Source organism: Pteronotus mesoamericanus, unplaced genomic scaffold (genome assembly GCF_021234165.1).
Source record: "Pteronotus mesoamericanus isolate MK-2021 breed Mesoamerican mustached bat unplaced genomic scaffold, CSHL_Meso_final contig_101, whole genome shotgun sequence".
Classification (NCBI taxonomy): Eukaryota; Metazoa; Chordata; class Mammalia; order Chiroptera; family Mormoopidae; genus Pteronotus; species Pteronotus mesoamericanus.
The window spans coordinates 12,562,706-12,623,653 of NW_026555001.1; the positions used below are offsets into that span (position 1 = coordinate 12,562,706).

A 60,948-nucleotide genomic window follows, 5' to 3' on the forward strand; every position below is an offset into this window, starting at 1 on the left:
CCACAGAGGAGGATCTACATGGCGAGTCCACCAAGCGGCGGGGCGGGGTGGGGGGGGGGGCAGGGGTTGCCCTGTCTATGGGCCACAGAAAGTCATCTTTGCTTTCTGCCCCTCGGGCCAGGCTGCTCATCTCCTTGGCAGGGATCCCCGCCACAGAACCCAGAGTCACTGGCAGGACATGGATTGTTCCATTCTGAGCACTTAAATCTCTGGCACCTTTCCAGATCTGAGACGCTTTGTAAATCTGAAGCCATATGAGAGGCTTCTTGCATTTCTCCCTCTCCCAGGGCACTTGTTGAATTAGAGATTACCTCAGACTGCCCTCAGCCCTAATAAAACGGGAAGTAAGATGCCCCTTGCAGGCACAGCGGCATGCTGTGTCTGCAGGCCAGGGCACCAGTCTTGAAGCTCGGAGCTGGACCGCAGTCTGTTCCAGGCACTGCCCATGATCTTAAGCCTCAGTCTCCCCTTCTGCCCAGTGAGCCCTGTGTATTTTTCCTCTGAGGCCCGCCTTTCTAGGGCCACAAACCTCTCTGGTAGCTTTCAAGCCACGAAGGCATAGAAACTTACTGAGATGATTCCAAGGTGGGGCAGTGACCAGGGGAAAGTGCTGGTCTAGGCATTAAGTTCTATTTTAAAACTTAAAATTTATGTTCATTCTCACCCTTTACACTGCCACATGCCAGCTTCCCTTGAGCAGTAGGCACATGCTCCTCCCAGCTCTCATTAGATTTGCACATATGAAAGATTCCCTTTTTCTCTTTCTCCCTCCCTCTTCACTCCTTCTCCCTCTCTGTTTTTCTCTCCCTCCCTCCTGCCTCCATCTCTTCCTCTCTCTCCTTCTCTCTCTCTCTCTCTCTCTTCCTCCCTCTCTCTCTTCCTCCCTCTTACCCCTTCTCTCCCTTGAGCTGTCTCTCTCTCCTCCCCCTCCCCCTTCTCCCTTACTCTACCTCTCTTCCCCCGTTTCCCCCTTCTCTCTCTCTCCCTCCAAAGCCCTGAGGTGTGCCTAGGTGGCACATAATTAAAAGTGGTTTGCATGTGGCTTTTTTTTTTTCCCGCCAGAGAGCAGTTAAGTGCCTTATTTTCTCCACTTGGGTGGCTAGATTATTCTCAGTGTGTTAAACAGTGTAATTAAACACATACACACGCGAGTGCGCCGGGCCCCTTCCCCCACCCATCCTTGCTCCTTGTCAGCAGAGAGAGTGTTGGCCCCAGCCTTCAAGCTCTGTTAGTTTTAATTTGAGTTGTGGAATTAGTAATGGGTTTTGCCGGAACACTGCTGTGGGAAATAGATCGCTCCTCGTGCGGGGCTTGGGCACCATTTCAAATGAGTATTTGTTAAGGGGAAAACCGTCCCTTGTCGTGTTCTGCTACATTACATCAGATTTATTTCCATTGTTCTGAAAAACACCAGCCAGGAGAGAGCTGTGAGCACCACTCTTGGGCAGGGAGCAATTGAATGCTGCTTCCTGTTTCTTAGCTGATTGAAAACAAAATGCAGAAGGAATCACCCTTTGCTGCTGGGATGTGCTAAGCTCATTCTGGACACCCCAGCAAGCCCTGTACCTGCCATGGTGAGGCCTGGGGAGCTGCTGTTCTGGTCCTATCATGTCCCTGGCAGAAAATGACTTGGTGGGTTGGTGGCAAAAGCACGACACTGAAGAAAAGCAAGAGAGGAGAGAGCCCCTACAGGTCAAAGTTGAAAGGGATCTGCCCAATTTAAGGATGATTTTGCACCCCTTTTTCTAATCACCCCACCTCAGCGTGGCTATTTCATTGAGGAGTACACGCACCCTCCTTGGTCCGTGGTCATTCATGCCATTAGCAGCTCTTTTCCTTGGTATTATCCAGTAAGGCAGCCACGAGCAGTGTGGATATTTAAATTTCGATGGAAATTGATTTTAAAAAATACAACTTAATATTCAGTTCCTTAGATGCATTTGTTATATTTCAAGTGCCCAGCAGCCACAGATGGCCGGTGGCTACTATACCGAACACAGCTGTGGATACCTGGGGAAGCCTGCTGTTGGAAGTGCAGGCGGTGGCCAGCACGTGCCTGGGGTGCTCTCCACCTGCTACAGGGCCCTGGCCACCTGGGGAGATTCTGACAGGGTGACGGTCATGAAACCTACCACATAGCTTTTACTATGTCCCATGCCAAGCCTTTTACAAGAATCTTTTCATTTAATACCCACCTAGTGCTACGAGGCTGATTATATTAGCACCACCCGGTGTATTTTATATGTAAGGAAAAGAGGCTCAGAGATTATAAGGTCATTACTCAAGAGCATTCCATCACTAAGCAACATCTGGATTCAAACCACAATTTCAGCCTGATCCCATGTGCTCTTGACCACCATTCCACGATTTTTTTTATTTTTTAAGGAACAAGGCAGAGCCCAGTTTTCCAAAGAAGAGCATAACCTTGGGGTCAGAAAAGCAGCAAGGGGAGCCTAGTTGTGGGACCAGAGGTGGGTAAATCTCTGCTCTCTCAGAGCAGGGTTATCCTGGAGGGCCGGGGAGCAGGACTCCAGGGCTGGGTCTTGTTTGTCGTTCTCCTGTTAAACATTTCTAGATTTCCAACTTTCCAGGAAGTGATCTCTAGGCTCCTGGTGTGTTTAGCTAATGGCATGTCTGTGCCAGTTAGAAAAAGCCACCACCTCTCCAGGTGGAATATAATACTCTGCATTATATTCCAGGTGGAATGGAATACCCTGCGTGCTAGGAAATGCTGCTGGTAGGCAGACTGCTTCCTGCCCACGTGCCACACGCTACTCTAATGCTCTTCGCTGGCTACCATTCATAGTGTTGATGGACCCCTTGAAGTGTGGCACTCATAACTGAACACAGTGGATTAGATCCACATGAGGTCAAGAGCATTTTTGTACAGGGAGCTGGAGACACCCTGCCCAGAGCAATACCTTACTGCGGTCACAGCAGTTTGGGTTGTGCCAAATCTTTCACCACATTGCCTCATTTAAAATAGGAAGTCAAGTAAGCTATACAAAATATTTTTTAAGTGAAATTTAGCCAAGGAAGACTCACTATTTCCTTCACAGTTAACTTTTAAATGCGAAGACAGATTTGCAGTTTCCTTGATTAAATTCCATCTTTTTGGTTTTGAGATCTTTTTGAATTTTGATTTTGCCATCTGCTTGGTTAATTGGTCTTCTTTTCTCTCTATCATTAAAAATTATGAAAGACTTGAAAAGTATCTTCCTTTTTATTTCACCGTCCTCATCCAAGACCAAGATAAAAATGTTAAACAGGACAGGACAGGGAACAGAGTTCTGTGACTATTACAGTACAAAAATTCCAAGATAATCCAGGATCGTTCATCAATTGTCTCTGGTTCAAACTGTGAATCTATTTACTATACTGTACTAAATATACTGTACTTCTGTACTTTAAAATGCTATGAGTTGCAATCTACCCATTCTAGCTGTCTAGCCTGGTTTCACCATTTTATATACATGGAATAAAGGAAGAGTTTATCAACTACTTTTTATTTATTTATTAATTTTTTAAAAAGATTTTATTTTATTTTTAGAAAGGGGAATGGAGGGAGAGAGAGGGACAGAAGCGTCAATGTGTGGTTGCCTCTTCTGTGCCCCTACTGGGGACGTGGCCTCTAACCCAGGTATGTACCCTGACCGGGAATTGAACCAGTGACCCTTTGGTTCACAGGCCTGAGCCCAATACACTGAGCCATACCAACCAGGGCTCATTTTTTATTTTTTAAAGATTTTATTTCAACTACTTTTTAAAAATCAAGATATTATATATGTAATATATAAGGGATATGATATATTTAATATGTTATATATGATATATGTTAGTATATACATATATAAACACATATGACCATATATATTTACATGACATTCCTCCTGTTCCTCCAAAATAGGAACTCTATTTTTGGAAGAAAAGAAAAAAAGAAGAAGGGAGGGAAAGTTAAGTAATTGATTTTGGTAAAGCTATATTTGCTTCTAGAAATAAGAACTTTATTTCCTAAGTACTTAATGTGTTTTTTTGCAAGTCCATTTCAGAATTTTTCCATTAATATTACACTTCTTAAAAGTGTTACAGAGCTACAAAGATGTTTTAAAAAATCAATGCTTTGGGAAAATGAATATGGTTAATGAGAAATAAACTTCCTGTCTTAAAAACAGAATCTCTCACAAAGTTTCTTATGTTAAGTTCCCATAAGAATTAACATTTGGCTTAATTTATAAAAATTATACTTGTAAGCAAATATTCCTAACATATTTATATTTGTATAAAGTGAAGACTATCTGTGTTCATCAAAGACTCTGTCAAGAAAGTAAAAAGATAAGCCACCAACTAGGAGAAGACATTTGCCACACATATGACCAACCAAAGATGACTATCCAGAGTATATAAAGAATATTTATAAATTCATAAAAAGAGACAATCCTGTAGACAAATGGGCATAAGATATGAAAATTCATTTTGCACAAGAGGGAATATAAATGAAGCAAGAACATATTGAAAGATGCTCTATCTTACCAGTGATTGGGGAAACATAAGTTAGGATTGCAGGGAGTTGCCACTTTATACCCACCAGATGGCCACAAATAAGGAGCTGCCAACACCAGGCATTTGTGAGTGTATATAGCACTGGGAACTCCTTAGCATTGCTAATTGAGATTATAAATGGGTACAACCTTGGGAAATAGTTTGACCTATTTAGTGAGGTTGAGTATGTGCATACCCTAAACCTAAAAATTCTGCTCAATTGTCGTATCATTTTACATATCCACCAATAATATCAAAGTTCCGGTTGTTGTATCTCCTCATGAACATGTAGTATGTATGGTCAGTATTTTTAGGTTTAGCCTTACCAAAGAGTGTGTGGTGGTATCTCATTGTGGTATTAATTTGCATTTTTCCGATGACATGATGTAGAACAATTTTTCATGTTGCTTATTTTTATGCAATTATATTTAAAAATAGGCATTATTATTGCCTATTTTTATGTTTTTGGTAAAGTATTTGTTCAAATCTTTTGACCATTTAATGGGTTGTCTTTCAACTTTTATTGATTTGTAGTTCTTTGTATATTCTGGATACAAGTCCTTTGTACAATATATGTGTTATGAATTTATCTCAAGTTCACAAGTGTTTTCTCCTGTGTTTTCTTCTAAAAGTGTTTAATTTTTTTTAATTTCTAGGTTTGTGATATTTTTACTTGATTTTTGTGTATAGTATGTAGGGGTTCTTGTGTGTTTGTTTCTTTGTTTTCCATATGAACATCCTGTTGATCCAGCATCATTTTTTGAAAGACGTTTCTATTCCCATTGAATTGCCTTGGAAACTTTGCCAAAATTAATTGGCCATATATGTTTTGGTCTATTTCTGGTTTCTCTACTCTGCTCCATTGATCTATTTGTCTATAGATCTTTATTAATCTATCTTTTTGCCAACACTATAGCTTTATAATAAGTAATGTAAGTCAGGTTGAGTAAGTCCTTCAAATTTTTCTTTCTAAAAAAAATTCTTGCCTTGGCCACGTAGCTCAGTTGGCTAGAGTGTTGTCCAACTATGCCAAGGTTGCAAGTTCAATCCCCAGTCAGGGCACATACAAGAAGCAACCAATGTATGCATAAATAAGTGGATCAGCAAATCAATATATCTGTCTGTCTGTCTGTCTCTCATGAATAAATAAAAATTTAAAAATTCTTTTGTTATTCTAGGTTATTTGCATTTAGATATAAATTTTAGAGTCAGCTGTCAATTTCTTTAAAAAAGGAATTTTGGTTGGGATTGTATTGAATCTATGTATAACTTTGGGGAGCATTGCCATCCTGGCAATACTAAGAAGCCCTCCAGTCAATGAACCTGAGGTATCTCTCCTTTTATTTAGGTCTTCTTTAATTTCTCTCAATCCTGTTTTGTAGTTTTTGATGTAGAGATCATGATTTTCTTTAGTTAGATTTTTTTCCCCCTAAGTATTTTTTCTGGTGCTACTATTTTTCTATTGTTTGCTCCTAGTACATAATAATTCAATTAATTTTTGTAGTAACCTTGTATCTTGTGGCTTAAATTACTTGTTCTTTTAGTTATTTTGTAGGTTTCCTAGCATTTTCTACAATCAAAATATCAAAGACCACTTTTTTTCTTTGTTCTGATATTTTGGACTTTTATTTTCTTATTGAACTGGTTAGGACCTCCAGCACAATGTTAAATAAAAATGTTGACAGTGGATACCCTTGTCTTAATTATGATCATAAGGGTAAACATATCATTAGTATGATGTAAACTGTAAATATTTCATAAATGCCCTTCATCAGTTTGAAGTTACCTACTTTTTCTAGTTTTCTAAGAGTTTTTATCATAAATATATTATGCATTTTGTGAAATAATTTTATTTCAGTTGTTTAATATAGTGATTAAAATGATTGTGGTGGGTTGTTTTTTTTTTAGCCTTAAACCAACCTTACATTTCTGAAATAACAGATCGAGACCAAGTTGGGTTTCTCTTTTTTCTTTTCTTTCCCTTTTTACATTATTGGATTTCATCTGCTAAAATTTTATTAAGGATCTTTGCCATCTGTGCTCATGAGGGATGTTGATCTGTAATTTTCTTTCAGGGTGTAGTTTCCTTGTGAGGTGCTATTGGTAGTGTTAGTCTGACCTGAAAAAATAAGTTCAGCAGTGTTTTCCTGATGCTCTACTTTCTGAAGAAGTTTGTGTAAAATTAGTGTTTTGTTAGTCCTTGAAGACCAGTGAAACTATCTGGGTGGGTCTGGGGGTTTCTTTCTGGGAAGCTTTGCATAACGAATTCCATTTCTTCATTAGATATAGGGTGATTTAGATTTTCTGGGGTTTTTTGTATCAACTTTGGTAAATTGTATTTTTCAAGAAATGTATCCATTTCATATAACACTGTTTTTCCTGGGTGTTTTTTGCTTTGTTTGTGTGTGTGTGTGTGTGTGTGTGTGTGTGTGTGTGTGTGTTAGTTTGTTCATAGTCGTCTCTTCCTAGCCCTTTAATGTCTGTAGGCTGTGTGGTGACAAGTCCTCTATCGATGACGATGATGTTAATGATTTCTGTTCTCGCTCATTTGTCCATGGCTAGTTCAACTCTGGGTTTGTCCAGTTTTTTGATTTTTTCAAAAAATCAGTTTTTGCTTTGTTAATTTTCTCTACTCTGGTTTCTCTACTGGTTTCTCTTTTATTAATTTCTGCTCTTGTCTTTATTATTTACATCCTTCTACTTATTTTGGATTTTCTTACTTTCTTACGGGGTTTTTGATATCTTTGACTCAAATTATTTAGAAGTGTTTAATTCCAGATATTTGGGATTTTCTTCAATATCTTATTGTTACTGATTTCTAATTTTAGCTCAGTTTCAGTTAGAGGATACTCTGTGTGATTCAATCCTTGGAAATATATTGTTTTATGACCAGTATATTGTCAGTTTGGATGAATGTATCTCATACATTGAAAAGAATGCATATTGTACTGTTAGATATAGTGCAGGATATATGTCAATTATATCAAGGTGATTGATAGTGTTATTTAGATCTTCTATGTTTTCAGCGATTATTTTTTTGTCTAGTTGGTCTATTAATTAGTGAAATATGTGTGCTAAAATTCCTACTATAATTGCGGGATTGTTTTTCTTAATTCTGTTAAGTTTTGGTTCATGTATCTTCAGGCTCTATTATTAGATGCCTAGACATTTATGATTTTTATTTATTTCTGATGAATTTTTACCAACATTAAATGTCCCAGTTTATCCTTGATAATACCTTTTGTTATGAAGTCTACTTGATTAATCTATTATTATCCATCCAAGCCTCCTATGTTATATCTCTTCTAATGTTATATACCTTCTTATGGTATACCTCTTTTCATCCATTTATTTTCAACTTATTTGCGTCTGTATTTAAATTGTGTCTCTTATAGGCAACGTATTCTTGAGTCTTGATTCTTTATCTACTTTTTCAATATCTGCCTCTTAATTGAGTTAACATTTAATTTAATTATTGATATGGTTGGATTCATGTCTTTTTTAGTTTATTCATTGTTTCCTCTTTATTGACTTCTTTTGATTATTTGAATATGTTTTAATATTGTATTTGAGCATAACTATTGGTATTTTGGCTATATTCTTTTTATTATTTTGTTAGTGGTTGTCTAGGGATTATAATACACATAGTTAATCTTTCACACCCCATTTTACCACTTCATGTAAAATATAGGAAACTCACAACCATTATAGGCCCCTTCAATCCCCTTCTACTGCTATGTTAAAGTTGTTACGGGAATTACATCTACATACACTGAAAACTTTCCAGACAAAATGTTATAATTTTTGCTTTAAACAGATACATGTATTTTAAAGAATTTAAGGGAAAAAATAGTTTTAGATATTTACTCATGTATTTTACTATATTTCATTCCTGAAAATTCAATTTTTCCTTTAAATTGAAAAACTTCCTTTATCATTGCTTCTGAAGCATGTCTTTGCATGATGAATTCTCTTAGTTTTCCTTTGTCTGAAATGGTGTTATTTCACTTTTATTCCTGAAAAGCATCTTCATTGAATATAGGCTATGTAATAATTTCTACATCTAGATCATTGCAAAGTTGGCCCCTGCTGACTGTGTTTTCTCTTAATAATGGATCACCTTCTCTTAGTTCTTTTTATTTTGAGTCACTTGGGATCATATTAGGCAAAGTGAGTGTACTGCTGTTTAGACTTTGTGTCCCGTTATAATCCTCTGGAGAATGTTGATTTTAAAAAATGTAGGCTATCAGCTCAAGCTGTCTATGCATTCTAGCTCATCTTCTGTGGGCAGTAGTCAAATTTCAGTTCATTTCTTCTTTAAGCATTTGCTATGCTGGTTCAGCTCTCTACCACACAGCCATAGTACAGTTAGTTTAGGCTAACACTTGTGCAAGTTTAAGTGCAGAATTAGAGGATCCCATTCTTGGCCCTCTCCTTTTTCAACCTCTTACCGCCAATTTCCAGTAGGACTGTGGCTTTATATGAAGAGGAATCTCTCACTCTGTCTGCCACGTGAAGACACAGCAAGACTGTCTGTCAGCCAGGAAGAGAGTCCTGATCTTAGACATTCAGCTTCCAGAACTGTCAGGAAATACATGTCTTTTGTTGAAGTTCCCAGTCTTCGGTTTCTGTTGCTTTTTTTCCTTTTTCTTTTCTTCCTTCCTTCCTTCCTTCCTTCCTTTCCTTCCTCCCTCCCTCCCTCCCTTCCTTCCTTCCTTCCTTCCTTCCTTCCTTCCTTCCTTCCTTGCTTCCTTCCTTCCTTCCTTTCTTTTCTTTTTCTTTCTTTCTTTCTTCTTTCACCCAAGGAGACCAAGACAGCCACCCAACTTAGCAGCAGACATAGGGAAGGACTGAATCAAATTTGTTCTTTAGACACCGAGGGGAGTAGAACAAGCTGCAGAGCCTCCACCTGCACCTCTCGCCTACTTTGCATCCTAGTTCTGAGTCCTCATTCATTTGCTCACAGAGCTCTGCACATTAAGAACTTTTTATCAACACTTTTTGCCACTTTCTTTTTAGCTTTTCCTGTGCCATGTTTTTCGTTTGACCCAAGAGATAACCCAGCAGCAAGACAGATATTTGTCCTGAATATCAGGTAGACCTTCCATCTCTCTTTTTAAATTAGGGCAGCTGAGTCTTCTCCTGCCTTTGTTTACCTTGCAAAGTGAGGCAAGTAGGTTAGAGAAGAAAAGAAATTAAGCCAAATAGCCCTCCCAAAAGTGATGGGTGGGGTTGGAGGGGCAGGGAATTGGTTTGCCATTTCCACTGCACACAAAAGCAAAATGTCACCAAGTGCTATGATACTTCCTGCTTGAGAGAGTGAATGGACATAGACACAGAGAATGGACTGATGGTGGCCAGAGGGAAGGGGGATTGGGGGTCTAGGCGAAGAGGTGACTAGATTAAGAAGTTTAAGAAGCACAGATTGCTAGTCACAAAATAGTAACAGGAAAATGAACTACAGCATAGGGATTATAGTCAATAATATTGTAATAACTATGTATGGTGCCAGGTGGTACTAGAATTACGGGGGGATCACTTTGTAAATTATATAAATGTCTAACCACTATGCTGTACACCTGAACCTAATGTAAAATAATATTGAATGCTGACTGTAATTGAAAAATTAAAAGAGGTTTTTAAAAAGTGAGTCTACAGGCCATCCCCTGACAAAGCCCTGAGCAATTCAGAGAGAACGGTGAACCTGGTAGGTGTGAGGTCTGCATGTGTGGGAGTCTCCCCTTTCTTCCTGCCTCCTCTGTCCTCATGGAGATGCTTTTCCCTCCCAGAGCAACCTACCCCCTCCAGCAGCAGATACCTAGGCCTGCCACCTGTCCCCCAGCACCCTTCCACTTCCAACCGGGCACTCGGTGGGTGAAGAACGGCGGCAGAGCTGAGGGTGTGGATCTGATACCTCTGCGTCGCTCTGAGCCCTGCAGACCCCTCTGAGCCCCGCCTGTCATTCATAAGAGCAAGGCCTCAGGCTAGAGGGGCGGGGCTTCCACACAGTCTCTTTTATGATCAGAATGATGATCATTACACTAATAGCCATCAGTGAGTGATCCCTTTCTATTTACCAGTCACAGTGCTAAGTATTTGACAAGCATGGTTTCATTGGAGTCTCACAACTTTATGCCGTGCATATTACCATCTCCATTTTACAAATGAGGAAAGTGAGTCTCAAAATGGGATTCCTGAAGTGAGCCAGTTCACTACCCGGTCAATAGTGGGCAGCCGGGGCCCTGCGGTGGCCTGGGAACTGATCGCCAGGGCCTGGGCGAGGTTCTGATGGAGAAGTCAAGCCCAATGCTTTAGCCTCATTTTTATATACAGTTAAGGGATGCTGACTAACAGCCCCATAACTGTGTAATTAAGGGTAACTACCATTTAGTTTTCATAAACTAAAACGAGTTCATTGCTGGAGTTTATCGCACAGGTGATTCCAGTATTTTACTGAGAGGTACCTCGTAGGTGAAGCCAGTGTGTTACTGGCTTGGCAATGCTATATCAGTTCCTCTGTCCCCAGGCCTGTGCAGAGTCGGGAGACCCGCGGTTTTCACAGCTCTCCCTTGTCAGGCCTCACTGCCTTTGTCTCGAATTGACAATCAATTCTATTATTGTTGTCTTGCTCTTAAATGAAACCTTACTATTATTTCAGCTTTACCACTATTTATATTATTTTTTGTGGGCCCACTTCTTAACCCCTTAGAGAGTGGGGAAATATATTGACATGTTTTCACCTATTATTTGTTGAGAACCACATTGAAATACTATATGAGGCTAAACCAAATGAAATTGCCTGTATTCAACCATTTTTACCTCAGGTTAAGCTATATGAAACTGACTCCAGTCAACCATTTTTGACTTACAAAAATGACAGTTTCATATGGTTCAGCCTAATAGTTCAAATGTAAATTCCTACCTCTCTTGCTAGACAATTGCGTGCATAATCCCCTCCAAATATGTGAGTGCAGTGCCACTTCACATGGGACATTCTGCCTATGACTTTGTGCTATTTACATAATTTGCAACATATTAATACAATTATTATTAGTTAACTATAAGAAAAATTCCTATTTTAAATTTGCACATTTTTTCTATAAGTTGTTTGTTTATGTTCCTTTCTCATTCCTTATCATCACCTGCTTCCGTTTTCCACTGTGAAGTGGGAATGGATAGGACATGTGGACATTGGGGTCTGTGTCACCTAAACAGACTTTGGTCAAAGAAACTTGCTTTAAGGGCTATGGAACTTTTCAAGTCCCCCAACTAGTAAGTGTGGATTCAGGATTCAGATCAGCTGGCCTCATTGATGGAGGGAATGACGCATGTTTTGGTAAATGACATCAGTTACACATCTATAGCTTCCTGAACAAAAAAGCCCAGACTTCCTTGATATTTCTTTAGGGAAATTAGGGCACCACCATTTACTGGACGCCTACTGCATGCCAGTCACTCAGTCAGTTTGGTATGTTAGGTCAAACCTCACTTAATACCACAACAAACCTTAGAAAGCTGGTATGATTAATTTGTACAGATGGAGAAATAACTTCATAGGCTTGAATACTAATTCACAGGCGGTGAGTGCAAGAAGCAAACTTCAAAACCCAGTTGAATGTTCATCACACTGCTTTTTTTCCCCCTCTCTACCCCTTTCCCCCATATTTAATTCCTCATCAAACCCTGTTGGTTCTACCTATACAATGACTCTGGAATCCGTTTCTCCACCATTTTCACTATTAACACTCAAACACTACTTCTCCCATGGACAAATGCAGCAGCCCCCCAGCCTCCTCCCTGCCTCAGCCCCTCCGCATCCTCCTATGTGGCCTCCAACTTGCTCCATAATTCTACGCACAGATCTGATCACAACCCATCTCTTCAATGGCCCTGCAGTGCTCGTAAAATACAAAGCATTTCACAGTCCATCTTTCCAACTGCGGAAGAGAAAATACTGTTCCCTGACATGACCACTGTCTGTCCTGCAAGCTGGATCTGGGCCAGAGGGAGGTTGCTTTACACAAACCTTCTTTATCTGGTCATAATCGATGTTCATTCTGATATAAACCTGCATCCCTCCACCTCTTCCTGCTATATGCTCGTTCCTGGAACAGCTTGTTGTCTTAATCTGGTCAAGCATGTGATTTCTCGTTGCTGGTAGCAATCCCACGCTAGTACCCTGATTACCCCCTTTTACTCTAAGTAATTTTTTGGCACCTGCCAAGTGGCACAGGGGTCCATTTTGTCTTGCAGCCACCCAAGACATGCTTCATGTAAATTTTCCTTAATAAATGCTATTAATTACCAGACTGCAGTGATCAACCTCTTTCTTCCATCTTTCCCTGCTCTCTGCTTTCACATGTAGATTTGCAGTCCCAGAAACTTTCTGTGGGTCCATGTGTAGTAACACCCGCCTACCTTCCTGGCCACGTCTGCCAACAATCCTCATCCCTAGCCCCCACCACACGGTCCCCTCTAGGCCCTCCCCTTTCCTCTAACACCCATGACCTTTCCAATCTAACTCCTGACCCTCCTTGCACTTGCTACTCAGGGCACCTGGAGGGACTATTTTTTTAATCCCTACCATTTTTCCACCTGACAAATTCTCCTTCCTTCAAGGCCCAACTCAAAGGCCACTTCCTGTGGGAGAATCATCCCGGATTCTCCTTGGCAGTTCATATCTCCTTTATGTCGAAAGGACTTTGCACACATTTTTAATTAGACAGTTTCTGTTCAGTGATAGAAGTTCAGTTTCTGTTGTTGAAATGTCTAATCTATCTTTTCCACTTGATAATGAGCCCCCAGAGGATAAAGATCATGTTGTATTTACCTTTGGATTGCCAGCATTCATAAAGCGCCTGGCACAAGGTCAGCACTTAATAAATATTCATTAATGTACAAATACCCCTGTAGTCTCTGGTGCCCATAGAGCAGACTGAGAAGCTGTTTGGTACAGTGGATTGAAAATTGAACTGAGAGGAAGGATGACTGGATTCAAGTCTGAGCTTGCCTACCAACTGGTTGTGTCACCAGCCAGTTGATCTGGGTCTCAGTCCTCTCACCTGTAAGGGGGGAGGACATCTGAGTACATGCCTTCAGGGCTCATATCCCACAATGTGAGGGACTTGATGGCTCATCCCCAAAAATATCTTTTTTTCTCCCTAACAGGAAAAGACATTGGAGGTCTTCTAAGGAAAGCAATGGCATACAACCAGGAGCCTCTATCTAAGATTTCCATCATCAAGTTCAAGGGTCAGGACTTTGACACCTTATGGGACCACTGCCTGAGCAGAGGTCTGCTGTTTGAGGATGAGACATTCCCTGCTGAGATTTCTTCCATAGGTTTGGAGTTGCTCAAGGGAAAAGACCTCTCTAGCCTGAAGTGGAAGCGGCCCAAGGTGAGTGAGCCCCTCCAGGCACAAACTCATCAGCTGGGCTCTCCAAGGCACCGGTCATGGTCCCTCCCACTGAAGAGAGGATGGGCCTAAGACTTGGTTTTCAGGGATGGCCCAAACCAAACTGGAAGAAGAGTGAAATTCATATGGTCCCTCGGCTACAGTGTTGTATCTTCAGTGGGATGGAAAGACCCTGTACCAGGAACCACAACCCCTAAATTCTAAGCCAGTTCTAACACTGAACACATTGCTAGATTATGTGCCTCAGTATGCTCATCTGAAAAATGGGAAGACATAGGTATGAGCTGGTCTCTGGCATCTCTTCTGCATCCATAATTGAGCCCATCTATCATTCTCTTTATTCTCTCCAGGTATCACCATCTTTATCTTCTTTTCCATTTTTCTGTTACAATTTCCTCAAAACAAAGATACCATGCCAGACACTTATGTAATAGGGTGAATTTAAATAATTGCCTCACCTCTCTCACTTTTATGTATATTTTCAATCTTGCAAAGTCTTGATTTCAGACATCAGCTATAACATTAGGAAGATATTTCAGGGCAACATTCAAATCCCCCTGAACCCCCTACCCAAGCAGATGGCCACTAACTCCACCTTGCAGCAAGATAAGACCTGCTGCTTTTTCTAGAACCATCTCACTGTCAGGGCATGAAGATCCAGAGGCCATTTCTCAGCCCACTTAACATTTTATAACCTCATCAGGGCTGCTGTTGATGAAAAATGCCCAGGTAAGGATCACGTTGCATGCCCTGATGCTCAAACCTTCTGTTCACGCTTCCAGAAGCAGCCAGCCGAACCTAAAACAAGAGAAAATAATATAATCGTTAGCTGACTAGACATTATAATATCAGCAAGAATTACTGAGCTTATATTAAATGCCAAGCGCTCTATGGGCACTTTCAATAAAGTCAAGTTAGGGAATATGGAAAAGGTATTTCCTAATGACATAGAACTGTGGAGGTGCCAAATCTTGCTCTAACTCAGGATGGATTTGTAGCCTTCGGGAAGGGGAATGTTAGTGGGGATCAGGTGGGGCTTGGATGCTGTTTAAAGAAAGATGGGGTGCTTCAACATTCTAGGGTCCATCTTACCAGCTACAGGTAACAAGTCCCCAGCAATGACTACGGTCTTCTGGTCTTCACCTCCTAAGGACAGCAGAACAGAGAACTCTATTTCAAGTTTGGAAGGAAATTATATATATATTTTTAGAGGCTGAGATTCGTTTTGAAAGTGTTTGTTTTTTCATAAGGTGCTAGGCAATAGATGTGAGACTATATTTATAGTGTTTAAGAATTTATAATATCTATTTAGAAAGGGTTGAGAGTTTCTTATTATCTTAATTCCAGCAGCATCTCAACTTGTGGAGTCTTTGGGGTCAGAAGTGAAATGACTGACACAGAATGATGCCAGGAACCCAAAATACTTGAGGCACCAGGGATCAAATGCAGCCTGTTCCCATTCCTGTTCTGCCAGGGTGTCATTTTTCATTCTTGCACTTCTTCTAAAATGTCTTTGTGGATATGTCATATATCTTTGTGTCCCTTACCACATCTGACAGCACTTACATTTGTGTAGTACTTTCTAGAACTTTCCACGTGTCTTCTCTTACTTTGTCTCCTTTGTTCTTTTTACTTCATGGATAATAATAATAATAATACATCCATTTATCAAGCATGCACATGTGCTTGGTGTTAATCTAAGCACTTTACATATAACATTTCATTAAATTGCCATAGCAGTCCTGTGAGGTAGGTAATACTATTATCCCCATTCAGTAGATCAGCTCTACCCAATAGACTTTGTGCGATGATGGAAAGTTTCTGCACTGTTCAGTAATAGTAGCCACTAGTCACATGTGGCTATTGAGCCCTTGGTATATGAACAGTGTGACTGAGGGTCTAAAGTTTTAATTTGATTCAATTTAAATTAATTTAATCGACTCTGGCTTGTGGCTACTATACTGGAGAGCACAGCCGAGTGACCAATGTATGTCAGATTGAGATACTAAAATTTCATCGTTGTCCTTATTCTGTAGTGAAAAATATTTCACTTCTCCACGGAAGAATAGGGAACTATGGGCCCCAGCCATATCATCTGAGGGGCGCTCGGAGCTCAGCACCCAGCCCCGCTGTAGATGCTGGCCCACAACCCCGCCAGAATGAAGCATGGCCTACTTAGGCAACAACTTCCTTCTTCCCAGTGGCCAGAGCAGATTTTCTGAGAGGATCATTCTCTAGAGATGATTCACCTTGGGACCAAAGTAAGTTCTTCAGAAAAGGAAAGTGTAAACATAATGGAGGTAAGAGTGTAGGTTGTAAAAGCAACAAGTAACAGAAGGTGAGAGAAAATGAAGTTGCCAATAGCCATTTGCCTTTGAGCCAAAGAACTTTGATGCCAATAAAGCCAGTCTCTGTTGTAAAGATAGGAAAGGAAGTGATGCTGCCACCTGGCCCAGCCTGAACTCTGGCCACCCTCTGAAAGGGCCTGTGTCTAACTGCAGGACTAAACCTGGCCTTCCCTCAATGGCAGAGTAGCATGTGTCTGGGGAAGTGCATGAGCATCCCTTGAAAAAGATGCAGAATCACTGTTGAATTAGACCAAGTGATGTCATGTTGGAAGAGACCCCTCCAGCAACAACGTGGGAGAGCGCTGGCTTCGGTGCCACTTCACACGGGGTATTTCTAAGATTTTAGGGGTCCTTGCATTACGTGAGTTTCTGGCATACCTAATATAACAGAGATTGCTCCAAACTTTGCATTGAGAAAGAGCTCCACAATTCAGAACTAAGTTCCTAAGGATGTTTAGTTTGATTATTGCTTATGGCTTCTGTATTAGTCAGGATTCTCCAGAGAAACAGAACCAGTAAGAGGTATATGTATCTTATAGCATATAAGTATTAGGAGATACATCACTATATCCTGTTGATATATGTACTATGACGCATTGGCTCACATGGTTATGGAGGATGAGGAGCCCCACAGTCTGCTGTCTGCAAGCTGGAGACCCAGGAAAGCCAGCAGTGTGGTTTAGTTTGAGTGGGAAGGCCTGAGAGTGAAGGGAGCAGATGGTGTAATTCCCAGTGCGAAGGCAGGGGAAGACCACTGTCCCAGCTCAGCAGTCAGTCAGAGAAGGGCAAATTCTCCCATCCTCTGCCTTTTGTTCTATGGATTGGATGAGGCTCATCCACACTGGGAAGGGCAATCGCTTTTCTGAGTCCACGATTCAAATGCTGATGTCATTTGGAAACACTCTGGCAGATTCACCTAGAAATAGTGTTTAGCTAGACATCTGGGCACCCTGTGGCCCAGTCAAGTTGACGCATAAAATCAACCATTGCAGTTTCCTTGTCTCGCAGAATCAGAAAACATTGAAGTAGAGAAGGCCCTGCCTGCTGGTGTGCCCACAGGGAAGGGGTGGCACTGTGGAGGCGGATCGCCCCACTCCAGCCTGCTTCCCGTGGGACCTGGAAAACATCTCTGCTTCTCTGAGCCTGTTCCCTTGCCCTTGCTGGACCTCAGAGTTATCTGAGAAGCTGCAGGTTAGAAATACACAAGAGAGGTGGCAGGAACCGGGTGATCCGACCCAAGTGCCTTTATTAGATGCTGTGCTTACAGGCAGGCTGAGTGTAAACAGACGGTAGCCCCAGGGTGGGGGCAAGGGGGTGGGTACCAAGAATGGGTTTTTTATGAGAAAAAGCTCAGGATTTGCAGGGGGATAGAGGAGGGGTTAATCTCTTGTTCTTCTGGTCATTTGCCCCAGGGTTTCAGGATGTGAGTCAGGACAACAGGTTAGATAAAGGGCTGGGCTGTTCCCAGGTACAGGAAGGTCAGTCGGATCACCAGCTGTTACAGCTGGTGTTAGATGGCAATTGTGAGGAGTGGGAGAGAGTTTCGATAAAGCCTTGGGCTATGAAACGCGTCAGGATAATTGAGTCATGGGCAGCCCAGCGGGTTGGGAAGCTGGCCTGACCCTTTCACTGCGTGAATGCTGAGCTCTACCTCTGGGTGACCCGCTACATCCAAGTGGTAGGTAGGAGGTGACCCAGCAAGCTCCATGTCTGCGAAGCTACTCATGATTCAAGTCCCACTCCGGGTGGATACTCTGCCCTGTGTGAGTGACCTCACTCACTGCACTGGTGTTTCTGCCCCGCCTGGCAAAAAGGAAACTGCCCGGAACAGAGCGTTACCATCTTCCCAGCCATCTTTATGTATTTTCCCTGTGGGCCTTGTCTCAGGGTGCCGGCCCAGCACATGAAACGCTTCTGGGCATAATTCCATTTCTTTCTACCTTGGGGACCCCCCAGCCCAAGGTGGGGAAGGAACAGGCAGCCCAGAGGACAGGGGACTCAGATGCTGGTTTTATGCCCCACTTTGATTGATACTGACTATTGATTTTTGATTTGAAATAATTGCCATTTAATTTTTATAACACAATATTTCTCTATTCCTAATTAGCTAAAATTTGGGGTTTTTAAAAATCTTAATCTTTATTATTTGGGTAAATCAGAGAAAGTTGTGTAATTTTCAAATACTCTTGTGGAAGGATATGAATTGTTTCCTCTTGGGCCCATGTAAATGCTGTTTTCTATTACTGGATATCCTGATTGGAAACCACCCCAGCATGCTGCGTTTCTATGGAAAGTCCTACTTGATATTGTGCTAGTTTTATCATTTATCGTAGATTTCATTTATTTCCGTGTATTTCCATAATTGAAATCAGTCTGCAGAGTGCGTGTTCCTTTGTGTTTTGTCTCTCTCAGGTTGCGCCTCCAGGCTACGCTGGCTTTTTAGAATAAATGGTGGCAGGATTCTTTTTCTTTTCCTTTTTCTTTTTTTTTTTAACATTGAAACTAAAAGTGACACTTGTATATTTCGTGAAAGTTTAAAATAACTTAGTAGGAAAATCATGTGTACTTACAAGACTTTATACAGATATTAGAGAGATTTTTAAAATCATTTTAAAACACTATTCCTAGGTTATTGATCTTTTCAGGTTATGTACTAACTTTAATTTGGAGCAATGTTAATTTTCATCAGAATATCATTAGTACTTTGATTAGTATAGAATCTAACATCATGTTTTTATATTGCTGAAGCTTTATTTTTACTTCTACTTTTATGTGGGGTTCTCTATATTTACCAAAGTTTGGGTCTATGTAAGCCTTCTCCCCCAAATAGAACAATTTACTTGCTTTATTGATTTTGTTTTTCTGTTTTATAATTCACTAATTGTGTTCTTTTATCACTTCTTTGCTCCTATATTTGCCAGACTCTTTTTGTCTTTTTCTATCTAACATCTATGAGTCGACTACTTTATTCATGTTTTTATTCTATGTTGTTTAACAATGAACGGATTTGAGGTCCTGGGTTTGTCTATGAATATGGCTTTTTTAATTTTGCAAATATTGCAGAAGGAAGGAATCAATATTTATCGAACATACACCCTGTCCTGCGCTGTGCTAAGTATTTTAAATCCTTCCTCATTTGTAAAACGGAAGGGCTCTTGCTTTGCAAGGCTGCTGGCAGGCAGTCCATGAATAAAACACCTGGTCCTCAGTAAGCTTTTCATACAGCCAGTGCCTTGATCGCTTGCTTTATCATTGGAGCCTCCCAGTTTACACAGGAGGAAACTGGGACTCAGCAAAGGAAATGAAGTTGCTCAGGGTCACCCAAGTAGCAATGCAGAGCAGGACTCCGCACCAATCTCTCTGAATCAACCCTCAGCACAGGCACACCCCTCCTCTGCCAGTCCCTGGGGGCGGTGGGGGGTTGGGCAGGAGAAACCGAGGAAGAAGAATTGCACTGGGAGTGGGTCAAGCAAGCTGAACAATGTTGACCTTGTTCCTGGTCCAATAACCCCATGGCCTCCACCCTTTCCTTTAATTCCCATGAGTGGAGTGTCTAAACATCAGCTCAATGACAGCAGGCCTCCACTGGGACCTTCACTTCCTTTTTCCAGTCCAAGGGGAGGGGACAGTTAAAGTCATTGAAGTGCCCCAAGTTGTTCTGAAACTGGAAGCGTTGATCCCTCCACGGCTCTGCAGAGTTAGGAGAGACCCCCAAGTTCTGCCCAGCCTTGGGGACCACAGAGGGTTGGGCTTGGGGCCTGCACTCCAGCGCCTGGGCCCATGGGCACCTCTCCGGCCATCTGAGAGGGTCGGTTATTTGTGGAAAGAGGCACAGTGAGTGGTTACCCCTCACACGCCAGCTGGGCATCTGTGCTTGCACACCTTTGCCTGCCCCTTGGTGGCTCCACCAGGAAGCTGGTAGTTTACAAAGGGCTGGCAGGGTTCCCGGGGTATGGGACTCTGTACGCTTAATGCTGTTGAGCACATGAATCTGTTTCCACTTTGCAGCCCTGCTCTCTGGGGACTTATTTGTCAAGGTGAAAAGAAATGATACAGGCACAGTTACCAAATTCTGCAAATATCTGCAGTGGAAATTCAGGAAAAGCTGCACAGAGAGGAGGCTGAGGATAACCCGCAGGCTCCTAGTAGGGAGCCAGCCTAGAGGTTGGTGGGGTTGGGGCAGGAGCCAGACCTTTGGCCCAGTGTTCCCCCAAAGGGCCTGGGGAGCCCCTTCAGCAACTCTTGCCAACATCATGTCTGCTGCGAGTTCCCCAAATATCCCCAGACATTTCAGCGCGGCGGAACCCTCTAACAATCCCTTACTGTAGCCAGTGGACACTGTGTATGTGGGAGGTTGGGGAAGAACTGGGCACTGAGTAACAGCTCCAGGCATGAGGGGCCTGGGGTCCTACAGAATCAGCCTGTGAGTCAGCGAGGGAGCCGACAAAGACTCGAGTAACGCACATGCTGCATCCTGTATAGCACATGGCTGGACATGAACCTGGAGCCCAGAAGGCCTATGCTGACTTCTAAGAGATGACATTTCACAAGGAAAGCTTTATTATGTTTATAAAAGATTTCCTCAAATAAATGTATCTGATTCTTTTTTTTTTTTTTTTTTTTTGTTCTTGTTTAAAAGCTTTTAATAAAACACAGCCTGTTAGGACCAGGATGGCTGAATATCTGATGTAAGCATCTTGAGGTCTTATGTTATCTCTTCATGCAGTTTGCTTATGAATTTATTGCCTGTCTCATCGGTTACATATACACCCCTTTGACATTTGCCTTCCCGATAGCAATAAAATCTGAAGAATTAAGGGAACTTTTAAGCACCTATTTAGGAATTAACCTCCACTTCTCAAAGGCAAAGTGAGTGATGTCTTGGCTACCACTCCGGGACGTAGAGGAATGAAAAATGCTCATGGCCTTTCTCCCTTTCTCCTAAGGATTTATTAGTGGGTAAATCAGAGCCTTACTTCATCCTGGATGATGCGAGCAGATTTGACATCAGGCAAGGAAGTGCAGCAGGTAAGCATGCAACCTTTTCTCTTCTGGCTGTGGACCAGGGTAGGCTGCTCCCATCAGCCTCCAGGATAGGAAGGGGTGGAGAGTGGTGGCCACCCAGTCCCTCAGCGCTGCTGTGGGCGGCCCGCCCATGCCCAGTTCTGCAGCCTGCAGGCTGGCTCAGCCATGTGTGTGCAGAGCCATTTGGGGTGAAGCATTATCAAAGAAAGGGAGAAAATGGACACAGGGTTTAGTCTGAGCACTGAGCAGAGAGAAGCATCAGGATGATGGAAAAGAAAGTGGGGCCAAGAAAGGACAAGGAAACATTTGTTGAGCCATAGCTGCTGTTGCTCAGTAGCTTGAGTGCTGGCCTGGGAACCAAAAGGTTGCCAGGTTTGATTCCCAGTCATGACACATGCCTGGGTTATGAGCTAGGTCCCCAATTGGGGGTGTGCGAGAGGCAACTAATTGATATATCTCTCGCACATTGAAGTTTCTCCCCTTTTTTATCCTTCTTTTCCTCTCTAAGAATAAATAAATAAAGTCTTTAACAAACATTCATTAAACTCCTTCAATGACTGTGCTGCTAGATACTTTGCATGTACTAGTCCCGCAGGTACTAGTCCCACTACACCTTCTTAAATCCCTATCCTAAATGTGTGGAAACAAAGGGTCCAAGAAATTAAATAATTTCCTTAATTGTCACATAAGCAATAAGTGGCAGAGTTGGGTTTGAATCTAGGGCTTTTTGACTCTCTCCCACCCACCAGACAGCCATAGGGCAAAGTTGTTGCTAAGAGCTGAGGAGTGTGGCCAGGGGAGAGGAGGGCTGGCCGTGAAGGAGGCCTGTGGGCAATATTGGGAATGACCATGAGAAACCCCTGAGCAAAAAGCCCAAGCGTGGAGGGTTGGGACTGGCTGGGCGGGGAAAATGGATAGGGAACTAGGAGACAGCAAAATCAGACAGCAACTGTTCTGAGGACAGACTCTACATCCATAAAATGTCAGCTTACAAGTTATGCCTGCACTTGGACTTCACCTGATGGAATCACGGAGTCTTGGGCTAAGTTGATAGAAGCCTCCGTGGCTAGTTGTCAGTGTTGGGGGAATTCCCAGCAGCCAATAATCCTCCTATTAGAACTTCACCTAAGTGCACACAGGACAGGACCCCTTGGTGGGTGTCTGTGGCCTCTGCACCCGTCACAGTGCCTAACATGAAATGGCATTCAAATAATTGGTTGTGTTGAAGATAAAGAAGGGAGGACTCTGGAGAAGGGGGTGATGCTCATGCTCACAGGGCTCACCGTGACATCCAAGGAGAAACTCAAGGCCCCGCGTCCCTCAAGGGGGTAGAGGAGAGAACCCTTGAGTGGCCTAGAGGGGTCTGGACACAGGTAGGGGCTGAGCAAGTATTAGCAAAGTAAAGCACAAACCTGCTTTCTGAAACTGTAGAGAGCACCATTGTCACCAATGCTGATACACGAGGGATGTCAGCGCTAACTTTAGCCCTGGGTACCTCTTGCAAAACGAGAATCAGAATGCATGTTGGCCCACCAGCCCAGCAGCAGACGGGCTGGGGCTCCCCTGACCTCCCTCAAACTGCCATCAGTCACCCACACCATCACCACCAGCCCCTCCTCTATCCTGCCTAGAACTGGCCCCAGTGAATCTTTCCTTCGATTCTCTGTCAGATGGGAAAAAAATGCATTATTCAGAAGGACGTATGTGGCCTCCGGTAACAAAGGCCTGTGAAATGCACGAGGTGGGGCTTCCCGTGTGTGTCCTGGACCCTTCACCCTCGGCTTGTGTCTCTTCACAGGAGATTGCTGGTTCCTGGCAGCGCTGGGCTCCTTGACACAGAACAAACAGCGTCTGCAGAAGATCCTGAGGAACCAAAGCTTTTCCCACCACTATGCAGGCATTTTCTGTTTCCGGGTACGTGTGCTACTGGGATGCTCTGTGTGGTTTTCTCTGAGCGCCGGGAGGTGACGGTCTTGATTCTTCTCTTGGTCTGGCAGTCTGAGGTGTGGAAGAGACGCTTATGTGTTAGTTATACTACGTGGCTCCAGAAAAGGATTTGAGCTCATGATCTGATAACACAGGGGAAAGACGAAGGTTAAAACATTCTCATGTAAATGGTTTTGAATGACAGAAACAATCAGGAAAAAAAAAGTCATTTGAACATCATTGAGCTTTTGTCTATGTCTATTCTTATGCCGTATCTTGTTATTTTGATTACAGGAGTTTAGAGTAAGTTGTAACATATTGTAGGATAATTCCTCCTTCATTATTCATTATTCTTTTCTCAAAAATATCGTGGTAATTCTTGCACATTTATTCTCCTATGAGAATATTAAAATCATTGTGTCTAATTAAAAAGAAAAGCTGTTGTGAGGCGGAGTGGAGCAGCATTAAATTTATGTATTAATTTGGAAAAATTATACTTTTATTACGTTAATGATTCTTTCCAGAAGCATGGTCCATCTTTCCATTTATTCAGAACTAGTTTTATGCCCTCCAATAAAATGTTATGGTTATGTTTCCACATTGGTGCTGTACCCTTCCTGGTAAATGTAGCCTCAAATATTTTACAGTTTTGTAGCTCATGTGAATGAGATTTTCCCCCTCATTTCTAACTAGATGTTACTGAAAAGAGAAAAGTCCACTCCTTGTTATATATTAAAATGTATCTAAGCACTTTACCAAATTCCTTTATTCTTATTTTTTTCTTTAGTAGAGTCTGGATTTTTTAATAACCTACAGTTATCTGCAAATAGGATAATTTGTCTCTTAATATTTATAGAACTTATCTGCTCTTTTGCATTGTCTCATTAGTTAAAACCTCATAATTTTGAATAAGACTGACAAGAGCAAAATCTTGCCTTGTCTAGATTTTAGTAATGGATTTTCCTGGCACTCCATTTCTTTATTTTTTATTTAAGATTTTATTTATTTATTTTTAGAGAGAGGAGAAGGGAGGGAGAAAAAGAGGGAGAAAAACATCCACATGTGAAAGAAACATCTATCTGTTGCCTCACACATGCCCCCGACTGGAGATCTGGCCCTCAATCGAGGCATGTGCCTTGATTGGGAATCGAACCTGCGACCCTTCACCTTGTGGATAGACACCCACCCACTGAGCCACATCTCAGGGCAGTACTCTGTTCTTTAAATACACTGTTGGATTTAATTTGCTAAACATTTGATTAGAATTATTGCATCTATGTTATATGCAAGAGTCCAATTTTTTTTTATTATTATGTTTGAGGGCTAACTTTTTAAAGTAAACCCATTGAGCTTTATATATTTTGATCTGAAATAATTTGAATAATGGTGTTAATATTGATTATCTTTTTTTTGATAGGAAACAGATAATAGTTAAATCATTTGGGTCTATTTCCTATTTAAATGTGATTTCTTTAACTCTTCCAATGTGTTCAATAACAATTGATCTGCTTAAGTCTCTTATTTCTTCTGGAGTTAATTTTTGAAATTCATGATTTTTTAGGAAAACCAACTGTTCTTTCTATATTCCAAATTTATTGGCAAAAAGTTACTTGTATGATTTTCTGAGTATGTATTTCTTCTAATCAGTGGTTAAATCAACTTTATCAATTCCGATTCTATATTTTTATTTTTCCTTTTTACCTTAATTCAACCAATATAGCCCTGGCTGGTGTGGCTAAGTAGATTGAGTGCCAGCCTGCACACCAAACAAATGGTCACCAGTTCAATTCCCAGTCAAGCCACATACCTGGGTTGTGGGCCAGGTCCCCAGTGGGAGGCGCATGAGAAACAACCACACAATGATGTTTCTCTTCTTTTCTTTCTCCCTCCTTTCCCCTCTCTGTAAAAATAAATAAATAAAATATCTTTAAAAAAAAAGAAAGAAAATATTTATTAAAAAAATTCAACTAATCTGTTGCATTAATTTTTGAACAAATTAACTTGTAGTTTTCATTATTTTTTCTATTATTTTTCTCTTGGGGCTTCATTTTTTATATAATTACTTTTAATTTATTTTCATGAATTCCTGTTCATTTTCTCTTGGTTAATTTTATTGGTTTTTAAAAAATTTTCTGAACCTTCAGACTTAATATTTTTAGCCTTTATAATTATAAAAACTTTAAGACTATAGAATTTCCTCAGATCTTACATGTATCTCTAGGTTTCAATATAAAATATCTTAGTTTTATAATTTTAATGTAATATATTTTTACTTTTGATTAAGTTGTATATTGGGTAATCTTTTGGTCATTAGACTTTTAGATTTATTAGATTATGATCACAAAATACAATTGATAAAATCTCGATGTTTGGGGAAATTACTAAAATTTTATTTATGGCCCAAGTCCTCCTCCCCCCACCCCCCAGTTTTTGCAAATGTTTCACGTACATACAAGAAGAATATATATTATCCAGCCCTGGCTGGTATGGCTCAGTGGATTGAGTGCCAGCCTGTGAACTGAAAGGTTGCTGGTTCAATGCCCAGTCAGGGCACATGCCTGGGTTGCAGACCAGGTCCCCAGTAGGGAGCACACAAGAGGCAACCACTCACTGATGTTTCTCCCTTTCTCCCTCCCTTCTCCTCTGTCTAAAAATAAATAAATGAAAAATCTTTAAAAAAAAGAATATATACTATCCAAAGGTCATGAATTTTATATGTGGAATCAAGCTCTCTAATTACAGATTGTATTATCTGCCAGCACCTGCTTTATCTTGGCTTATTTTTTGTCTGTGTGATTTATCATATTTTAAGAGATAAATTGAAGTTCTTCCCCAAAGTTAAAGTTTGGATGGTTCCTCTTAGATTGTCAGATGATCTGGCTTTATATTTTTCTTGCTATATTCATTGGTGCCCAAAGGTTCATGTTCTTGTTATCTGGTTGTTGAAATAAAGGTTATAAATATATCCCTCTTTGTTACATGTAATGCTTTGGGCCTTGAATTCCTCTTTATCGGAAATTCATACTGCTATTGCAACCTCCTGTTATATACATTTCCTTGTTTTATCTTTTCTCATCCCTTCATTATCAATTTCATTTTCACTATTGGGTGTTTCTTATACAAAGCATATGTAAAACTTATTGCTCACCATTGTTTCTTTCACCCTTCATTTCCCCTTATCTGAAGACGTTTGTTCTAATTTCAGCCTCATTAGGTAGGAGTAGTTCCTTGGATAATTTCCTCAGATTACATGGGTGTTTTCCATTTGCTCTTTCTGAAGAATGATACTTCAGTTGAGTTTAGGATTCGTGGGTCACATTCCCTTTCCTCAAGAGTCTATAAACATTATTCCATTGTGTGATGTTGCAGAAGAAAAACCCAATGCTAATCTATGCTCTTACTTTGTACGTAACTGGTTCTTTCAAACTGCAAGTTTATAAGAGGCTCTTTCTCTCCTTGGTGTTCAGAAATTTCCCTGGAATATATCCAGGTCATGCCTTTTAAAAATTAATCTTGCCCAGAATTTAGCAAGCCCTTTCATTCTGAAGAATTGCCCCCTTTTTCTACTCAGCTAAACTTCCTTCCATTATTTCTGGGCATCATCTTTTATTCTGTTCTCTCTTCCTGAAGCCCAATTATTTGCGTACTGAGTCTTCTAATGGTGCCCAAGTGATGCTGATGTTGCTGGTCCAAGGACCACACTGAGGAATGAGCCAGAAGATACAAGATTCAGCTGTGTCTGAGCTGCCTTGGGGCTGCAAGTGTTGCTTGAGTGACAGGAAGTAAGGACAAGTTGAGGCCCAGGCATACATGCTCTGCCCTTCTGGACGTTGAAGAAAGTCCCGCGGTTGCCCGGAAACAGTTGCAGTGCTGACCTCTGTACATCTCTTCTCACCACTCAGAGCTTGGGCACTGCTCTTTGGAAAGGGCCCAGTGCCTGGGCAATTAGGTGCTTTGCCAAACACTTCTGGCTTCCCTCAGGCACAGGGATGTTGGCAGAATGGCTTCCAGGAATCTGCAGATATCACCCTGATGCCAGCTGTCTGCACCCAGAAAGGTGAATCAGGAAACACAGACCCGTGGCCTCATTTTTGATCATCAGTCAGGCCATGCGCATCCTCTCTGGGAACTGTGGTCATATCTGATGTTCCCTTTGTGTAGGGAGAGCAAGTTCAGTCAACATTGCCAGTGTGGGAAGATGGGGTAAGGGTGACTTCTAAGGGCAAACCAGCCAGACCAACTCATTCAAACCAGGACTCCCTCATTCTGGATGTCCTACTGTGCCCCAGGCACTACTGTAGGTGCTGAGTGCAGAGGCTATGAAAAACAGTTTCTACTTTCAAAACTATGATTGCATTGGGAACCTCATCTGATACCAATCACAACCCTGTGACGCAGTTCTTACTCTTACCCCTATTTGACAGATGAAGAAACCAAGTCACAGAGAATTGAGTGCCTTATCCAATGTCTGTTGCTCAGATAACTAAAGACAAAACCAGGACTCAAGTGCAATTCCACAGACTGGATGCTGTCTACTACTACACTTTGCTATCCCATTAAACCCAAACCCAGACTTGGCTATCCTTCCAGTACCTCCTTCTAGGAGCTGGGATTACCTTTCTTTGGTGCTTCAGCCACATTTCATGATGTCCTTCTAATAACATTCTTGTTGGCTCTCAAATGCACCCGCAGATGCATCTTATTGCAGTAGGGACACAAATCCATAGCTCTGCCCAAACCGGCTGCAGTGCACAGGTTCATTAGTGACTGCGAAACATCTTTGCTTTGTCTCCATTGACATCTCTGTCTTGGTCTCCATCTCTGCTTTGCAAGCGTGTCCTCAGCTGGATGCAACAGCCCAGCATCTGGGACATCCAGCTGTGGAATGGCACGCAGATGGCTCCCTGTCGCTGCCGAGCAGATGATAGATCGCATCTACCCAGCTTTACGTTGAGCCCACCTGTTGGAGACTTGCCTGTATCAAGGCTCAGGCCTGAAGCCGGAAGCCCTGCTGCTTATCCAGCACAGGGGAGACCAGAGAAGAAACTCCAAAAGGCTGGATTTATTATGAATTTTCCTCATTTGGGGATGTCCTGGCTGAGCCATTAAGGGCTGAATGCTGAAGATTAAAACGGTCTGTTTTGGAATGGAACATCTGCTTTGTGTGTGTTCTCAGCAGCAATGCCAGCCGGTGTCATTCCTGCCGCTTGGATGGCAGGGCCAGGGCGAGGCTGTCACGGCTCACTCCTGAGCGCTCTCGTCACTCAGCCTCCAGCCCTTCGCACACGCTGTCCCCTCCCTCTGGGCCGCCTTTCCCACCTCTTCTCCACCTTCTCAAAGCCCACCTCCTTTCCCAAGCCTTCAGCTCCTAGTAGGTGCTCCTCCCCCTTGACCGCATCTGATCTACCACTCTCCTTTGTCATTCAGCATCTGCTTCCCCTACTGTCATTTGGTGCCTGGCTGTACCAGGAGAGTCTTATGTTTGGACCTCACCAAGGACCTGCCAAAGCAAGGCCAGAGTTAGTAGCAAAGTCGAGCTAGAACCTTAATTAAGTCTCCTTCCTCTCTGCTTGTATTTTCCTGGTCTAACTTGGTTTCTGATTCATTTGCTCCATCTGCCAGTGGAGATGACATGCCCACCCTCTCTCTGTCAATATCGGCTGAGATTTGTTCTGCACAGAGTTCATTTTCGCCCTGTGGCGGTCATGTGGTGACAGGAGTTATCTTCTGGCCCAGGTAGAGGGTCCAGGAGCTCCCTCCTGCCCTAACTCTGCTGAGCCATGTGTTGAACTCTCTTCCAGTTCTGGCAGTGTGGCCAGTGGGTGGAAGTCGTGGTTGATGATCGCCTGCCTGTCCTGAACAACGAGTACCTCTTTGTGCATCCTTTCAGGAACAACCAAGAGTTTTGGCCCTGCCTGCTGGAGAAAGCCTATGCCAAGTAAGGATGGGCCTGCCCCTCAGCCCAGGGCCTTGCTGCCGGCCCTGCGCGCACCGCTGCTCGCCCTAACAGATGCTTCCCACCAGCCAGCCCTGAGGCTTTTGGCAGCTTTGCTGAATGCAAGTGATGCCCCTGGGAGCATCAGAGCCTTGACCACCTCGCTGGGCATCTTTCATAAACATTCACTGTGTGTAAGGCTGTGTTGGGGCCCTTAGGAGGGACCCAGAGGCACATAGCAAGGGGTGGGCAGGGCAGGGCTGGACAGAGATATGCATTGACAATGCTATTATTGCAAGGGCTGGTATAGGAGCCAAATAAAATATAATATCATGGTCATTGTCTGCTGGGAGGGCAGAGGAGAGAGGAAAAATCCTGACGTTCGGGCTCACAGAGAGTCAGTCTGAGACTGTACAGAGGAGGAGGTATTGAGTGAAGCCCTGAAGGGTGGGTAGAATTTCAGCAGCGGGGGAAATATGTGCAGGGGGCGTCCCCAACAATGGGATTGATACCAACAGAGAGCTAGGTGTGCGACAGTTCAAAGTGAGGTCGGGATAGTGGGGGCCTGGTGTGGCTGCTGTGAGACTGTATGTATGTGGGGGTGAAGGGTGGGGAGAAGTTGCCATTATATGGTCCAAACACTGTGATTCAGGGGCTATCTTCTGGTGTTGACAAGCTCAATGATTCTCAAGCATCCCAGTTTACATGTTTTACTAAGATCCTTTTGAGTTACTTTTATTCAACAGATGTCTGTTGAGCATTTTACCACAGGCCAGCCACTGTGCTTGGCAGCGGGACAGAGACACTCCGGCTGGCTCACGTGGGTGTGTGAGAGAGTGAGCGTGTGTGTATGAAGTCACTATCTAAAGACCCACACGTGTGATGGGCACATCAGAGATAGAAATCAACACCAGGAGATGAAAGGACAGAGGACCACACCTTTTGGGAGGAAAGGGGGAGTGGAGAGTGTTACCCAGTCAGCCTCCCTGAAGACCTTCCTCACCAACCCCGCATTTTCCAAACGGGGAAGCCATGGCTCTGATCGGGGACGTGATGGCAGGTTTCAGCCAGCCAGCCTGAATCTGCGGAGGGCCGCAGTCACTCGACAGAAGACACCTTTTAGCAAGACCAAAGACCCTGCCCATTCCCACCCGGGTCCCTGAGAAATGGTGACAGCCTCTGTCCTTCTGGAGGTCACAATCTGGACAGCAAGACATCTCCAGATCTCTCTCTCTCCCTTTTTTTTTTTTTAGCATTCTTCCTTTTGAGCCAACTTGTAAAACAGTAAAGCAGTTGCTCTTTCCCGTGTCAAGAAAAACTGTTCATTAGGATTTGAGAACGAAGGCCAGATCACAGTCAAGGTTGTTGAACCAATTCACATGTTTGGGGAGGTTAATGCACATCTAAGCTACTTCTACAAACACTGCTGTTATGTTTCCAGGATGGAGCCAGGCCTTGCCACTCCAGGGCCTCGTTTTTCCGTCAGAGGAACGGGGAGGGGAGCCTGGCCGTGCACTGGGAGACTTAGAAAGCTTACGAAATGAAATGATGACTCTGACCCCATTTTGTTAACAGCTGACCTAAGGCAATCATTCAGCTTGAAAAGAAATGGGAAACTGGACTCGCATCCACATTCCACTGCCTAAAGAAATCTAGCAGAGGATAAAATGATTCAAACTATTAAGTGGTTTAAAAGCTTTTTCCTCCATCCAAAGAAGGAAGTTATGGAACGCAGGAGTGAATCAAACAGAATTGCAGCCTATCTGAGCTAAAAGCGACCGCTGTCAGTATTGAGCTGTACCTTCTTCTCTGAGATATGAGGAAGCAGGCTCAGAGAAGTGGAATGACTTGCCCAAGGTCACCAGGTGTTTGAGGCCAGGCTAGAACTAGACCTGTTCTCTCGAGTCACATGCTTTTCTATTGTCCCTTCCTACTGTCAGTCCTATAGGAAAAGGAGTTGTCTTTTTTGCTTCTTTGGAACTTTATGTGTGGCACACGGGGACCACAGCACAAACACGGAGAACCCGCCCATCTAGCCAGAGACGTCCCTCTTTCCCTCCAGGGATGTGGGCACTGACAAGGAAATCCGTGGACTCTGAGCTCCCAACTACCCTTGTGGCTGGGAGCCTGGAAATACATTGGTCAAGGCAGCCAAACTTGGGGGCAGGGTAGAATTTATGTTTTCAGATTTTTTTCCCCTCGGGTCAGAAAATAGAGGGAAGACTGGGGGCAAGATCGGGTAGGCTGCATATCGTCCCTTCTAGAATCTCTGCAGTTGAGAATTGCAGCATTTCAACATCCTTCCTGGCTCTCACTTAGACAGCTGAATTTTCTCCTCTTTCATATCGTTTCCGGGAAGAGAGACATGCCCCCAATATGAGGCTGAGGCAGAGGGATGAGAACAAGGCTCTCTCAGAATTCCTGGGCTCAGGTGACAAGGCGTAGTGACAGGTGTGGGAACACAGCTCTCGCTATCTTCCCTTCCCTTCCTGTCTCCTGTCAGCAAAGGGGGCGAAGAAAAGCTGCCATGTTCCTGAAACATCAGCAGGATTTCTGAGCGCATGTTTGTAAAGCAGAGCGGTGGCTCCTTGTCAAAACCCCCAGCAGCCGCTGGGACAGGCTTTGTGGGCATTGCAGAGAGACAGCGAGAGACGGCTGTGAAAGACACTGAGGAGGGGCAGCTGGCCACAGGTGCCTCTGTGGTGGCTGCAGCAGGGTGTGGGTGCAAGGCCTCAGACAAGGCCCACAGACCCTGAGGACGTGGGCCTGGAGGGACAGGACAGGGTCTGGCAGCTGCTTTTCTGGAGCGACTCCGCGGCTGCCCTCCTTTCGGGGCAGCCCTCCTGGAAGCCGGGGAGGGCCCTTGAACACATCACCAGGAAAGAGGCTGTTACTGTGCAGGAGGTCCCGCTGGTGGGCTTAGAAATGGGTTCCAGAACCCCAGTCTCTGTGAACTCCTAGTGCCCTCAGCAAAGCCCTCTTAATCTAAGACCGGGAGTCAGTATATCTGAGAAACCAAGGGAGGCAGACAGACATTCAGACCACACCGGGCATAGCTGTGATCAAAGGTAAGCTTTGTGGTTGACCAAGCAAACACCCCAGAGATAAGAATCTAGTCCCAGGCGTAACCCTAGGTCATATGGAGAGAGAAGGATAAGATTTAGAAACCAGTTTGGTAACAAGCTGAGATCAGTCACACAGTTGTTCCAGGAGAATGCCATTTTGTTCTGTGTACCCTTAGCTTTCTTTAGTAACAGTCTAAGCCATCCACAGCATTTGTGCCCGCGACGGTGTCCTGCTTAGAGTAGCTGCCTGACATGTATTTGCTGAAGTGAATTTGCGTGAATTCTGGGGGACACCCGGGAGAAGAGAACAGCCAAGGTGAAAACAGGGTGAGAAAGGAGAGTCTGAGGAGCCCCAAGACCTGATCGAGCCGACCTGACCATTTCCAGGTGAAAGGCTGAGGACTGGGGGTGGAAGGGTCTCGTCCAAGGTCACAGGCCCCATTTCAGGCGGCCTCAGGGGAGGACCCACGCTCCTGATCCCTCTGGGACTTGACACTACCAGAAAGAAGGCTGTGGTGGGAATGTCTTCGCTGCCACTGGCCTGTGAAGGGTGGGGCATCTTCACTGCTGCCACCAAGTCACCTCCCTGCTGATACTGGGCTGATAAATCTGAGGACAGGAATGGAGAACCTGGATCAAGAGTGAGAAGAAAGGCTGCTTGTGGCGTCAGGGTTGTTGGCTGTGAACTTTCTGAGGGTGGGCATGGGGCGTCATTCACCATCGAAGGCTCAGTGCCCAGCATGATGCCCCGCACACAGTAAGCACTGACCACTGTTATTAAACTGACCGGGAAATGGTGGGTCCTCATCATCATAATATCCAATGTTTATTAAGGGCTCGTCCTGAGCCAGGCACTACGCTAAGTCCAGCCCCATGAGGTTGAGGAACTTGTCCAAGTTCCAGCAGCTAAGTACATGGTGAGGTTGGGATCTGCCCCCTGGCCTGTGGCTCCAGCACCTCCGTTCCTGGCCTCTACACAACGCTGCCGCTTGTGGGGCTGCCCAGGCCCAGGAGACCGGGGAGAGGGTGGGGCTGTGGGTGGCCCATGGGCTAGAGTTTCCATCCAGGTGAAGGGAAGGTAGGTGGCTAGGGCCCGGAAGGGTGGGGAGGCCATCCTTCACCTGGGACATACACAGAGGTCAGGTGTACAGCCTCCTTTCTGGCATGTCTCACTGAAGGCACCACAGGTGGCTGTGGTCTGATTTTCCCTGCCCAGGTTTCGCGGTTCCTACTTCCACCTGCATTATGGCCACCTCCCCGATTCCCTGGTGGACCTCACAGGAGGGGTGGTCACCACCATCGACCTGCACTCCTCTCCTTCGGACCTAGTGATGATGGTAAAGACAGCAGCCAAGGCAGGCTCCTTGATGACCTGCGCTACCCCGGTCGGGGTGAGTAAACCAGGAATCCCTTTGCATGGGTTCGGGCCTCTCATCGCCTGGAGGCGTCCAGCCACTGGCTCATTCACGAGGGAGGGGAATGGTCAAAGCCGTCAGGGACCGCTCATGCCGTGCTTTACGGAGGTCACAGCATTTCGTCCTCAGGACAGCCCTCCCTCTGAGATAGGATTGCAGGATTCACTTAGAGAGGAGGAAATGGGCTCAGAGAGGCCAAGGAAAATGCCCCTCTTCACACAGCCAGTAAGTGGCTGAGCAGGGCTTCAGATATTGCTGTCTGGCTCCAAAGTCTTTGCCTAGTACTTCCCCCTGACCGGCAGCAATGTGTCCACGGTGACCAGCAAGCCTTTGAGGCTCACTGTGTCCAAAGGCAGTGCATCCCATTTTGAAAAGTCTGGACGATCCTCCAAGTTATTTGAGTCTGTTCTGAGACAGCCAACCCCCTACGCACGAGGTTGCTTTCTTCACTCTTTAAATGTGTGGGCTTTGAGTCACGCATTCCTAATCTGAAATGCCACCAAGAACTAAGATGCACTTTAAACCCCAATTACTCACAGCAGGGGGTGGGTATGCCCAGCAGACGCATTTCGTCACTGATGACGCCTAAATGGAGGAGCAAGCGGCCCAGGTCCTCAGGGCTCTACGGGCTCTAATGGGGTGGTCTCTCGAGGCATAAAAAGCCTGGGGTCTCAACCATCCAGCAGTCTTCAAACACTACCTTTCTAGAAAAAGAGTTCCAGGAATACGTGGCATTCCAATGGGAGTCAGTGGGACACTTTCATCCAGCCACGGCTTAGCTACCAATGAATTGTGCTTTTCTGTTTCTTTGAAGAACCTGCAAAAGTTTAATGCACAGTCTGCTTTTCTCCTTTGAAGCCAACAGGGATGGCCACAACCATGGATAATGGCCTGGTGAGCCAACATGCCTACACCATTACTGGAGCTGAGAAGGTAAGGCTCCCAGGGGCTGGGCCCTGTGTTCTTGTGCCTCGAAACAGGGGTCAGAATCACATGCCTTCTGCAAGCCCAGCGAAGCTGAAATGGGTATTTACCGCCCTTTCCCCATGGCGGCGCCCATAATGGAGAGCATCCTTCCTTTTAGTCACCCAGAAGTTCTGGTGCCCACTATCTGCATCTCCCAGGGATCCCACCAGAGGTCACTGCTACTGACATGACCTCAGACAGGGTGACTCTCTGGTTGGGCTGGGGGATTTCCCCAAAGGAAAGCAGAACGAACTAGCTATTGACTCTGGGGGAACTTTTGCCCTGGAAGGTTTTATTGGTAATGTACCAACTAAACTGCTGTAACAAAGGCACTCCAATATACAGGGCTCAAACAAGATCAAGTTCGTTCTTCTCTCAGGTAAGCAGGTGATTTGAAAGCTAGTAGGGGTCTCCGCCATCCACAGCATTGAACTTCTACCTGTGAGCCCAGGGCAGCTGCTCCAGGTCCCCTCATCTCCCTGCCAGGGGGAGGGGAAGAGAAAGAGGCCAGGGAAAACTTACACATCCTTTTGGAAGGAACACATTGGGAAAGGCACGTCTCCTCTCGGGTCCCGTTAATCTGAACCTAAACGTGTGGCCACACGGAGGCCCAAGAGAGTCTGGGAAACACACTGGCTGGGCCACCAAATGCCCAGCTAAAACTTTGTTCTCATGGAGGAGAGGAGGACGCCATGGGGGGCCAGTCTCCTCCATGAGACAGAACTGACTTTGGGTGCACAAAAACGTACGCAGTCACTGTGTGCAGTATCATTTGGTCTGGAAAGTACTGCTAATGCCCAGCCTCCTCCATTCATAATGAAGAAGCGGAGGCCTGGGCGGGATAGGTCTCCTGACGACCCCGTGGCCCCTGGAAATGGCTGGGCCGTGATGCCACGGCTCCTCAGTTCCGTCCGTGCTTACCAAGCCGCCATGTGGTGACAGCACTTCCTGACCTTGCAGTGACTTCCCACATATGGTCCCTCGTCTCTATATTTCGTACAAATCTCGAGTCTAAGAATGTCTTCTAGGCCCTAAGAGATAGCATTCCAAACTCCAGGGATCATTTTTCACAGGCATATATGAGCCAAGGAAAGCGGAGTGTCAGGTTCTGTTTCTAGCAAGCTCTCTTCTGCTCGTTTCCCTCTCCCTGTGTCAGCCTGTCCCTCCTGTCCATTGACCTAAGGCCAGTCGCCCCATTATTTTGTGTTTTGGTGAGTGTTCCTGCCCACATAACAGGGACAATATCTTCTGTCTCCTGCCTGTCTCCCTAAAGAAATCAGTAAAAAATGCTCCCTTTGCACAGTATCTGGGGAAGAGTAGGCACCCGAAATGCTGGTTGGACCAACGGATGGGTGCACTTACATGAGTGAGTGAATGCATTTGTCTGGGGCCTCTGAAGATGACATCACTGATCCTTCATCATAGATCATATGTGATGAGCTCCAAAGACATTTCCCACAAGCAAGGAAGAGGTCCTGATAAACCCAGGCCAGAAGAGGTCCCAGTCACAGTGGTTCCAGACTCCCTTCCCCTGAATTCTCCTGAGCCTTTCCCTGGATTCTCAGTGGGGACAGCCAATAGCATCATCACGCTTAGCCACGTACAGATACTGCTCCCCACAACTCCCAGGACCTAGATGTGGAAAAGTCTAGGCTAGAGACAGCACGTCAGTTTTCTTGTGTGTCAAACTCTGTCAGTTGGCGATGCTTTCTGGATTGCCACTTCCAGATCTGGGGAAAGAGACCTGTGATCAGTGACTGATACCTGTGCTGGGCATGGGATGAAAGAGCCATGGCACCTGCGTGGTGGATCTGTCATTCCTGGGCAAGGCCTTGCTCTACATTGTGACGGCCTTTGTTCCTTCTCTGAACGCAGGGCAGATGGGACATGTGTATTGAGAGGTCTCTATGGCCATAGGATGTGAGTCCCCACAGGGACTGGGTAAGGAGATGGCAGTGACTGTCAAGTGTCAGAGAGGCCATATAGATACCAAGGGCCAAGGGAATGGAGGTGACTCAGGAGCCTGGCCGTGGGCTTCCTTGGGGTTTGGGCTCCCGGTGACCCCTTTAACAACTTGAATATTTGCTCCCCCACAGCACACACTGTGAGTTGTTCTTATAATACAGCAAGTGGTCTGAGCAGGACACCTCCCCCGTGACGGCAAGTGATCAGGACTTCATGTCCTGTAAGGTCTGTTTTGCTACTCTGGCTGCTGACACTTCCCAGCCTGTGCTGCCTGGAGCACCAGCCTGGTGAGACCCTCTGTGAAGCTCACTACATCCCGTTTGGAGATTCACAAGGGACATTCACATGTTAAAGGCTCTGAGAATGCCCGTATTAACCAGACAAGTACAGCTTAGCTTTCATCAACCATGAAAGCTTTTTCCAGGAGTAAGTATTTACAGCCTATGGAACTACCATCTGATTGTGTACATTTAAGGAAGTGCTATCCTAGGACAGATAACCTGGATTACCTCTCATCTCAAACGGACGCCTGAGCCACCAGGCCATGGTCCATGGGATCCCCAGTGAGGCACTGTCAGAAAAGAAGCAACCCAGTCAGACAACAGCCCAAGAACTGAACTTGGTTAAAAATTTCTCCTCCAGAAAGAGGTTATAACTCTCTGCAAGTGCTAAGATTAAACCAGTGCATAAATGCCGTGTGCTTTTTAATCGGCTCATCCTCCCTCTGGGTGGGACACAGACAGGAAGATAAATGAAATTGGCATTTTTTATTATGTACCTAGCTTGGTCCATGACTCCCCCGGGCAAGGGGGTGAGCGGCTATCTGCATGCCTCATTTCCCCCGCTTCCAGCCCATTCCAGTCCCTGGCTACTCTTCTCCCCTGCGCCCAGCTGAGCCCCCGACTGTCCGTTAGGCACTCGGGGTGGCTCATTAAGCTCTTCGGGCCACCGGGCCACCATTACTCATATCCTGCTTGTGGGCTCCACCAGATGCTGGTGATTAATGCATTACGTGCAGAGCCTGGAGTGCCCCCGGGGTCACTCGCAGAGGGATGGGAAGCCTGGGCTTGTGCCAGGAGCTCCTCCATCCCGTGTGGCATTCAAAACCAGGGCACCTTCCATTGCAGTGCCAGCCAAAGCTAGAAGCAGACAAGGAAAAGCCACAGAAAAGAACCTTCCCTGAGCCAGGTTCTCAGGCCCTCGCCTGACTGCCCTGCTCCTGCAGGGCAATGCCCTAGTGCGACCACAGGAGCCTTGGCCAGCTGGCTTAGGATTATATGCGGGGTCAGTTCACAGCCGCATCGGAGAATGGGCTGGACACTGACGGCAGCCGTTCTTTTATCCACCCCCCAGTTCCAAAATTAAGAGCCTGGGCTTTGGAGACTGCCAGGGGCCAGGGTCAGAATCCTGCCTCTGCCTCTTACCCTGTGGCCTTAGGAAAGTTGCTTAACCTCTCCAATGCATACTTCCCTCCTCTGCAAGACAGGGATTATATAAAAATCTACCTCGGAGGATGGAAGGACTGAACTCGTGCCTGGTTCGGAGCCCTGCCTCCACATGCGGGTTCTTTTCCCTGAGGTGGCATCCCGCTCAGCCTCCTCCTAGCCAGCGCCATCCCGCAAGCCTGGCCCCTCCCTGACCCTCCAGGCCTCTGTCTCCGCAGACAACATTAGCACAGATCAATATCGCAGCTACAACTCAATCATATTTTAATTCCTCTCGCCAGGCCGAGGGCTCCTGGATCTGGGACTGGAGGTTCAAAGGGCTGCCATTATTTCATTGTAATTTTTCAACAGTTCTGCCCTCTAACCTCAGTGGTCCGAAGGAACAAATGTGCCCATCCTGGGGGAGGGAAAAGTCCAAGCCATCGAGGTGCCCTGCTCATCAACAGAGACTGGGGAGCAGGACGGCCAGGCTAGCCCCGGACGTCTCGATTCCCAGGTTGTCCCAGCCTTGTTGCCATCAGCCTCCTTGCTCAGGACAGCACCGTGGAGACCCGGCAACTCCCAGGGGGTGACTGGCACGGAAGGACCATGTCTGCCATGGACATGCCAGCTGTGACAGGGCCTGGAGGAAGCTAGAGACCCACAGAGTTTGTAGCCCGAGGCGACATCCTTGCTATTTGCCTGCTCTTCAACCTCGGCTCACCCAAGTTTTGGGACGCAGCCATGGGGAATGATGAAGTTGCACCTGCCCTGAGGGATGCTGAGCAGGAAGAGGCCATTTTCTCCTCTATCTCATTCCAACTCCATGCAGGCAGCAGACATTGATTTTTTTTTTTCCTGTCTGCCGCCAAATGAGGTCAGAAGTTAAATTAGTCCTTGGAGGTAAAAAGCAGCTGCATTCATATCCCCTCTTTCTGCTGACTTCTGCTGGAGAGCTCTGACAGTTTCCTTTTCTGTTCTTCTTTACAGATTCAGTACAGGAGGGGCTGGGAAGATCTTATCCGCCTGTGGAACCCCTGGGGCGACACCGAATGGAGAGGACGCTGGAGGGACGGGTATGGTTTCTGAAAACACCTCTGTCTGTCACTGACACTCTGTCACTGAGACCCATGTTCAGAGAGCACTCTGCCCCTGGAGGGTGGCGTCTGTCTCCCCTGCTGCGGACCTCACTGCAGGTTTTTCCAGTTCACACCTCTGTGCGTCTGTCGGTCTGTCTCACATTCCCATGATGCCATTCACCAAACATCTATTAGACACTGACTATGTACTCTCTATACTAAGTACACTGTTAGTGGATACTGTGGCACATAGACAGATGACAAGACCCAGGATCTGTCCTCCAGAGGTCATAGTCTAGCACTTTGAACCCCCATATCCAGAATTAGCTTTAAAAAAGTGGCAGGGGTGGGGGGCAGAGCAGGAGCCAAGTTCCACCTGGCAGAGAGAGCTGAGAGAAGGCGTCTTATCACATAAATGGGTTTTATGGGATTCTTGTCCTGATGAAGCCACATCCTCAGGATGGAAAATACTTCATTCTGGGGGGAGGGCGCATAGGGAAACTGAGGCAAAGGTCTGGATGATCATTTTACTCAACCCAGCTGTCATGTCTGGTCCCTCACGTGGGACTGGTGTGTGGACTAGCACCGTGTTCAGAACACGAGCGAGAAGAGCTAAGCGAGGCTCAGACACCCCTGTTGGCTGTGTCCTGAGAAGCTGCTCTCAGACCCAGCGGACCAGTGTGGGCCCAGCTGAGAGGTCAGAGGTCCCCGGGAGCTGGGCTGGCATGGCCCAGCTGCCAGGACAATGAGTCCCTGATCCCTACCCACTTGCTGAGAATGAGACGGTGGTGCCAAGAGGGACAGAGGCCAGGGACAGCCAGTGGGGCCCAGGCGAGGTTGTGACAGAGACCTCTCTGATCCTCTCTCAGCCCCAACAGCTGATGTGAGCATGCACCAGCGGGCCCTCAGCAAATGGGAGCTGGAAACACAATTGGGGTAGAGGGTGGGAGAGCAAGAGAGAGGAGGAAGAGGGAGAAAACAAATAAACCTGGGTGTGATATCAGAGGCTCCTGGAGAACTGGGTGCTAAATCCCTTGCATAGAAGGGGAATGAGTTTGCAAAACCAGGGACCACTGAACAATGTTTTTACTCAGTGGCTCTTTCACCATTTTTCTTGCCTGTCTTCTTCCTTCCTTTCTGGGCTACCCTTTGCCCTTTCCAATGTAAATCTTAACAACTTCTGGCCCTTTCCAGTTCTCCTCAATCACCACCCCAAGTTGCCAAATAAACCCTGGGGGGGGGGGCAATATAATTAGCCAGTGTCCCTGATTCCAGGTTGGCTGTTGGGCTAGGGCTGGAGGGGAAGCAAATGTCAATGACACATTCCCCTGGAGTAGGCATTGGATATTAGGCATGCCCAGTCTCCCATGCTAAATATCAAATGACCAGGGAAGGCAACAAGGGACATCAGAGATTAGGAAAGAGAAGTCTCTGGGGGGCTGGCACATGTCCAGGGAAAGCTTCTTGGATGAGACTGAACTTGAGTTCAACCTCCAAAAAAAGGTATGACTCACTTTGGAAGAGATCACTGTGTAGGTGGGGACATGTGTGCCACTGTGCTGAGCCAGGAACATTTATAGTGTGTTTGAGGCCAACAAGCTGGCCTGAGGCAGAGGAACTGGGGACAGAGGTGCTGGGAGCTGGGGCTGCACCCAGTGGGGGCTGTAAGTTTGGATGGACATGCTCCAGGTTCACGAAGCCTCTGAGCAGGAGAGGGAGGTGTGCACAGCAGGGAGGGGCGGTGTTTTAGCTGAACATTTCCCACCAGAAACCAGGCTGGAAGGAAGTGATGGGGCTGCATAATCACTGTCTCCATGCAGGTGGTCGATGTCCTCCCTACTTTCTAAAGAATGGGGATAGAGAGAGAGAGCCAGGTGCCCTGATCTCAGCCATAATTGAAATTTCAGTCGCACACACTTAAAGGCAAACTTGCATGAATCGATATCTTATTGATTTACACTACATTTATTTTCCCCTACACACTGCAGAAAATGCAATTATCGCTTAATTATAAAATTGCCATTTTACAATAGCACATCTGACTGGCTCAGCCTGCAGCCAGGAACCTGAGGGTTGGTCCCTACCTTGTTCTCCCAGCACAGAGGTGACCTGGGCACTCAATGCAAGCCACTCACACAGGAATATCCCATGACACTTCGGTGTCTCCGGGACCACTGAGGATGCCTCCACTTTGAGGAGCGGGCTGGGGTGGGGGGCACCTGTTCCTTCTGCCTGTGAGGGTCCCCTCCCTCACCACAGACCCTAGGACTAGTTTCAGGAACACATTACCCCAATGAAATGGGTAATCCTAATTATTAATTAAGCAAGCAAAATATTATTGCATGTCTACTATGTGCCAAGGCATTGTGTTAAGTCTCTGTAATGATATTGTTATCACAGTGAGCGAAGCTCATTGATCTCATGGATGTTGAGAAGTTCCAGTGAGGGGACAGCCAAATGGGGTTCTTTGGAAAAGACAATAACGCTGGGAAAAATAGAAGGCAGCAGGGAAAGGGAAAGACAAAATATAAGATTTTTTTCCGTGAAAGAAGCGTAGGCATGAGCCTCCAGGACCTGACCAGGGCTGTTGAGGACAGGATGTTGCAGACATCACTCATTCATAAAGGTGGCCAAGAGTCAGCAGACTCAATGGCCAGTAATGCACACACAGTAACATGCAACACGGGGTACCAAGAGCTGAGACAGGAGTGGAACAGGGTGCCATGGGTCTCACAGGAGGGACATTGACTCTGGAGGTGGAGTGGGGACGCCAGAGGGGAACAAGCAAAGCTTCCCAGCAAGTTCCTGTTAGGAGGCAAGATGAGTAAAAGTTACAGGACTGAAGGCGGAGGAGTATGCCAGGCAGAGGGAGCATCGTGGTGAAGTCCAAGGGGTGGGGGAGGGGAGAGGACAGCGGTATTTCTAAGGAAGTGAAGACATTGATTATTGCTAGAGTGTAGCATTCAAGGGTGGGGGTGGGAAATAGGGAGCTGCTCTAGTAAACTGAAGAAGTAGGTAGAGGCCAAGGGGCTGGTTCAGGAGTTTGAACTCATCCTGAGAGTAAAAGGGAACTACTAACGTGTTTTAAGCAGGGAAATGCCATAATCAGATTTCTGGTTTAGAAAGATCATTTTGACATCAGTGTGGAGAATGAATGGGAAAGTGGGCAAGACTGAGTTCAGGGAGACCAGTTGGCAGACCAAGGAGGGGTTGAGGTTCTGAACTGGGAAAAGAGCCACAGGGACGGAAGTAAGTGGATGGCTGGGGGAGGGGCTTAGGGGCTGGAATCAATAGATCGTTACTAGGGGTGATTGTTTGGATGTGGGGGTGTGAGAGGGAATGGCTCTCGTGTTCTCATTTGGGCAGCAGGAGAAGCCAGAGGATGAGTGCAGTTTGGGATGAGTTGATTTTGAGGTCACTGGGGGAGACATGGGAGAGACAGCGGCAGGTATGCAGCCAAAGCTCAGGAAAACGGGTGGGCTGGGGACAGCCTGGAAGCCGTCAGCATGTAGGGAATGACTGACCCTGTCCCTAGGGAGAGTGACACTCCCCCCTTGTGCCCAGGGAATAGTGGAGGCCTGTGCCGAGGGCCCCTGTGGGGCCGGATGTGGTTGCGATGAGACTCCCCGGGGGCCCTCACCCTCTGTTCCATCTGCCCATGCGCAGGTCCCCGGAGTGGCAGGACACCCAAGACCCGCGGAGAAGCCAGCTGTATAAGAATAAGGAAGACGGCGAGTTTTGGTATTTGCTCTTCTTTTAAAATTATATTTTAAATCCTTAACAATTGTCTGCACCCTCAATCGTCCCCCTTTCCCTAAAGTTTTGTGAGGCTAGAGATTAGCTTTGCAGAGACCTGTGCAGAGGGAGCCTTTTTTTTCTCAGCCAGGACACAAAAGCTTTGAATGGGGAATTACTTGTGTGCTCTCTGTGTGAAAGATATATCATCTCCGAAATACTGGAGCTTCCAGGAGAGATGTTAATGGTAAAGGGAAATATTGGTGCTGAAGCTTTGAACCCAAGTTTCCTGGAAACTGGGATGCATGGTTTTCATGGCTGTATTTTCTATGCCTCTTGCCGGGACCTCGGAGCTGAATTCCAGAAGAGTAAGCTTTGCGTCCCTCTCCCAGCCCCAATTCTAGAGTTCTCGGTGGGACACGGGTGTCATCACCCAGCAGTTAGGTGGGACTAGATGTTTTGAAAATGCATTTCTGGCCATATGCTCTCATCTTAAAGGACGAGGTGAGCGTTTCTCTGAGGGTGACAGTTTAAACGCAATTTAACGTATGGGAAAAGAAAGCTGAGTCTAAGTAATTAAGAATTAGAGGAACAAATGTAAATTAGAAGGAAAAATATTTCTGGTATCTCCATTTTCATCACAACATGAGGTGGGATTTTAGGTGTTGAATTCTTTTTATTCTGATTGAAAAAAAAAAAACCCCTTCAACAATGAAATTGGCAAAGGGCCCCAGGAAAAGGCGATTTTACTCACTGTACGAAGGACTGGCAGCCGAGAGACACTGGCGGTCGCCCTGCGGGCCTTGAGCAAACACGGTTTGATTGGTTAGCCGAGGAGACGGTCGTCAGCGATAAAGCCCTTGCCGGGTGCCATGCACACCCCAGAATTTGACTGTCCTTGTCCTCCCACCCACTAGAAGAAGTGTGCTTGGCAGTGGGTGACCCAGAATGAGAATGAGGCTCTATCTTTGGGTAGGACTGTGGTGAGTCAATGAATACCATAGCTGACAGGCGAAGATGCAGTGAAGTGGTGGGAACCCCACCCTGGGGACAAAAACAGTGCTCAATCCATGATGAGTATCTGCTTTTAACAGGATGTCATGTCGAGATTTCCAAGAGAACTTCTCCTGTCTGTATGTATGTAACGAATACCCAGTTAACCTGGACCATGGAAACATGTCCCTTGAAGAATGGTCCCAAATGACGTTTAAGGGCCACGGGATTCCGGGAAGCGCCACAGGTAGTTATGATATTGGTAATGATTCTGCCAGAGGGAAAGCTGCCAGCCCTTGCCCTATCCTGGCTTCAGGTCGCAGTGGCTCTTGATTCTGGACCATCAGCCTGAAGTTGGGAGGAGAGGACTTTGTCAGCCTAAAGGGACAGCTGTAGTTCTCCAAGGGAAGTGGTTGCTAGTGGGGGCGGGCGGGGAAATCTCAGAGGGGCCTCCCCGCCTTCTCCTCTCACCTACTGTCCACCCACCTCCCAGGAGTAGAACAGGATTATTGCTCTTCAGTAATTTCCAGGAAGGTGGGAGAGCGTGGAAAGAACACTGGACAAAAGTTAAGGCTGGGTTAAACCCTGTCCTTGCCGCATACTAGCTTTGTGACTCTGGGAATAGAGCTAGTGTCTGCCCTCCGCCTCCCCACTTGTAGACAGTGGACTTGGTAATGCCTGTCTGCCCCTAGCAACCACAAGCACCGCCCAGACACCAGGGAGAACACCCCCGCCCCCTGGGTTGGTGTATCTTGCAGTAGCATGCTGAGATCCCCTGAGATAAATCTTGTGTGACCTTGGGAGCGTCACATAGCCTCACTGCACCTCCCACTCCCTATGTGTGACAGGGCTGAGTGAAAGAGCTCCCTGTGAAGATGAACCTGAACATGCTTATGTGTCCTTGATAGGGGAGGCTGTGTAAACAATGCGTGTGTGCATGAGTGCACATGAGTGTTTGCACCTAGACCTGTGCCCTTCCTCCCCTTGGCACCTGCCTGTCTTGAATGGTTTGCCCAATGACCCCGTCACCCAGGGTGCCCTCTTTTCCACCTCCAGGCTCTTCACTCTGCTGGTCCTCATCTTTAGAGTTTAAGAAACATTTTCGCCAAGTGATGAATATACTCTTCCTCCTTGTTTTTAAAAGGAAGAGACTGAGGCTCACAAAATAAAGAAGCTTGTTCCATGGCTAGTAACTGTAGAGACTGGGACCCAGGCCTTAGGCCCCAAGATCCAGCATTTCTAACCCCTCCCCCCAGAGCTCCCTGAACTGGACATAGCCCCATGTGGAGTCCCAGGGGCCAAGCTGAGCTCCAGTAACAGTTCTTCCTCTTGCAGGAGGACTCCAGAGCGACATGCAGTACATCTTCTCTGTGCCAGAGAGCATGGGAGGCAACAATGTCGTTGTGTCTTTCAGCATCATGCCACAAATTCTAAATGCAAGTGACGAGAGATTTCCACTAGGCTTCCGAGTGTTCAAGGTAAGGCAGCCTGCTTCTGGGTTTGCCCTTTCAGAGCATTCATGTCTACATTATGGGGAGAGAGCAGCCAACCAAGCTAGGAGATCTCGCTAAACCACAGCCTCAGAGATAAAACCCAAAGGGGCTATGGAATTCATCTGGTCCAACTCCGTAAATTTGCAGGAAAGCCTGAGATGGGGAGGAGGTTAGACTTGGCAATGGGACACAGCCCCTGCTCCTGCCAGCATTTCCCAGTGTGCTGCAGGCTCTGACCAATGCTTGTTGCTGAAAACGTGGTCTGGTCCAAGATCAGCTGTTGTACCGTGCAGATTCCCGGGACCACCCCAAACCTTCTGAATCTGAATCTCCACAGCCGGTCTGAAAATCCGCATTGCAATGAGCGCCCTGGGTGATGCTTGTGGAATGAAAGCTTGAGAATCATTAGATAAAGTTTGGGAGAAGTTTCAGGAAAAAGGTATAAAGCCAGGAGGTATGTCTTCCTCTCATGTTTAGACCAAAGTCCTGCTGTGGCTCAGTGGTTGGCTTGCAAGCATCTGCTTAGCCACTCACCCAAGGCCAGGCTTTCCTCGCCACCCAACCTCCCCTCCCCTTCAGAGCGCTCCCAACCAGCTGTTCAGCTCCAGGAAGCAGGGGAGTGGGGGCAGGAGGGACATTCACCCTACCTATAAGCCTGCACATGCTCCATCTGTGTGAAGTTAATCAGGGAATTTGTTTTATAAAATACCATTTAAAATACGAGTTACAAAAGGAAACCTCTGCTCCCTCCTCCTTCCCCAAATAATTAAATGCATCCTATGGATAAAGGAAATGGTTCTTAAATTGTATACCCCACAGCCTCTGCAATGACTTGGATAATGAAACTCATGCGGCCATCAAATGCTGGGATCCCCTCTCCTCGTATTACAGTTGAAGAAATGGAGGCCCAGTGGGGTAAAGTGACACGGTCAGAGTTAATGGCAGAGCTGGGTGCCAGGCACCCGATGCTCCCTGAGCCGTCCAACACACCCGTCACCTCTGTGGCTGGAGCTGTGATTACAGTACCTGTAGGAATCTCAGCTTCTGCTCAGTGAGACTAAGGCAGTGTTCACAGCCGTGGGTCTTCGCCCACACATCGACAGGCAGGGCTCCGTTCATGGCAAAACAGTCCTGCATGCTGGCTGCAGTGCACGTTAAGAAGTCCTCTGATGTAGAACCTCAGAGTTCCAAACATCTGCACATTCATTGTCTCAAAAACCCTGGTTTTTATAGATGTGGAAGCCAAAGCTGAGAGCCAGACTGACCTGCCCAAAGTGCAGCTAGGAGGTGGCAGTATCTGCTTGATACCAGAACTTCTGGCCGCAGGCCCAGGGCTCTCGGCAGGACTTGGGCACTTGCCCTCCTGGGGATGCCCACAGCTCAAAAGGAAACAACAATTCTGGCTCTAGGGGGAGAGCCCTTTGGGTTCTGCTCTCTCGGGGCACACTTCCACTTCCTAGTTGCATGAAATCAATGGACAAGTGTGGGCAGGCCATTTTGTCTTCACTCCAAAGCTCCTCCCCCAGGCTGGGACACCCCAGCTCCCTTCCAACTCACCTCTGTCTGCAGAGAAGTCGGCCTGGGCAAATCAAGAGGTCTGTCTTCATAGGAGGGGCCCAGGAGCAGCCATGGAAAAGAACTGAAACCCCTGCCAGCTATGCCAACCTATGCCTGGTGATGGGCCTTAATTACAAAGGAAGCAACACCGCTTCACTGTTCCCATCTCTGCTACTTAGTCTGTTGAGGCACAGTTTCCATGTCCATAAAATAAGGAGCCAGGCGTCTGCTCATGGGATTACTGTGACAATCTTGCACATTACATAGAAGTGCTTTGCTAACTGTGGAGTGGCTTAAAAATGGTCTGTATGCTCAGTGCTTCCTTCTGCCACATGGAAAGACTGGAGTGTAGGCATTTCCCCATTCAGGTACACACATCTATTCTCTACAAAGCCAGGGAGCCTGCAACAAATTCCCATCACATTTTACAGTGGTCTGATGGCATAAAAGAAGCTGACATCTCATTGGAGCTCTGATGTTGGAGAATTTACGTTTGGTCCAGGATCTGTCTAACCCCCAGGCCCCATGAACATCTCGCTTTCCTCCCAGGTTTTACATCATTGCTGTGACGAGTAACCGCAGCTGGCTGAGCTGACACCGGACAAGTCTCGTCCTCTCAGGCCCTTCTTCCCCTCCTCCATGTCCTTCCCACTCATGTGTTTGGCTTCTTTTTTCACAGCTCCACACGGGGAGTGTGCAGTGGTCCCCGTTCATCCCTGAGTGAGCTACAGAACAGGCTGGCCATGCATGAAGAAGGAATGCAGGGCCCTGAGCCTGGCTTCTGGGATCTGCTTGCTTTTGTGTATTCGTTTGGGTTCCTGACCCTGCCTTTCTTCTTCCCCGCAGGTCGACTCTCAGGTATGCCCCGCCACCTCCCTCCCTCGGCTTCTCATGCTTCTGTTGCTGTCTATCGGTAAAGTGTTCAACAGCCATGGCCTTGGCACGTTTCTCACTGCTCGGTGGCTGCAAATTCAGTCTTGCTAAATCCCATAATAGCTACAAGCTTAGAATCTCCAAACAGGTCAATGATGAGGGATGTATTTTAGCTGTGCTGCTCTAAAGGTTGGACCCCGTGAGCTGTTCTCTTCTTTGACATTCAAGAGGGGCTGCAACTGTGAAATCATCCCCAAGCATTTGGTTTCTAATAGACAAGGCTGATGCAACCAGTTCCTTTTTATTAAAGATGAGAGTCAGGACTAATGGGGTACCTTGCGGGGATCTTTGTCAGCCCCTAAGTCCACCGCAAACAGCATGCATGCTATACAAATACAACTTCAAGGCACTTCCTCTACCTTCTCTTACAACCAAATTGCCACTGGTCCGAAGTAGACATTCTGGCTCAGCATTGGTGAAAGGTGGCTTAAAACATGAGTAAAGATAGAGAAGGACCGATAGAGTTTGGAAAACCTAGCTCACAGGCCCTCAGACCCTTTAAATGGATGTGGGCTCTGCGGTGATGTTGCTGCCAGGGGACCCCTTTGCCTGGGGACTGAGGAGGGAGGGGAGGGAGCTGATGTAGCCACAGCCAATGGGCGGTGACTGTAGCAGGCTGGCAGGTCCAGGAAATCCCCTCCAGACCTTGCAGGGGTATCCCAACATGTAGACAGAGGCTAGACAGGGCATCTCTGAGTAGGGGATACTGAGAACGCCAGGGCACCAAGCAAGCAACAAGGAGGCCTGTCTGGCACTGCAGTGGCCCAGCCACAGAGCTGGGTTTAGGATATGACCCTGATCCCCGGCACCCCAGGCATGGAAGTGGAATTTCTGGACAGGCTTCAAGGGAAGTACTCAGGTGCAAGGAACAGGTCAGTGTTCTAGTTCCCAGAGCTGGAGAATGGGGTGGGGACTCGATCCAGGAAAAGGCACAAGCCCCATCCCTAGGACTACAGGGTTGGGTCTCTGTGTGAATAGCAACTAGCTGTGTGTTGATTTGATGCTGATTTCCCTGAGTGCTGACCGAAGAGCTCCTGTCACGCCCCCACACTCACACTTTTTGCTGCTGTTCAGCAAGTTCTGCAGGTTTCGGAGCTAGGACAGGGCAACGGGGCCGAGGGGAAGGAGGAGGACAGGAGAACAGGGGAAACCTTATCTTCTAGATTATAGGGAGCATGATACTCACACATGTACATGTGTGCATGCACACGTAAGACACACACAGCCGCAGGACAGTGCTGACTCTCTGGAGAAGAACTGGTCTCATCATTACTTTTGCCAGCAGGGCCCAACAAGCAAGTCAGGCTCCGCACCCGCTGGGGCTCTTGTGAATGTCAACAGAATCATTTTGGAGAGTCCGCCCCGAGCCCTGCTGAATTCCTGGGGCAGTGGCCTAGCCCCTGTCTTATCTTGTAGCCCAGACCTGTCCCCACCCCCTGAAAAAAAACAAAACAACAAACTCTCCCCTGCTCCCCGTTTTTCCCCAAGGCAGAGCTCACAAATAATCATTTCATGCAGCATAACCATTCTAAATGGAATCCCCATGCTCGACTGTGTTGGGGAAAATTTATTTAGTAAGGGGTTTTTATTATGTAATATGTATGTGACATCCAGTAATAGGAACTGCATTAAATTTATTGTTTTATCTCTAAGAAAATATTGAAATAAAAGGAAAATGATCAGGGCCTATTATTCTCCAATGAGAAGAAATTTCAGGGCTCTGCTGGAAAGATGAAGTGGAGGGAGTGAAGGAGCCCGGCCCTGCAGCACTGTAGCGCCCAGCGAGAGCTTCGCCAAAGGGGTAGGGCAGGAGGGCCTTTGGGGGCTCCCAAAGTAATTCAATGTGAAAACAATCTCACTAGTTTTCATGGAATTCTTCTTTATATATAAACGGAGAGAGAAACCCAGATACCAGGATGCTGTTAGATTTAAGGAGATAAAAACTGTGTGTCATATTTCTTTGCATTCGTTGTAGTGTTAGCATCTATATTAAACAGCAGCCTAAACCCTGTTGCATTTAGTGAGTTTGAGTAAGCACCATCCCCCTTTTTAGGGCTTGTTTTGGTGACTGGAGAGGGGTCTGGAAGGTGGTGGGTCTCTCCTGGTGGTGGGGATGCACACATGCCTACGAGGCCTTCCTCACCATCTGTGTGGTTCCTCTAGTTTCAGCAATTTCAGGAGAGATTGCCACCGACCTTTTTTTCCCAATTCAGAAGTGCCGGCAATGGCATAGTGACGAGAAGTAAGTACAACCTCACAAGGTGCTTCACTCTAAGCCCGGGGACCTATGTGGTGGCCGTGTTTGTGTACAGCGAAGCAATTGAGTTCTTGCTCCGAATCTTCTTGAAAATGTCAAACACTGACAGGTAAGACCTTCTGGGATTCTAAATAAAAATTCTACCTAATTTTATAAAAACACATTGTGGAGGGTCTTCAATGTCAAGTCAGTGGTCAAGACTGGGTGCCTCATCCCCTCTTGGACTCGAGGCAAACATCACTATAACCATGGCAGTCTTTAGAGTTGAGCGTGAATGAAGCTTTATCAGTCCAGCAGGCCAGAGAGCCACTGGGCCACCAGAGTTGGAAGATGAGACAAAGCTTATCTGTCATCCTGGCAATGGGGGCTTATGTACTTGCATATCTCATTGTGAAAGGAACCACTTACTAAATGGTTAAGGATCAGATGACCCAAAAGACAGGACACATGGTCATGATGCTCATCTGTCTGCTAACTGTCATGGCTGCCCACTTCACATCCTGCTGGGCTGAGGGTTCCCCCCTCAGGCCCCTGGCATAAATGTCCCCTAGGGTGCCCTCCATACACAAGCCTCTTTTGAATAGTGAGCTGGTCATTCTTGTCACACTGTCCCCTTGATTTTCTAGGAACCCAGGCAGCAATTTCAACCTTGAAGCACTGAAGGTAGGTGTGCAGGAAGGTAGTCGGTAGGTTTCATTGGCTATGTGCCATCTCCAAGAACTTCTATCTTCTTCCTTCTTGCCTCACCACTGATCAATGGAAACAGAGGCAGCATAATGGGCCAATGATGGCTCAATGGGGCAGGGCAGAGGGGAGAAGGCCAAGCCTCCAAGGCCAGGCTGCACCCAACCATCTTCTTTCCACAAGCTTCCATTTTCCCATTCCCCTAAAGGCTGTACCCAATTACTGGATGACGCCTCTGTCTCAGATCCAGCTGGGGGGTGGTTGTGCCCTCACTGTACCAGACAGATGCCCTCTTCCCCCAGAAATCTGACGTTGGCTATTTTCCCTTTGATCCAGGCAGGTCTGCCAGAAAATGGCTCCCTACAAAGCATTTTCTACAAATACGCTCAGCAGGTATGGTACTTGTGTTGGGACAGATGACAGAGGGACCAGAGAGAAGAGATCTTTCCCAGGCTTTTATCAGGAGACAGAGAAGAAAAGTGACATCTCCAGACCTGATCAGGCTACCAAACCCTGGAGAGAAGTGATACCCCACCTGGGTGACATCTGGAACGGAATGTAGAGCTTGGAAGGGGAGGGGCTCCGTATGGGAGTGTGTGGGCTTTTTAAATCTTTAAACATGCAATTGACAACACCCTTTGAAATCTTTCCTCCTCCCACTCTGCCAGCTCCCACTGACCTTGGCATCCTTCCCCCTGGGAGCTGGCCCGCGGCAGAAAGCACCAACAGTGTTCTTCCTGCCAAGCAAGCCACCTATGTCCACAGGGGATTTTCTTAATGGTTTTATAAACCATTATAAAGAACTCCTTGACTTGTCAGGATGAAAAACAGCTGCCAAGGGCTCCGCATAATGGGTGATTTACAATTAATAATCATGTTGGTGTGGAAAGTGATACAGATGATCATGGGCATGGTGCCAGCCTCGGGCCTGGCGGAGGCCAAGGGCAGGAAGGACACCAGGCATGCGGACAGCTGACGGGGCAGTGGTGACCAGGAGGCAGCCCAAAGCAGAATTATTCAGGTAGCCTGGGCTCAGAAGAGAACACAAGGATAAATGAAAAGTGTGGCTAGCTGGCATGCAGGCTACATGTTGCAAGGAACAGCTCAGTATGGACCTTCTTGAAATCAATATGAGCCCAGGATTCAAGTCCACATCTGGGCTGATTCCAAAGGCTCTTCACTTGATACAAGATGGTTGTCTCAGTCTGTGAGCTCCTGAAGGCAGGGATGACTTCATATGCATTTCCTGTCCCCGAGGCCTATCGTTGCCTTTGGCACAGAGAAGGTGCTCAATCAATTTGCATTGAATGAAGACAGATTAACTTCCCTAGAGCAGATGCCCAAGCTCAGGTCACTGTCCCAAGGTGATCAGCAAGACCTGATGAGGATACCTGAGACCAAGCTGGTGGCAAAATCCTCAACACGGTCTATGAACCTGCACGTCTGAAATAAAAATTATAATTTGTGAGATGAAAAATGGTAGATTCTCTAATTAAGATTTTTCCAAACAACAACCAGTGTCTCGTAGAGGGTAACTGGAGCTCATACAGGGCCCTTGTAGAAAGGAGGCACAGATGCAGCTTGGTGCCAAGGTGCACGGGCAGAAAGTAGAACCCAGGCTGGACTCCAGCCCCTTCTCATGCCTCGCCCAGGCACCTTGAGTGGGACCAACCTGGCCTCATTCTGCACAACCTACAAACTATACTCTGAGGCTGCCCCTCCTCCACAAGGAAAGTTGAAAGCAAAATATTTGTCTGTGCACCACTGTGTCCTTTCTCCTGATCTCTTGTATCCATTTAACCAACCTTAAATGAATACAAGGACTTGATGTATTGCTACCACTACTATGAGTCCTTCTTCAGCCATGGTAGTGGTGATGGTGCCCTTACCCAGGGGCTGCCTGTGGGCAAACAAGGGCACAGTTGGCCTCTGGGACAGGCCAGGTCCATGCATCCATCATTTATTCATTTGGCAAACATGTCCCAAATACCTAGGACATTCCAAGTACCACACTAAGCTCTGGGAATGCAGTGCCAGTCCTTGGGGATCTTGTGGAGGTCGTGGAGACAGAGAGCAATTCTTTGGGAATTTGTTGAGGCCAACTCCATTTCCATTCCTAGCCTCATCTCCTCAAACATTTTGGTGGTTACTGGTTCCAGGGGCAAGGTCAGGGGCTGTTAGGAGGTTGTCAGACATGCAAAGGAAGGAGGTAGGATCCATGCTTGTTAGTTAAAATTTCTCACCAACATGGCGAAGCAAGGTGCCACAATTCTTTTGAGGAAAACACTCCATTGATTGTGGGCACGTGACACCAACTTCCCTGATGTAACCGACCTGGGAGGCTTGGAGGGATGACCTTAGGGCCAACCCTTAGGACAGCACGTTTGTCATCTATGGGGTGCTGGTGCTCAGAAGACCCCCAAAAGGCACCTTCTTCCACCTGAGCTAGTGTCACTCTGCAAAGACACCTGCTGGGAGAACTCACTCCAACTCCTTCCCTCATGTAAAAGATTTTCCAGGGTGTTGACATCACATTTCCCCTCAGCTTTTACCAGGCACATGTAAGAAATGGCCACATGTAGAACTGCTCTTCTTTTCTGTAAAGTCATCATGGAAGACACTGCCCATAAAGCTGCTCGATGTCCCCAGTTAATGCCTCCAGAAGTTCAGGCCAGAAAATTTCTCTTCCCTTAACCTCCATTTCTTCCCATTTGTAATCCAAGGAAAACCACGACGTCTCCCTTTCTGTTTCAGTGTCTGGGAAGACTAATGCTAAGTGATGTGCTCAATTAGAGCAGCTTCTCTCAGCCTAGGTTCCCAGCATTTTCATCTTCTCTCACCACATACACACTCATTCATACGCACATGCGTACATTCAATAGTCGTATTTTCTTACTCTCTTTCTGGAAGCAAATGCTGAGATACACATACAAGGCTGAATTGGTTCGTTCAGCAATACTTCTCCTGAGGGGCTCCCAAGTGCCAAGCAGGGTGGGGAGGAAGCAAACACTGCGTTCAGTCCAATAACGAATGAAGAGGTAAATGCAAAGCACCTATACGAAGTATCAAATGTCAGGAGTCATCGGCACTGCGGACGAGCAGGGGAGGGAGTTATCACCGTGGCAGGGAGCCGTCAGGAAAGGCTTCATGACATCAGGGAGATGGGCAAGGGGGGGAACTGAGGTTAGAAACCCGAGTGCTCTCGCGGAGCCAGTTGGCTGCGCCCCTCAGCTCCCGGACACTGAACAATCTGGGCTCTCCTCCCTTGTTTGGATCAGGGACTAAACATTGATGCCACTCAGCTCCAGAGCCTTCTCAACCAGGAATTCCTGAAAGGTAAGGACCTGCTGTCCCCAACGTCACCCCCACTGCCAAGCCAGTCCACCGTCACCCTGCCTGACATTTCAGTCCCCCTGTTCTTCTCCATCTCAGGGCTTCCGGGGGACAAGTTCTCTTTGGATGAGTGCCGGAGCATTGTGGCGCTGATGGATGTATCCTTTGCAGCCATCCTCCCCTTCCCCTATCTGCTCTATGGGCTTCCCCAAGAGTCTAATTAGGGTGTTTGAGGACACTTTTCTCTCAGTATTTGCTCCTCTTGGTTCTAAGAGCTCACCACAGGGTCTGGGTTTCCGTGGATTCTAGACTAGCACCCCAACTCTCTGGAATAACCATTATGGCAATAGTTACCATCTACCAACAACTGCTGTGTGTCAAGAACAATATGGGCATATATATGTTTTTCCCTTGTAATTCTTATAACAACCCCTGTGATAAGTATCATCGTACAACGGCAGCAGGCATTCAGAGAGGTTAAATCAATTTGCCCAGATTACGCAGCTAGTCAGGACCTGTGCCCGGATTCCTGCCTCCCTGTAGCAGGGATAGAAACTATTCGACCCTTTCCCTCCCTCACCACTGGAGAAGCCTTCACTATTTAAATTTCTTACTCAATAACCCCCAACCACTGAAACTTGCAGAGAATCCTTAGTCTGTAGGACAGTTGAAACCCTCATGTGCAGGTGGGGAGATGGAGGTTGGAGCTGCCCAGTGATTTGTCCAAGCTCCATGGCCACACGTGGCAGAGCTGGGAATCGAACCCAGGTCCCCAGACTCCCATCCTGGCCTCTTTCTCTGATGAGCCATTTGGCCCCATCCCCTAACAGACAGGGGGGAACAAGCTCCATGCGTACGGAACCTCAGCTTCTGCCTGTAGCTCTTCCCTCCAAGTGGGCTGTCTCCAGGAACAGGACAGAACCCTGCTCTTTCCTTCTTCACAAGACTCGATGGGGAATGTGAACCCTGTCATTGTCAAACAAGAGGGCTTCTTGATGAAATCATAAATCAGGCCCTGTCTCTGCCTGCGGTGGTTTGGAATCGGTTGGAGACACTGCCCATCCCCACAGATGAAATGGCCACAGCAGCCCCACAGCCTGGGGCAGGGAACCCCAGGGGGTCTACACCCCCTGCAGAGCAGACAGATCTTTTCTACCCTCCTTCCTACTCACACTCCAGGTCCTGACACCTGTTCTTTTCATTAGTTCTCATGAAACCCATCGTGTGGGGTGACCAGGGCTGGCTTTAATACGTGCCATGCCTTCCATCCATTTGCTTGCATACCTGGCCCACAGTCACTCCTCAGGCTGCTTCCAGAGTTGCCACGTCTCCCTCTTGCTCCTCCCCACTGCCCCCTGCCGGGAGCCCCATCCAGCTGGAGAAGGCTGTGTTTTGGGCCCTCTTTCCTCTGGATGCAAGGGAAGTTGGCCCCCTGTCCTCAGGGCCTTCTCCTTTCAATTCTCCATCTTCCTTTGTAATATAAATTGAAGCCAGGTCCCTTTCAGATGCGGCAGGAGCCCGCTGGCACAAGGCCACATCCCCACCCGGGAGATGTTGGACCAACCGTGTCCCCAGCTGATAGATGGAGGGATAACTGGTGGGCCCTGCAGCCCTCTGCTCAGAGCCGCTAGACTTGTTAACCCTGAACTCCCAGCAGCTGAAGGTGAATGGGCAGCTCGACCAAGAGGAGTTTTCACGGCTGTGGACCCGTCTCTTCTGCTGCCAGGTACCAGCATGTTTTCTCTGGACTGGCACTGTCCCATCCCGTTGAGCAGATGTGACTGGTGCCCGGTCCTGCACCAGGTGTGCGGGGTACAGAAGAGAGGGAGCCTCACCCAGGCCTGGCTAGTGCTCCACTCAGCTCCTAGCACTTGAACTCACAACAATAAAAGAAAGTTCCTGTGTGTGTGTGGCCATCCCAGGGTGTATGACGTAATCCCTGACTTGGGGTCATTTGGTTTCTCACAGGGCTCTGCAGTAGCTGACATGTCCCCCCCATTAGATTGTGGGGTCCCCCAGGGCAGGGGTTCCCTCTTAGTCATTTTCCTTTCCCAGCACTTTCCTTAGTGTCTAGCACACAAGGGATGCTCAAAAATGCAGAACGAATGACCGAACTAATGAATTACTGAATGAATGAGTGAACACTTCATCTGGAACACTCTCTGATTGGTGGCTCTTGTCACCAAAAGCCAGACAAGGCCAGGCAAGGTGCCTCAGCCGCTGTTTCACCACAACCGTCTCCTGAAGTCAGCCTCAGCCGCGCACAGGCTGGGGGCTGTTTTGCCTTGGGGCAGCTCCCGCAGGCAGCGGTGCACCGGCCAAAATTAGGAATCCCACCCTCAGGTCCATGGTGCTTATAGGCTTAATCTGAGGCAATTCCTCCCTTGCTGGGCATCAGTGTCCTCACCTGTGAATTATGCAGGTAATCAGGGTTTTTGTGTGAGTCAGGGAGAAGTAGAAACCCGCTGGGCAGATGGAGAGCTGCCCTGTACAAAACTGAGGTGTTAGGGCTGCTATCACCTGCAATGTGCGTGGTCCCGGGTGCAGCCCTTGCCCGTCTGTCTGCTAAGCTTCCTGCACAGCACTCACTAGGGTGCAAGGCACTCGCCAGCACTTCACGCAACATCTGTTGGTGCACTCCTTGCAACAAACCCAGCAGCTAGGTAGTTAGCCCTGCGCTACTGATGGGGGAACAGGCCTGGAAAGACTGAGTAACTTGCCCAGGGTTACGCAGCCGGGAAGTAAACCCGGAGAGGTGGTTTGCAAAGTCTATGCTCACCCTATGCAAACTCTTTAGAGAGCTCCACACCTCCCTGGAAAGCTGTGCGCTGCCTTGAGAGCAGCCTTGAGTCGGTGTCAGGAGCCCTGTGAAGGGGATGAGGAAGAGGACAGAGCATGTTGGGAGAGAAACGGAAGGGAACGAGAGGAACCCCCAGCCCAGCAGCAGAGGTCAGAGCGGGCCGCTTCATCAGGCAGAGCCCATCCCTGCCTCCCCTCGGCCGCAGCAGGGCTGCCCTGCCTGCCTCGGAGCTGAGCCCGCTTGAGTTGTAGTGAAGCAGCCTCCAGGGATAGAGAAGGGATTTCCGGGACCTCCCTCTCTACCTGGGACATCCTCTTCAAGGTGGGCACTGGGACTCACAAGGGCTTCTTGCTTCTTTTCCCTACCAGAGGGTTTACCTGCACACCCGGGGGAACTCTGGCGATTTCCTGAGCTCGGATTTGTGGAGGGCCGTAAAGGACACAGGTAACGCCGAGATGATGGCGGGTGGCAGTGATGTTTGTGTGATGCGGGACATGTGTGATGCACACCCCTGGCTCGCTGTAGGCAAGGCTGGTGCCGCGGTGTGGGACAGGCAGGACAGACAGAACCGCAGCTTCCGTGCCTCTCCCCCTGACCCCCTGCACCCCTACTTCTGTGCTCCTCTAGGCTCTGGACTCAGACTCTTCCTTCCTTTGCCTAAGTTCTCAGATGCCAGTCAATGTTGCCTAGTGCCCTTCTCCCCAGCACCGCTCTAACTGTGAGAAGGTGACCCCACGTGGTTGATACCCACCAGAAAAAAAGCCCCCCTTGAAGACACCGCCACCTCAGCCCTTGGGTCACCGGGGTTAAATCCCCATGGGCAGGCTGTTGATACGCTTTCTTTACAGAGGGTTTGGGGCTAAGTGAAAACAATGGCATCTGCCTGCTTCAAGGAGGCAAGAGCTTTCAGTCCTGGGCTGATGGCAATAATACCTCACGATGCAGGAACACATCATAGCTCAGCCAGGACTCATGATGCCCACTTGAGTGTATATCCCCCTTCCTTCTCCCTGGCAGAGAGCCATGGTCCTCCAGTCTGAGCGTGCATTAGCCTGAGAGCTTGTTGAAACACAGACCGTAAGGGCTCACTGGCTACCCAACATTTCCGGTTCAGGAAGGCCGGCGTGGGGCTCAAGAGTTTGCCTTTCTGACAAATCCCCAGGTGAGGCCAGGCTCCTGGCCTGGGGATGACACTTTGAGAACCACTGAGTAGCCAGTGAAAGATGAAATCTTTAAAGGGGACCTCACTAATGACTCCAGAATGGTAAAAGGAAGGAAGAAACAGCATAGTTGGGATTCGCCTCGGAAGCCTCCGGGGGCCAGAGCATGGCAAGCTGGAGAGCGCATGCCCTGTTTAAAGGCGTCCAAGTTCACATTTTATTAACTCTGCTGGGGAAGCAGTCTCTGGCCATGTGGGGCCTCCGGGCAACTGGGCTTGACCCTGTGACATGGGCTGGCTCACAAGCTTCCGTTTGCTCACCAGAGCTCGAAGGTCAGTTCTGTGGCTGGCACCTCCCTGGAGCATATAACAAGACATGCAAAGGGGGCAAGCCATCTCTGTCCTGCCCACCTGAGGTCACCTAATGAGTTGTGTGTGGTCTCCCCTCTGAGGACCAGTCTCTTCCCTGGATGACCAATTTAGGACCGAGTCCCCCTCTTCCAGGAACCACACGTAAGACCTCCTGTAGCCATGGGGTTGGGGAGGAAAGTGGTTTTTACAAGGTCCCCAGCAGACAGAGGTCTGACAGAGGCTGCTCCCATCTCACCTGGGTGTGGTCAGATGCTGATGAAGGCTGAGGCGTTCCCCAAATGGTCAGACTCAAGTATCTTCAGTTGGCCTCTGGCCAAACTCTGGAATGGTGTCTTTGAGGCCCAGCCACCACCAAGAAAGAGGCACTTAGAGAATCATAAAAATACTACAGAGGTGGAGTAGATGGGCCCTGGAGCCAGGCTGAGTAGGAAATGCTGGTGGGAGGTCGCTGGGCCCTCAGAACTGGTTTCTCAGGCCTTGCAAGGCAGGGACCTCCCCACTTCCGGCCTCCTCCCAGCTCACTGCCTCACCTGTGGCCCAGACTTCCTTGCAGGGATCTCCATCAACAATGAGCTGCTGGATCTCATGGCCCTCAGGTACGGTGACAGCACCGGCAGGGTCAGCTTCCCCAGCCTGGTCTGCTTTCTGATACGACTGGAAGCCATGGCAAGTAAGTGTCATGAGGACATTGTGGAGACCTTCACAGTGACCAAGAACACAGGAGAGGACCAGGGATACACTTCTGCCCCAGCTTGGGCAAGGGGTAGCCTGGAGTCCTACATGACAAGCTGTTGCCCCAAGAGACAAAGCCAATGTTAGCCTATGTAGTTGGTGTCATTGGCTTGCGTCCCTGGCCTCCCTTCTGTACCTTTTTTCCTCCAGATTCCTCTCTCCAGGGTCTCTCATCTCCTCCTCCCCCTTCTTATTCAATGCTTCTTCCAGGGTCAAGGTTAAATCACGGGGTCCCTCTTCAGGCTGAGTTTACCGTTTAAACTGACTCTTTAGTCATAAATGATTTGGATCTCTACTGACGAATTGCGCATGGAGCAAATAGCTGGGGGCAGGAGGAGGTCTCTCCCCAGGCTTTGTAAACTCAACTGTGCAGGCCATAGGTTTGAGACTTTTGAGCGGCATGCCCTTTGTTGTAAATGAAATCTTATGAGAACCCCCAGCCATGAAACAGCTCAAAGTGGAGCTGCCGTGGTTGAGGTAGCAGTGGGATCTGGCCTCTGCTCTAATCCTTGCACCGTGCCTGCCTCATGGCCTCTCTGAGCTCAACAATTCATGTTATGACTGTGAGAATGGAGCCCTGGGAGGGTAAACGAGAAGGCTGAGGCGTAAACCTTACTCCAAAGAGTTTTCAGTTGGACAAGGGAGGTTCCCCAAACACTGCCCCCGAAATGTCCTAAGACAAGCCCATACCTCCCCACGGCCAAGTGCAAGGAGACCAAGAGGGGAAGGGGGCATGTGGACCAGAGCGGCCAGAGCGCTATTCAGAAGACATGAGCCTGGAGTGGTCCCATGGGTGCAAGGCCGAGCGTACCCTGTATAGAGGGAGGCCCTTGTGCAGAACCACCACACATGCTTTTATATTTGTCTGTGCTGATTCCTCTCCTCCTCTTTACCTTAGAGGCTTTCCAGAACCTCTCCAAGGATGGAAAAGGACTCTACCTGACAAAACTGGAGGTGAGCTGCCTTGCCCTCCCAGAGACACGGTACAGCCCCAGGCCTCCTCTGCTCCTCTGGTTCCAGGGGCATTTTTCTCCCTGAGGATATCGAACAGCCTGTCAAAGGCCAGCCAAACTGCCAGCCCCCCTGCCTCCAATTACTGCCTTTATATATTGCTGGCTGCCAAGGCTGCTTTAGGATCTTGGCAGACAGATTTTATTTTTTTTCCGATAGCTTAATAAAGCAGAGGATTATGTGGGAGTCATAAATCCAAGAGGGAACTGAAGAACACTTGCTGAGCTCACTGTACATTAAACTTACTCCCATTGAGTTTTAGAAGGGCCTCCTGGCCCAGCCAGCTGGTCGACCTCTGCTCTCCCTCCCATTGCCTGGCTGTTCAGGGCGTGGCAGAAGATACACTGTGACAGGGGGCTGGGACCTCCTGCTTGGGCTGGAATTAGCCAGAAAGGGTTGATGAGACTAAACTGAGATCCTTCAGGGGAGGAGGGTACCATTTGCCCTGATCTGTGTTAAGCTAATACGTTTACAGGCTGGTTGTAATGGTAATGCTTATTTCGTAGTGGATGAACCTGGTCATGTACAACTGAAGAAGTGAGTGAAGCAGACCCCAGAATCCCGGTAAGACATGGCAGCTTTGGTATCATTTCTTCCTAGGGGCACAACACCCCTCAACTGTGCACAAAATTCTCTCCCTGGGAGCAGCCTCCCACGAGGTTACAGACCCCTTCTGTGTGTGAACCAAGGCTCAGCAGCGTAGGAGGGGCCTGAGTTTTAAGCCAATGCTGCAGATTTTATCCAGGCCGTGGGGAGCAGTGAGCATTCCTGACAGAGAGTAGCCTG

At 47.1% G+C, this 60,948-nt stretch overlaps 1 protein-coding gene across 1 annotated transcript; it reads left to right on the plus strand.

Annotated features, from left to right (window-relative positions):
• Positions 1–13,739: 13,739 nt before the first annotated feature.
• CAPN13 (calpain 13) lies at positions 13,740–60,724 on the plus strand. The gene is made up of 21 exons (XM_054566095.1): positions 13,740–13,937; positions 21,250–21,331; positions 23,130–23,242; positions 29,056–29,192; positions 33,471–33,645; positions 34,528–34,602; positions 39,015–39,100; positions 42,770–42,844; positions 43,933–44,093; positions 45,167–45,309; positions 47,728–47,739; positions 49,978–50,180; positions 50,698–50,734; positions 51,092–51,148; positions 54,034–54,091; positions 54,188–54,246; positions 55,746–55,814; positions 57,257–57,332; positions 58,961–59,089; positions 60,050–60,105; positions 60,669–60,724. The coding sequence occupies exons 1-21, from the start codon at positions 13,740–13,742 to the stop codon at positions 60,693–60,695; spliced, it is 2,028 nt and encodes a 675-aa protein (XP_054422070.1). The 3' UTR covers positions 60,696–60,724.
• Positions 60,725–60,948: the final 224 nt, after the last annotated feature.

Coding starts and splice junctions, on each gene's coding strand:
- CAPN13 (XM_054566095.1), top strand. CDS start 13,740: ATGGCATACAACCAGGAGCCTCTATCTAAGATTTCCATCATCAAGTTC. Junction 39,101..42,769: donor AGAGGACGCTGGAGGGACGG/GTATGGTTTCTG, acceptor GCCCATGCGCAG/GTCCCCGGAGTGGCAGGACA. Junction 50,181..50,697: donor AAAATGTCAAACACTGACAG/GTAAGACCTTCT, acceptor TTGATTTTCTAG/GAACCCAGGCAGCAATTTCA.